The sequence below is a fragment of the Chlorocebus sabaeus genome, chromosome 10, assembly GCF_047675955.1.
Source record: "Chlorocebus sabaeus isolate Y175 chromosome 10, mChlSab1.0.hap1, whole genome shotgun sequence".
NCBI classification, from domain to species: domain Eukaryota; kingdom Metazoa; phylum Chordata; class Mammalia; order Primates; family Cercopithecidae; genus Chlorocebus; species Chlorocebus sabaeus.
The window spans coordinates 111680450-111752538 of record NC_132913.1 but is presented as its reverse complement, the minus strand read 5'-3'; positions in this window follow the sequence as shown (position 1 = coordinate 111752538).

Sequence of the window (72089 nt, the reverse complement as noted above, 5' to 3'; positions counted from 1 at the left end):
CGTGGATTCATCCATGAGCCCCCCGATGGCTGAAGAGTCTGGTGTTCTGACTACCTTAGTCAGGATTGGGAGACATTCCAAAAACTTGGAGCAGAGGTCAACCACACCTGACCCATATAGAGCGTGATTTCTAAAGGGAGAAAAGGAATTCTCTTATCAGAACAGGGGAAATGAATACTGGGCAAGCAGAAACATTAATAAGTGACATATTTATGCAGTGATCTATGTAGATTTACTATTTTTTTTTGAGAGTGTCTTGCTTTGTCACCCAGGCTGGAGTGTAGTGGTGTAATCCTAGCTCATTGCTGCCTTGAGTTCCTGGACTTAAGCAATCCTGCCATCTCAGCCTTCCAAGTGTCTGAGGCTACAGGCATGCACCACCATGCCTGGCTAATTTTCGTACTTTTTGTAGAGATGGGTCTCACCATGTTGCTCAGGCTAGTCTTATACTCCTGGTGTCAAGCGATCCTTCCCCTTGGCCTTCCAAAGTGCAGGGATTAGAGGTGTGAGCCACTGCACCTGGCTTGCATTTACTAATTTAAGATGTCCACTGAAATGCCCAGAAAACTGGTGTTGAGGGAATGAATGAATAATACAAAGTTTTATGATTAAGGCCGGCCTATATTTCATACCAACAGTATATTGGTAATATTATGATTATAATTATGATGGTTACCATTATCGTTTATTGACTGCCGGAAACTTTGCAACTGGATCCCTGTACAGTGATAAGAGATTTTTCTCATCATTTATTAGAAAGCAGTCTGAAAGCCCAGCATCCCTCTAATTGTTTCTCATCCCATATGTATTTGAAGAACTTTGTACATGTCTTTGTTTGTGGCTTGCAGTTTGCATCTAATTTCTGGCTTTTATTTTTCTCATTTTAGCACAATTGCCTGCTACCTCATTGTGTTCTCTTGGGTAAACTGACCAAGTTTTTTCTTATAATTTTAATTTGTATTTTGAGTGTTTGCATAATTAATTCAGCTTCTTCCCACTCCTTCTTCACTTTTTCATATAGGATAGCTTCCCATCTCCCACCCCCAACTCTTGGGATCTTTCTATTGTTCTTTTGAGAAACACTGAGCTTCACTAGATGAATTTTCTGTTAAAAGTCTGGTCCAAAGAGATTTTGCTAGTTTACTAAGCCTATTAATTTTGGCATTCGCTTGTTATTAATTTTTTTCTAACTTCACGTCTCCCATAGTTTTCTTAAGTATTCTAAATTCCACACTAAGACCTTCCTGTTTTTCTACTGAGTTTTAACCTTCTTGGAGGAAGTGTAGTGAAGTTCTTTTTGAGGAAATGTAGTGAAGTTCTTTTTTTTTGAGACGGAGTCTCACTCTGTTTCCCAGGCTGGAGTCCAGTGGCACAATCTCAGTTCACTGCAAGCTCCACCTCCCGGATTCACGCCATTCTCTGCCTCAGCCTCTCGAGTAGCTGGGACTACAGACGCCCGCCACCTCACCTGGCCAATTTTTTTTTTTTTTAATTTTTAGTAGAGATGGGGTTTCATCGCGTTAGCCAGGATGGTCTCGATCTCCTGACCTCGTGATCCACCCACCTCGGCCTCCCAAAGTGCTGGGATTACAGGCATGAGCCACTGCACCCGGCCATGTAGCGAAGTCCTTAAAGTGGATTCTTGAAATCCCTGAGACTGTCTACGTGAGCATTCCCAGACACAATTTCCAGGGGCGAAGTTGGTATCTCTCATCAGAGTTCAAGTTTATGAAGCATGAATTTTTCAGAGCTGAGGTCCTCTTACCACAATCCTGCTGGTCATTGATGAACTGATCTTCAGCTTCTCACATAAAGGGTGAGGGCCTGGGCTTTTTGTCATGATTGTGTCTTGACTTTGGCCCTGTTCTCTATGTAGGGAGGGTTTCAAAAGAAGAGGGCTCAGACTGTCAACAAACTTATCTTCTGTCCTGGGTCAGTGACTGCAGAGGGTCAACTTCTCAGTGTGACACGGTCTTTGAAGACTTCTACGACCCTGCTACTTTGTGGCACCCTCTCCAGATGCAGCACTGCCTGCCCCCTGTCCAGCCATGCTTTATCTGCAAAGGTAGCGCCCACTCCTTTTCCACGCATGCCTATTTAGGAGATTAGTGACTCATCACGTACGTTCTCTCTCTCTTTCCTGTATTCCTAGAGAGTTCTGGGTCTCCCTTTACTTCTTAGACTTGAATACATGTATATGGAACCTGGATGTACAAAAACCACATCAGGCAGCAACCTCCTATTCTTTCTTCTTTATGTCCTTATTGATGTCACTGTGGTCTGGTTGCTCTGCTCAAGTATAACCATATTCAGTCCCTGCTGCATGTTTTCCAGGCTGCTGGCACTTAGACTCCTCTCTCCTTCACAATTCACCTACAGAGCTAAGCAGGGCCTTCTTTGCCCTGGCCATCACTAGCAGAACAGAGGGACGCAGGGATCGGGTTGAAGCTGAGAGGAAGGACTCCCACAGAAGACTCTGTGTCATAGAAGTAAACCAAGCTAAGGTTCAAACACAACAGACTACTTGTAAACACCACATTCTCTACATTAGAGGTGAGATGGAGGCCAATGCTGTAAAGTCAAGAGTTCTGAGGCTGCTGCCAAAAAAAGGTGGGGGGTGGTTAAAGGATCTGGAACAGGATATAATGATTTAGCTGTATTGAGATGTACAGCTACAGTTAGGCTGGATTAAAATGCAAGAGGTAAAGAAACAAAAGAAAATAATACCTGGGATTCTTCCCTACCATCTAAGACTTCCTCAGCATCATTACTGTAGAGTGAGTGATCTGCTCATAGACACTGTGTGTGTGCTTGTGTGTGTAGTGATAGAAGAATGAGATGGACACATGCTCATCATTGACCAGTATGATTGGGAAGGGCATCAAATATCACTTTAGTCTTTATTCCAGACTAAATATTCTGGAAATATATGTATTCCTTAGAGAATGAGTCTCCTGCGATCTCATTCTTCCAGTGGTTACCATCGTTAACAGTGCGATGTCTATTCTTCCTATTCATATATTAAAATAAATGCACATGTACCCACAAATAGATATTTCATACATCAGTGGGATCATCCATAATCCTGTTCCGTAGCTTGGTTATTCTGCTACCAATATATTTTAAATATCGCCATTTAAAAAATAAATTTTGAAAACGAAATAGATGAATATTTCCTGAACATTTTACTGAAGAGCATCAGATTCAATTACATCTCTAAAGAAGCACCAGGGAGAAGTTTAAAAGATACTAATGATTAAGTCTGGAACACTTCTTAGAATCAATGATTACATTTCACAAACTCATTTTTTTAAGTGAAAATCATGCTGGTACCGAATTAGATCATCTCAATGTGAAAACTACAGCAGCCACCAGCTGACAACTGATGAAACCCGGACGCCACTTTGGAGTGTGTTAGCTATTTAACAGGGTTCGAATCAGATCAGAAATGATGAGAGTCAGATTAAGAACCGAAATTCTAACAAGTTCCACTGCACATGCTTAACATTTTGCTTTCTCTACCCTTGACATCTATTTTTTAAACTGGCTGTGATGATTAAAGTATCACATTCTGAACTATAGTGATAAGTTAACAAGTGATTACATAAGAGCCATCAAGGTCAAAGGCTGAAGCCACAGCAGTAGTAGGAATTAATGAACTAAGACCTCTAGCTTCTAGGTTCCAGCCAAGCTTTCTTTTTGATAAAAAAGAAACACCTTCTATTTTGAAAGAATTACAGACTCACAAGAAATTGCAAAAATATTACCAGGAGACACTGCGTACCCATCTCCCAGCTTCCTGCAGTGGTAACTAACATCTTACATAACAATAATACATTATTAAGCCTAGGAAATTGACATTAGAACAGTACAATGAACTAGACTACAGATATTACTTGGATGTCACCAGATTTTGAATACACTCTTTTTTTTTACATGTTGTGTGCATAGTTCTATGATTTTACCCCACGTATAGATCTGTGTAACACCAGAGCTAACAGACACAGAACTGCTCTGTTACCACGAAGGAGTTCCTTAGCACTACTCTTTTATGCTCACATCCTTCCCTCCCTCTCTAAGTCCTGGCAACCACTGATCTGTTCTCCATTTCTGTAATTTTGTCATCTCTGTATTTTTGGCTTTATGACATTCCTTGCTACCTCACAATCAATATTTCTGGTGCAGATCTTCTCTGAAATGTCCATCTGGTCCCGTTCAGTCTTCCGTCTTTTGAGGCCTGGAGTTCCTTGATTCAATCAGCCATAAAGGTCACAGATGATCAGTGGTAGATACTGCAGTGAAGAAAGCAAGGTCCGTAGAATCTAACGCCAATGACAATGAGAACTTGACTCAGCCTAATTTCACCAATGTATTTCTGGGGCTATTGTAGCAAAGTACCGCACGTTGGGTGGCTTAAACAACAGAATTGTATTGTCTAATGGTTTAGGGGCTGGAAGTCTGAGGTCAGGGTGTTGGCAGGGCCATGCTTTCCCTGAAAGTGCCACGGAAGGATCGGTCTTATTCTTCCCTCTTACCTTCTGGTAGTCTCCTGACTCATGGCAGCACAGCCCATCTTTGTATGATGTTCTCCCTGTGTGCATGCCTACACGTCATGCTCTGTCAATACGTCTCTCTCTCTCTGCTTCTCTGTGTCCACATTTTCTCTCTTATAGGGACACCAGTCGTATCGGATTAGAGCCCTCTCTAATAACCTTATTTTAACTTAATTACCTCTGTAAACATCCTATCTCCAAATAAGTTCACATTTTAAGGTCCTAAGGGCTAGAACTCCAGTACACTATATTTTTGCGGGGGGATACAGTTTAACCCTGTGAACAAGTTCCCTGAAAAGAAATTTAGAAAAAAGAGATTTTATTTCAGTGAAAAGTTGCAAACTGCAGAGATGTAGCTTCGGTATAAACTGGAAGTGCATTCCAGATAATAAGAAAAGGGTTTATCTTCCGTAGAGAGTGTGCCCACCTAGGTTCCCTCTCAGGTCCTCTTTTGTGAATGAAGGATTCAAACTTGCTTAGTTTCGATTGCTTGATCTTTGTTGAGTTCTATTGGTTATACAGGTCACAGCCTATTAGGTGGTTTAGGTGGCATAAATAGGAACAATGAACGTCCCAAAGTTAAGCTGACCTGCAGGTTTTCCAGAAACTCAGGGCATGTGTGTGACCTTAAGTCAGCAAATGTCCTAAACTGAACTATTGGAAACTACTGTCTACATGGTGAAATCCAAGAAAGATGGCTGTGTGCGGTGGCTCAGGCCTGTAACCCCAGCACTTTGGGAGGCTGAGGTGGGTGTATCACCTGAGGTCAGGAGTTCGAGACCAGCCTGGCCAACATGGTGAAACCCCATCTCTACTAAAAATACAAGACATTAGCTGGACGTGGCGGCAGACGCTTGTAATTCCAGCTACAGGGGGAGGCTGAGGCAGAAGAATTACTTGAACCCGGGAGGCAGAGGTTGCAGTGAGCTGAGATCATGCCACTGCACTCCAGCCTGGGCAACGAGAGTGAAACTTTGTTTCAAAAACAAACAAAAACAAAAGCAAACAAACAAAAAACCCAAGAAAGATCCTTTCTGTGGCTCACGTGGGCTCCGTCTAAGTTCTTGTTTCCCTTTACAAGAGACTCATTTCTTTCCCAGTTAACTTCAGAAATGACCTCATCATCCCAGTGAGTTGCCCCCTCTTCTGAAGTGTTCCAAGAAAATGAACGTTCTTTAACTCTACAGTAAACATAATCTCTAGGCAACGGGGTTTCAATGCCAAAAATAAAAATGGAAGGCTTGGTTTTCTTATGGAGTGACTCAGCTTTTTGTTTGTGTAAGCTAATTTGTTCTGAACTAGAAGAACTGCTGAACTATATAGTTTACATAGCCTGATAGATTGCAGACTAATAATGAGAGGTACAACACATCTTTCCGGCCGTTATTTAGAGGCAGTAGGCAATGAAGGTTGGAGAAGCTCTAAAATGCTTTTTTCTCAAAACCAGTTTTGAACAGGAGGGATTGCTTGGTTTTTCTCTTGTTTTCTAGTGTTCTTTATCTTTGCACTTATTCCTAATGGTAGATTTACAAAGCAAAATATTAAATAATGACAAAAAATAAAAATTAAAAGTCTCAGTTAAAGAATTTTTAAAATCATGCTTTGAAAAGGCATAAAGCAGAGATAGCAAATATAACTTAATGATAATAATTGTATCTATAATTTATTAAGTACTGATTGTGAGCCCAGGCACTCTTCTAAGCGTTTTATTTGCATACACTTATTTTAGCATATAATTAAGGAATATTAAAAGGAGATAGTAATTAAGAATTAACACCATTCTGAGTTTTTAGGAAACATGGATTTTGTGTGGCAAAGTAGGTGGTTGAAATGATCACACAGATGTAAAAAAGAATCAGGGAGGAATAATGGCATACAGAAAATTTAAAGAGTACTGTATTAGGATCTCTTTAAGACCATAGTATCATAAAACGTCAACTAATATAACTTATTCAGTTAAAAAAATAAACTTCAGGAAAAATTCATGAATACTGATCAATGATCAATGGCACTCCAAAATTTTTTACACGCTATACTATTTGAGTGATAATGTATAAAAATGTTTTTAAATCCTAATATATCTTTTTAAGATTTAAGGATGGTCATATGACATTTGTGGTTAAATGAGTTGGCTTAAATGAAGCATTTGGAAAACAGAAGCGTTATACAAATGCTGAACAGAATTAGATTCATAAGATGTTTAGAAAACTTAAAAGTAGTGACCATAACTCCTTCCACAGTAACAACTTTTTGAAGAAATCTAGAGTCTATTAATTTAGAGCTGTTTTCCACGTTTAGGTTTTGAAGCTCAAGTGACGTGAAGGTTTTTTTTTTTTTTTTTTTTTTTTGAGACGGAGTCTCGCTCTGTCGCCCAGGCTGGAGTGCAGTGGCTGGATCTCAGCTCACTGCAAGCTCCGCCTCCCGGGTTTACGCCATTCTCCTGCCTCAGCCTCCTGAGTAGCTGGGACTACAGGCGCCCGCCACCACCGCGCCCGGCTTGTTTTTTTGTGTTTTTAAAGTAGAGACGGGGTTTCACCACGTTAGTCAGGATGATCTCGATCTTCTGACCTCATGATCCGCCCGTCTCAGCCTCCCAAAGTGCTGGGATTACAGGCTTGAGACGTGAAGGTTTAATGTGTTTTCTTTCCTACAGGTTTATGCACCTCTTGAAATTAAGAAACAGATGAACCTACTTCCTAGAAAACGTGGCAGGTTTTTTTTATTGGAAGTTGTCCCGTATAATAAGGATGACACATTCTCTAAGATAAGAAAATGAAAGAAGAAGGGGGAAAAAGAGACGGTGAAAAGTGGAGAAAGGAAAGCTCTACTAGGTGTATACTGTATGTCTAGATGCTGTAGATTTATTATGGAGAAAGATACGTGGTGTAGCATTTCCTTATAATTAAATAACATTCAAACTTCCAGTCTTTGAGTAGCACTTGTTTAGGGTAGAGCTCTTCCAAACTCAATGACGAAAAATGTCTGTTGCCCACAATTTCCTCTTCTTTCTCATCTTTTATCCTAAATATACTCAGGAGCTATTTCAGAATAATAGATTCACTGCAAGATGGAATTTAACTATTTCATTACAATCTTTTATCTAAAAAATTTAAAAAAGCTCTTTCAATGAGTACTTCGAACTCGACCTATTTCATTGTAACAATTATAAGTAAATAGAAAAAAATTGAATTATGTCTTATGTGGACTGAAGAGTAAGACATGGGGAATTTTAATAATTTGAACAATTCTGAGTTGCCGGAAATAGAAAAGAAAGTTTTAATAGAAAGACAATACATTTTTAAAGCTCTTTTAATGTATTGGGTCATGGAATAAGAAAGGTTTTGAAGTGGAAAACTTGTAAACTTTGATACATCCAGAAAAAAACAGTAACTCTTTTGGGAGATTAAGGCAATGTTTTTGAAGAATATCAGTGATTCATGGGCATGTCACTGAGTCTGAGATTCCTAACAGAGGCCATCTCACCCGTCAGGTTATCCTGTCCTGCCTTAGCCTGGGAAGCTGCCAAAAAGAGGAAGCAAGAACAAGGACAGCTGTCTAATAGAACAAGGCAATGAAAGTGTTTTGCAACTTATGTTGACTTAAAAAACATTTCTTTTTGTTTGGAACTAATTACGAACTCACAAGAAGCTGCCAAAAGTGTACAGAGAAGTCTCATGTTCCCTGCATCCAACTTTCCTCAATGTTAGCGTCTTACATACATAGCACATTATCAGAACGAGGAAACTGACGTTGACAGAGTACAATGAACTAGACAACAGATCCTACTCAGATTTTACTAGTTTTTATATACACTCTTTTTTTTTTTTTTTTGGATTGACATTTACAAGTTGAGAATATTTAACCCAAGTTCCCGAAGTCCTAGTCAGCATTGTCTCTAATACTTTCCCTCACTCTATTCCTCCTCCTTCCTTGGTTCACTCACCTGCTCACTCTTTTCCTGCCTGGTTTCCATCCATTCCACAATGGTACTCATGTAGTACCGGGTGACGTGCTATGTGCTGGAAATATTAGTGAAGACAGACAGTGGTGGTGGGGCCCTCACGCACCACCCAGCCATCTCTCCCACCTTCTCTGCCATCCTCATCAGACCCTTAACAAGCCACCTGATGAACCTTCCAGTCTACCATCTCCCCCAATCCACTCCTTCCTTTCACAGCTCTAGGGTAATCTTCCTCAGGTACAGTTCTTGTCACCGCTTCTCTTGAAAAAGAGCTTTTAGAAATCTCTTATTCACCAACAGAATTAACTAGTATAACATATGTTTAGTAACTACTCTAGAAAGTCCTATCCTTCCAATGTCCATAACTCATGCTCTGGCCAAAGTCTTCTATTTGTGGTTCAGGAACTCCCCTGCATGTTTTTACCTCTTGTTGCTCTATTCTCTGGAATGTCTCCCATCTCCCCCTCCAACAGATACATTAAGCACAGTTCACGTACCACCTCCTCCATGAAATCTCTTCTGATGGCTCCAAGTAGATGCAATTTTCCTTCCTTTAATTGCTCCCCCCACCCCCGGTATTTCATTGGCAGTGTTTATCTTCTCCATCTCATTTGGCGTCAGATGGGTCTATTTCCGCTACTAGATCGTGCTTGCCTCTGTAGAGGGCGGAACTCTGCATCATTCTCTTGTAGTTTTTCATTAATGTTTGGAGAAGGAACATGGGTTTGGAGTCAAGAGAGAGATTTGTAGTCTCCCTACTCCTGCAGGTCTCTTAAGGCTCATGTGTCTAAGTCTTGGACATTCAGTAAAATACTGCATGTGGAGTGCCTCCCATAGGGCCTGGCACAGGAAGCATGTATGAAACAGTCTTCAAGCATGGGTGGAAAATGGTCTTTCCAAGAAAAGAGAAAACAGGTTTTGTAAATATGGCTATCTTCCAAGGAATTAGAGATTCCTGGACTAGTGAACACTTCAGAATATCTAAAATAAATGTTGAGTTCAGAACCATCTGAAAGCTAGAGTCATTCTGAGAAAGGAGCTGCCATTAACTCTTGACAACATGTGCTGGGAATAACACGGTCTGGCTGGGAGCAGAAACTCCCAACTCCTCTCCCCAAACACACTTTCCAAGGAGCTGAAAGGGCAGAATCATCCACATCCTTTTTCTCCCCTCCCCCTTCCCCATACACCTGGATATTTTACCTGCATGTTACCAGATGACAGTTATACTTTCCTCCTAATTCTCTTTGGAAATCGTTGGTAGAGACAATTCTTGATTGTTTAACTCACAGAAAGCTTGGCTTATGATTTGCGTATGTGTTACCTAATTTGCATATCATTTATAAGTCTTTCTTTTATTAGCCTGAATGATTGAGTTGAATCTATATACATTTTTATCTCTCTAACAGTATGCAAGGCCCACATTTTATCAGATTTCAATGGATTCTTAGGGACATAGGCATTCCCCTGTGATTTAAACTGTGAAGATTAAATCACTTTCTTATTTAAAGGGTTAGAAGATTCACTGACTTTGTAACTAGCATGCCCGGTCTACAATTCAGCTGGCAGGAGCTCTCTGCAAAATGACAATCATTCCAAGACCTAGAAGCCAAATATTATGTGGGCAGCCTCCAGTGATCTGGAAAAAGAGTTTAGAGGTTACTTTTGAGACTGATAAAGTTGTTCTGCCAGAAGGCCAAGGTCATGTAATTTGATCTTTTGCAAACTTATGGGACCTGCACCAAAATAAGCTTGCAAGGAGAGGAACATTCAAGGACCTCCATCTGTCTCTTATTGTTAATGACTAATAATGATAATAGTGAAACAATGATATGAATAAGGACTATCACAGAGCAAGGGCTTATCTTCTCCCAGACTTCAGACTAAGTAGTTTATACTCTTTCTCCTAGAAATTCTCAACAGTATATCTATCTTAGTCACATTTTTAAGATGAGAAGCCCAGGCTTAAAGATTTTAAATCACTTGCCCAAAACCACAAGGTTACTAAGGGACTGGATCAGGATTTAAAACTGAGTTTCTTTGACTAAAAGCTGTGTCTTAACCACTGTGATCTCATATATTACATTTTCTGAACTACTTTAAAAAGAAGACTTTAAGTTTATTAAATTACTTCATCCCCTTTGCTTTCTTTTCTTTCTTTCTGAATTAAATGTTCACACCATCGTGGGGAAAATATGGGATTTACTAACCATCCACACTCTTTATCTTATTTACTCTTAATAACCATACTTGTAGGGCATTATTAGCTTCACATTTAAAGATCTGGAAACTGATGTTCAGAGAGGCCAACTCACCTGCCCGAAGTCACACAGCCCATATGAAGCAGAGCGCAGATGTGAGCCTGTTCTGAACATGACGGCACAAAAGTGTCTTCCTGGAAGAACGTTTAAAGGAAGCTTATGAGCTCATTAAAATTCATACCTTACTCTTCACACTCCAGATTCTTTTTCATAGCACCTGTTGGCTTGTTGATTTTAATGTATCATCCCCAGTAATTTCTTGGGGTGTGCTTTGGAGTTAGGGAGCAGTAGCAAGAGGCATGGTGAAGGATAGATTTTTCTCATTGATGCCTATTTTTTTTTTTAAGTTTCCAAGGTTGTTGTTATTTATAAGAGATCTTATTATACCTTTTGCTTCATGACTGAAATCTTGTAACATTCTTAGAAATATGTGGGTTGGTAACTACAAATTTAAAATCTTTACAGCATGGAATTTTCTTAGGTAAAAAATCTTTTATTCTGAGAAGAGATCAGAAATAGATTTATGGGATTTTGATGTGCCCTACGGGAAGGCAGGTGGTTATATAGCTCTAGTTGAAAATTAATGTTTGTCCTTTGAAGAGCCAGGTAGGAGTGAAGAATGTGTATTAATTCCCTGATACCTAATATGATGTCATGTAACACCCAACACTTGACAAATTATGGATTTTTTTGAGGCTTTTTCCCTCACTCAAGCAAATACTCCTAATACGTGCCTTGTCATAATGAGGCCTCAGCGACACTGAATCCCCTGAAATGCCACGATATCGGCCATGTGCTGGGAGGTGGTCCTGCCTTTCAATACCAGCGTCTAAAGTGGTTAAACTCCACCAGAATTTCTCAAAGTGTGGATCAAGGACAATTTGCATCAGCAATACGTGGGATGGGCCTGGCACAGTGGCTCATGCCTGTGATCCCAGCACTTTGGAAGGCAGAGGTGGGCGGATCACTTAAGGTCAAGGGTTCGAGACCAGTCTGGCCAACATGACAAAACCCCGTCTCTACTAAAAATACAAAACAACAACAACAACAAAAAAACTATCTGGGCATGGTGGTGTACACCTGTAATCCCAGCTACACAGGAGGCTGAGGCAGGAGAATCATTCGAACCAAGGAGGCGGAGGTTGCAGTGAGTTGAGATCGCGCCACTGCACTCCAGCCTAGGCGACAGAGTGAGACTTGGTCTCAAAAAAAAAAAAAAAAACAAACCCCAAAAAACAAAAACAAAATTGGGACTTATGTTGAAAATGCAGTTCCTTTCCACCTCAGAATCTCTGACTGGGATCCAGGAATTGGGTTCCTCAGGCAATACTTTTGCAGAGTGGAGTTTAAGACCCTATCTTCTGTACTAACTACTCCTGTCTATCCTTATCTTGTCTTTAATCCCACAGTAAGAAAGTCTTATTGGATGTAAGAACACAGACTCATAAAAGATGAGTACATTTTCTTTCATCATGTTCTGTTTCTCCAGTAACACTTAATATATTAGGAGTCAGCTGCAGATTCTCTCTGCAAAGTTATCATTAGGGATGCCCAAGTTCACAGATGATTCAACCAGTAGAATTAAAAAATACATAATTTAGCAAATGCATTTGACCTTCATCCACACTAAAACTTTCAAAGATTTTAAGAAAACAGCAAATTTGAAATATTGGGTTTTTGACTCCTTTAAAAACATTTCTACAAAGGCCATTGATTTTTCTTATGCTAATAATCGACAAAAGTGTACACTTTAGGCAGTCAGATGAGACAGGAAAAATGTGAGGATTCTTGGTATATGTGTGTGTGTCCTGCCTCTGTGGCTTCCGTCAGGAATATTGCATTGGATACAACTGGGCAGGAACCCAGTCTGCATTCCTCTGTCCAGGATAGTTTTTTTTTTTTTCCTATACAAAAGTAGTATAGGAAATTGGTTTAGGGTACTTTGTAATTTCTGAGACTCTTTCCCCTGGAGATAAGAGACGTTGATCTGAGTGCCTTTCTGCTGGATGAATTGAGATGATGGGGGTAGAGAGAATTATTAAGCCGGAAAGTAATACAGAACCTTTCCCAGCCTCCCTGGGGGTCAGTTCTATTTTTCTGCGTTTGCTGGTGGAAGTAGGGTGGAGTGTGATTGGAAAGCCAAGCTGTACTCTGCAGTTTAGTCTGCAGTTAATATGAAAACTAGCAGCTGACTTCTCCCCAACGTGGGAAGGCTGAGCTTCAGTTGTCAGAGCCGGCCGGGCCCCACAAAGCCCTGATTTACTGCTAAGCTGAAGAGACACTATGCTCCTCCCTCATTAAAACCACGTGGTCTATTTCTGTCATGAAGGTGTATTTTACTGTCAAGTCACTTCCTCTCTTTCCCTCCTCAAAAACCAAAACCGAACCAAATCCAAAACAAAAACCCCTCAAGAACTCTAGAAATAGATATATCAGTATGTCATAATGCTGTAACTTCCTTGCTAAAAGGGCTGTTCAGGGAAGGCACTGTCAGTTCCTAATGAGTATGTTGTTAGCGAATGTATTTTTCTTTCTAAGAATAACTCAGAAGGGACTTTTATGACTTTTAACACGTGAGGTAAGAAAAGTCACGGATTTCTGCCCCAAATCCCTTTCCAGGTGCGTGATGGCTGCAGTTGGTGATTCCTTCATGAAAGGGTGACTTTACATCAATGACTTGGTCAGTAACAGAATGCCAGAATGTCCCTTTCTGTCCCATAATACAGCCCAAACATACCTGCAGAGCTGATCCTCCTTGACTATTTTATTTCATTAACCTGCCCCCACCCTGTTCAAAAACTTATTATTACTATTCCTTATTATTTCATCTTCTCAAATTTATAACATTCTATCATCTAGCCACATTCTACCATCTAGCCACATTCTACAGTCAATGATTATTTCCACTTTTTTCATGGATACTTATCTTGACTAAATAACAATGATAACAGTGATAGTAAGTATAGTAACAATGCTACTTTGTATTGAATGCATTTTGTTCTACATACTATTCTTTTTTTTTTTTTTTTTGAGACAGAGTCTTCCTCTGTCTCCCAGGCTGGAGTGCAGTGGCGCAATCTCAGCTCACTGCAACCTCCACTTTCGGGCACAAGCGATTATCCTGCCTTAGCCTCCCAATTAGCTTGGACTACAGGCATGTACCACAATAACCAGCTAATTTCTTTTGTATTTTTAGTAGAGATGGGGTTTCACCCTGTTGGCCAGGCTGGTCTCGAACTCCTGACCTCAGATAAGCTGCCCGCCTTGGCCTCCCAAAGTGCTGGAATTACAGGCATAAGCCGACGTGCTTGGCCCCTGTTCTACACACTGTTCTGAGAGCTGCTCTTACTTAATCCTCACAACAAGCTGATGAGTTACTGTGATTGGCTTATTTTTATTTTTTATTTTTTGAGATGGAGTCTTGCTCTGTCACCCAGGCTGGAATGTAGTGGCGTGATCTGAGCTCACAGCAACCTCTGCCTCCCGGGTTCAAGCGATTTTCCTGCCTCAGCCTCTTGAGTAGCTGGGATTACAGGCGTGTACCACCATGCCCAGCTAATTTTTGTATTTTTAGTGGAGACGGAGTTTCGTCATGTTGGTCATGCTGGTGTGAAACTCCTGACCTCGTGATCTGCCCGCTTCAGCCTCCCAAAGTGCTGGGATTACAGGCGTGAGCCACCATGCCCGGCCAGCTTATTCTTACTGTCTCCATTGAACACATGATCAGACAGGCTCAGAGCAGTTATGTAACGAGCTCAGGGTCACACGGAGGCCTGCTTGATCATTCTCGTGGGCCCCACACATCCTTGCCACTACTTCTGCAGACACGGGGTTCCTCTGGCCTAAGATGCACTCTTTTTATCTCTATTTTCCTGAATCTTATACAATCTTCTAGACCTACTTCAATTCCTATCTCCTTCAAGAAGCCTTTCCTCATAGTTCCTGTTCTCATTAACCTCCTCCCTCTCTTCAGAATTCCCCTAGAAACTCATTACTGTTTTCATTTCATATGTGTTTTGTCTTCTTCAACCGTTGCTTCCCAAAGGGTCAATCTTTTGCACCTCCCAAAGGTTCTAGCACTGTGCTGACAGCATAGTAGATGTTCAGTTAAGGCTTTCTTACTTGTAAACCCTTCCAAATCAAACATCTAACTGAATGCCAAAAATCTATTGAACAAACTGATGCTTTCGTGAACTCTGTGCCATGTACAAGGGATATTAACTCACTCCAAATAGGCCTTGCGATCCACTTGGATGAGCTGATAGTTTTTATGCGTTGATCTCCAGGCAAGTCACCAAAGGATTTGCACTTTACTTTATAACAGCAATCCGTTTAGGCATTTAAAATAAGTTTTTGAGATGAACTTCGTTAGAAATCAAAAGTCATCCTATGTATATTATTTTAACGATAATTGGCATCTTGTTTCTTATAGAGAATACTGAGGTCTCAGGTCAACATTGATTTTTGTGCAGTAGTAACTAACACCTCACTGGGTTTGCCACATGAAAGATATGTAACATTTATAAATAAAATACTCCAATAGGATAATGTGTCTTGCCTTTCTGTAAATTACCATCAATTCATGGAATCCTCATTTGATCCTTCTGGGACCAGCAAAAATTGGGAGCAGGAAAAGTGCCGCTTGGCAAAACTTTGAATTTTCCTTTTGTGAAATGCGAATATAGGACATCAACGATATACACTAAACACTCTGCAAATTGTGTGGCTGCATTAAGCATGATAAAGCACTATGAGAGGATCACTAGGTAAGGGTTTTACACAAGAATGGAAAGAGAGAGTGAATGAGTTGAGGAGCTTGTCATGTACAAATTAAATCACATTGATAAAAAGGACAGAAGTATCGAGTTCTCAGGGTTTAAAGAAGCAGAGTAAAGAAAGATGAGCCTTTAGTACTCAGACATCAGTCAAGCATTATTGAGGCTAAGAAAGCATCTCACCCTACTCAAATTCTGTATAGAGCAGTTCTCAAACCTGGCTGTACCCTAGAACGGCCTAGAGAGATCTAAAAAGTTTTAAAACCACACCACCACCACCACCTGAAGTCATCTTCAGGTAGGCTGAACTGGAATGTCTGAGAGTGGAACTTGGAGATCTGGAGTTTTGAAACTTTTTCCTATGATTCTGCTACGTGGTTCTGCTACGTGGTAAATGTTGAAAGCCTCTTTTGTATAATTATCAGAATTCGGATGCCTTAGGAGGTTGATGCTTAAGGCTTCTTTCCTGCTAACTTCTGACATGTGCTATCACAATACAGCTTTGAGGATTTAGGATTAAGCCCAACTCTACTGGAAAAGTTCACTTAGCTTTTGGGCGTGAAGGAGCCCTCTATAGCCAAAATCTTAAAAGGGGTTTCATGTTAATAGGTTCTTGGAATATTCAATTCAAAGTAATTTTTGAAGGCAGTGAGAGTGTAGTATACCTCAAAAGAGATCTCAAAAGGGAGTTTGGAGTTGACAACCAGTGCCAGTGGAATAAGGGATCGGCATTAAGTTAATACATGATTTAAGTTAAAAAAGGCTTATTGCAAGAGGTCAGGTTCAGGCCCTGCATTTCTATTTGTCTTTCTGTATTCTGTAAGCTTATTGAGAGCAGAGATAGTGTTTAGTTTGTCATAAAATCTCGACAATGACTGGCATAAAATAGGCAGTAGATAAATGTTTGGTGAAGAGATTCAGGCCCTGAGAAAAGATGGAGGCTAAAACCTGGATTTCAGACGTCTTTGATGTGACCAGTCAGATACAGCACACATTTCTACCATGGGAATTTGACAATTCCCAAGACAACAGACACCTGTTATAATGCAACGTATACTTTCATAGACTAGGAGCTACTGTGGTTATGGGTTTATGTGTAGTAAATGCGAGGTGTCCCTATGGTCAGACTATAGAAGTTTTTGTTCACTAGCGCAGTGACTAAATGTTTTCATTGTGCATTTCTATTATGTATTGAAAAGATGAATAGAGAGAAAAAAAATTAGGCCAGGAAAACAAAATGTTAGCTTCCTTAATTTATTTGGATCATATGAAATCTTCCAAATTGTCCAGCCTAGGCAAAAGGTAGACTTTTTTTTTTAGATCGTTTCTCAATTCTATGTGCTCTTAACACCATAATTATATTCCCAATTATGTTTTTAAATTTTTGGGCCATTACCTTCACATCTACACAATGTCACACCTTAACAATGTTAAGGTGATCGCTATTGCTTCTCTTAGCTCTACAGCTCACCTACGGCTCTATACTCTGACTTGCAACTTCTCTACCAGAGAAGTAATTTTACTATTCAGGAGTAGTTTTGGCCAAAGGAAGTCCCCTAATGTTCCTATTCTAAATGTTCCTGTTATCTTCCACTAGCCTGCTTGAAATTCAATGTAACTAGCAACTTCAAGCTATTTATGATATGGCTTTGGGCAATAATCCTAAAAAGCAAAAATCCTAAACGCTGTAATCCTGAATGTTGAAATCCCCAAAGATCAAAATCCCTAAAGCCTAAAACCCTGAAAATCACAATCCCAAAAGACCAAAATCCTGAAAACATAATTCAAAAAAAAATTTTTTTTAAATTTAAAGATCTTATTTACATGTTTAAAAGAGAATTTATTTGAAAAACATAGAAAAGCATGACAGGACACTTCAAAGGCCACTTTCCACAATAAAACAGGCAATAATAATACATAGTTTTACAAGTAGAGAACTCAGGCATACTAATGACAGTCACAGTTTTGAGCAGATGAGCTCTATTAATAATGAAATAGCTTATATAATTGTGGTCATCTGAAATATCATGATGTACAGCCCAAGTCTTTTGATGAGATTGATTGAAAACCTTGATGGGTTACCACCGCATATGCAGTTGCTCAAAGAACTGAGATCTTGGAGAAGTTTTACCTTTCCCAAATGCAGATGTATAAAAAACAAACCTCTTCATTTATTGAGGAAGTTTCAATATTTTTAAATACATGTACAAGGCTTACATACCAAGTCAAAGTTGGATAATGTACATTCATGGAGTCAAATCTGCAAAATAAAAGTGCATAAAAAGAATTAGAGCTCTCTAAAAATTTTTACACAATTTATTTGGAAATGATGTGAAGATGAAACACCTAGCATAGTAAATTGTAAAAAGTAATGCTGACAATTTAAAACAGTGGGGAAAAGAGCTAAAAACAAACAAACCCCAAAATAGACAAACAGGAAAACTAAAATAAAAGTTTGACATGTGAAAAAGTGTATTAAAGGGATAGATTATGGGCAATTGCATGGAGATAGCACAGAAGAGCTGGTCAACTTTTACCATCACTAACCACATTTTGAAGTCTTGCATCACAATGAATAGCTGCTTTTTGTCTTTTAGGACGTGACTTTTCTCAAAACACATTCACATTCATTTTCTAGGTGGCACTGCTCTTTTTGAAGTTCTTCTATGATTCAATATACATTGACATGAACATTTCCTGTTAAATTTTTCCATCTTCTGTGCCATATTTCTATGTTGTTTTGGGTACACGGGACTCCATTCTGCATGCACTCATACACAGACCACAAATTTGGCAGAAACAATCCTGGTGATGGAACCCAACACTGTTGTGTAAGTGTCTTCTTATCCTACCATGCTCATGATTATTTTGGAACCAGACAGTATCTTTGCTGGCTTCTTTAAGAAAATTTGGCTTTAATTCATTAAAAGCTCCTGAAGCTGATGAAATAATCTATACACCAAACACCTGTGACAAGAGTTTAGCTATTTAATAAGCCTGTACATGTACCCCTGAACCTAAAATAAAAGTTTAAAAAAAAAAGTTCCTGGAATTATGTCAGCTGGAAGGAATGCCAATGCAGACAAATGACACATTTTTAAACTGAAATTTTCGTCATTGCCATATTACGTGGCCAATCCACTCCTCTGGATTTTTCCACTGAATGCATTGGGCTGAATGGAAAAACCCAACTTTATCGGTAACACCTTGAAATTCACTTTCAGAAGCCTTGAGCACACCTAATTTTAAATCTATCATTGTGGTTAGGAAATTCAAGTAGATGTTATGGATTTTAGACTTTAGGGATTTGGATTTTAGGAATCTCAACATTTAGGACTATGACGTTTGAAGCTGTGTCTTTTGGGATTATGATCAGTGTTGTTATGAAATGAATGGTTCTTAAAATTGGTAACTAAATTGCATGATAATGTATAAACTTTTTAATATAGCTGATAGACTTTCAATGAACCAAACTTCTAAATTATTATTCATAATGTGATTAATTGATTTAGCCATCCAACCAATATTGGTGACCTCTGGAAGAGAGGTTCTAGTTACAAAGTAACTGAGGGTTTAGCAATGGTGAAGAGCAGAGACACTGAGTTTGTGTCCTTCCTACAGGAAGCTTTGCTGTGAAAGACCTGCGAGATCCTGAGAAGTTAAATAAAGAAGGGTGCAGAGAGAATGAACATATTCCAGCAGACTGTGAGTAGAGGGGGAAAAAGTGATGGATCTAAGTGCTGACTGGAAGGAGTGAGGGGGTTCCTTCAAGAGCATGTGGTGGCCTTGACAGTGCCTGATCATAGGACATAGTTTCAGTACTTCTGTGTGGCAATAGTTTGGACATGACTAAAAATAACACTAAGATAACACAGAGATCAAATTTGTTCTAGAAGGGTATGGGTAAAGTGTAAATTAGAGTACTTAAAAATTGTAAAACGTCGGGCCGGGCGCGGTGGCTCAAGCCTGTAATCCCAGCACTTTGGGAGGCCGAGACGGGTGGATCACGAGGTCAGGAGATCCAGACCATCCTGGCTAACACGGTGAAACCCCGTCTCTACTAAAAAATACAAAAAATTAGCCGGGCACGGTGGTGGGCGCCTGTAGTCCCAGCTACTCGGGAGGCTGAGGCAGGAGAATGGCGTAAACCCGGGAGGCGGAGCTTGCAGTGAGCTGAGATCCGGCCACTGCACTCCAGCCTGGGTGACAGAGCAAGACTCCGTCTCAAAAAAAAAAAAAAAAAAAAAAAAAAAAAAAATTGTAAAACGTCTTATTTGGTCATCAACAAAAATGTCATTTCCAGCTGTGTTAGCCTGGAGTCTCCAGAGAAAAAGAAACAGAACATCTCTCTCAATCTCTCTCTCAATCTCTCTCTCTCTCTCTCTCAATCTCTCTCTCTCTCTCTCTATCTCTCTCTCCCTTTCTCTCTCTCTGTCTCTCTCCCTATTTGACTTCTTTCCAAACGTGAATTCAAAAAACCATATCTGGGGAGCGAGAGAAAGAGAATTGTTCACTGTAAGCAGAAGCTAATAAATATGAAGAACTTTAAAGGTAGTTTCCTACTCACAACTGGGAGAAGAGGATTATTCATGAGAGAGAAAGACAAAGAGAGAGAGAGAGAGAGAGAGAGAGTGTGTGTGTGTGCATGCGTGCACGCAGGTATATTGTACATAAAGACACAAAGAACTCTGTCTCTCTCTCTTTATATATATATATATATAAAGAGATTTATTATAAGGAACTAACTCATGTGATTACGGAGGCTGAGAAATTTCAAGATTGCAGTTGGCAAGCTGGAGTCCCACCAGAGCTGCTAGTATATTTCCAATCCAAGTCTGAAGACCTGAGAACCAGGAGAGCTGATGCCATAAGTTCCCATCTGAATTCATGTCTGAAGACAGAAGAAGACGGATATTCCAGCTCAAATACAGGCAGAGAGAGAGAGAGAGAGAGAGAGAGAGAGAGAGAAAGAAAGTGAGAAAGTGAGGGAATTCTCCCTTACTCAGTCTTTGGTTCTATTCAGGCCTTCAACAGATTGGATCCGGCCCACCCACAATGGGAAGGCAATCTGCCTTACTGTGTCCACCTATTCAAATGTGAATCTCATCCAGAAACACCCTCACAGACACACCCAGAATAGTGTTTAACCAAATACCTGGGCACCCTGTGCCCTGTCAAGTTGACACACATTAATAACCATCATACTGGCTACACTGGTTGATGTTTTGCTTTATAGCCAGAAAATGGATTTATCAGACTTGCATGGAGTTTGGCTTTTTTCCAAACACGAATTCCAAAAAACAGTCCTTCTCTGGATTCCCTGTGAGGTAAAAGATCCGCCTTGGGTTCTGTTTGCGGCTAGAATTCGTGATTGTAAATTGTTTCCATTTTTAAGGGGGGATTAGAGTCACCACATTGGCCACCCCTAAATTGGTGAAAAATTAAGGGGGAAATCTTCTGGATGGAAGTTTAAGAATTCAAAATATTCCAATAATATATGTAGGATAAAAACCTTAGATTGCTAAGACTACCTCATTTAGCATCTTCCAGGAAATACTTATTGTTCTAGAGAATGTATAAAAATAAATACACTAGTAGCCTCCTTCTTAGGTTTTGGCATTACTAGGTTACTTTATTTAATACTTTTTTCCAAAGAAGGTACTTGATATGCTTTTTGAAAAATTTAATTAAGGAATATAGTTGGAAAAATGGACATAGTTGGAAACATGGAAACAAGGAATGTAGCAAAGATAGAAGAAAAAAGAATTTCAGTTGTCCATCTGTTTTGAATTTTAGATTAGCCAAGATTTGCTGGATATATGAAGCAGGACAGATCACCCTGAGTCAACTTCATTCTTATTGGTTCATAATCCTTTGTTCATATTTACTGGGTTGGTAGAGCAATAGATGGTTTCTAACCTCAATGTTCACTATAAGCAGAAGCTAATACATTTGAATAACTTTAAAGGTAGTTTCCTATCCAAAACTGGGGGAGGAGGAGTATTCATCTGTGTGTGTGTGTGTGTGTGTGTGTGTGTGTGTGTGTAGGCAGGTATATCACACATGAAGATGCAAAGATATTGTATGTAATATGTAAAAATATCTTTTAGAGTAAAATTGTGACAAAAATTTAGATTTAAAGTCCATACTTTTTCCTATCAAAGTCCTTAAACCCCCAAATTTCCTAATGAGAAATGTGGCTACGACTTAGCCAAAGTCTTGGATATTTTTTTTAGCTTTAGGTTTTTTAGAGACAGAATCTTGCCGTCACCCAGGCTGGAGTGCAGTGGCGAGGTCATAGCTCAGTGCAACCTTGAACTCCTAGTAGGCTCAAGTGATCCTCTTGCCTTAGCCTCCCAAGTAGCTGGGACTACAGGTGCATGTCACCACACTTGGCTTATTTTTAAATTTTCTGTAGCCTCAGGGTCTCACTATGTCGCCCAGGCTGGTCTCAAACTCGTGACCTCAAGTGATCCTCCTGTCTCAGCCTCCCAAAGTGTTGCGATTACAGGCATGAGCCCCCATGCCAGGCCCAAAGTCTAGGATATTAATTGGGCCACATTTTTTTAAGGCGTCTATGATGAAGGCACAGTATTGGGACTAACGCCCACTGTAGTCACACTTCTTTCTGTATCTCTTCCACCAGAGTTGGGAGAAGGCCAATCTGTTTTTTCCACTCTTCGTTTCCTGTGGCTATATTTTTGCTCCTAGGATACAGGAAGGAGAAATCTTGCTTCTTCCTTAGCTCCCTTCTTCAGTGTTTTATGGGGCTCTCAGATCTTCTGGGTTAGACGAAACCCAGATTCAAATCTACTGGGTAGATTTGAATAGCCCTGAGTGGGCATCTCTGGACACTGGAGGCAGCCTCTCTCATTACTCCCACTACTCTCTTCCTCCTTGTGGAGGCTGGCACGCTCTGCACTGAGGTTTCGTCCTCCCACTGTGTCTACAGGGAAGTTGCAAGTGTGGGCTTGATAGGAAGGCAAGAATAGGCCTCTCCAGTTTCCTTATTTTGAGGCCATAGGTGGCTTGAGACAAAGGCAACTGACGATTGTCTATTGTGTCTCTCACTAATACTCTGCATTCAGGTTTACGCCCCAGGGTCCACTAGGAAAGACATTTTGCTGGCTCCATTCCTCCCTGCTTACCTACTTACCATAGGATCTCATCGGAGGAGTAGCTGGGCTAGGACAGAGTGTGGGTATTCCTGGGACCTCTGCCCAAAGCTCCCCATAATACATCTGTAGCAATTTCCAATGCGTGGGAGAATTTAAGTTTTAAAAACAGATGAATAACTTTTAGTTAAGCCCAACAGAATGGGATATTATCGGAAATATTGTGGGCAAGAATACATTAGTTTGACACGTATTTACAAACCAAGCCAAAAGTTTTATTTTTCTTGCATGTAAACTTTATTATTCTACTTGAAAACCTACTGCAATACAGCTTGTTATTTTGTCTTGAAAATATTTGGAATTTTACTAGTCTTAAATAATGCAATACTGTTCAAATAGTTGTATTTTTAAGAAAAATATCAAATAAGCTAAAATTACTGTTAATATTGAAAGGCATAATGGGAAAGTTTAGGAAGCCCCTTTTAAGTTTTTAAGGAAAGAAGTGAGATAGAGAAAGAGGAAATGGCTGAAATGAGATAGCACGGTGCTTCTTATTCAGCATTAGTGATTCACACATTTGGAAACTGGCATTTTTGATTCAGGAAAGGATTTCTTTCTTCTCTCTGCTTACATTCTATTCAAGACTTTTTACAAACTTATTTTTTAATTGACCAATAATAATTGCATATATTTATAGGATACAATGTGATGTTTTGATCTATTTATGCATTGTAGAGATTCAGTCAAACTAAGTAATTTATATCCATCACCTCAGCAACTTTTCTTTTTTTGTGGTGAAAACATTAAAAATCTATTCTTTATGCAATTTTGATTATGTTCATTGGAGGCTAGTTCTAGAGAACAAGCATTTGTTTAGCAAAGTTAGGAAGTCTATCGTGCACACAGACCAAATGAAGATGCTATCTTGCCGTGTCAGAAAAAATTTAGGTCTATGTCAAGGAACTGATAACTTCAGCAGATCAAATAGAGTTGCATGACAATTAATTTCTTAGAAATATGGTATGTGAAGAATAAGTTTTCAACAATTTCCTTGTTAGACAGGAGACATTCTTTTAGCTATTTTAAGAAATTCAGATTCTCAGGGGAAAAGAAAGCAAGTTTAAAGACACCACCAACAATCACAGTATTTCTTTTCTTTTTTTTTTTTTCTTTGAGACAGAGTCTTGCTCTGTCACCTAGGCAGGAGTGCAGTGGCACGATCTTGGCTCACTGCAACCTCCACCTCCCGGGTTCAAGTGATTCTCCTGCCTCAGCCTCCTGAGTAGCTGGGATTACAAGTGCCTGCCACCACGCCCGGCTAATTTTTGTATTTTTAGTAGTAATGGGGTTTCACCATGTTGGCTAGGCTGGTCTTGAACTCTTGACCTCAAGTGATCTGCCCGCCTCGGACTCCCCAGATGCTGGGATTACAGGCGTGAGCCACTGCACCCTGCCCACAGTCTTTCTTTTAATATCTTTCCTACACTTCTCAATCCTGCTCTCGATCACCTACACTTTTGTCTCATTTTCTTTGTAGTATTTTTCTTCGGCAATGTTCAGATATCTTGGCTCTGAGTTCAATGCCATTTCAGTAGCCCAGGCTGTTCAGGCCACCTGTTCAGTGGTCTGAATGTGACAAGAGGCAAATGCTTCTATTGATCCTTGGCAAGTTTGAGAATCACAAAAAAATATTACAAATAAGATTTGTCTGCTGTTTTCATTGAAGGTAACACAGTTGTGACCTGTCCAAGACCTACAAAAAAAGAGAAAAACAAACTAATAAATTGCTTTTGATATTGTTATTGACAAGAAACACAAAATACCTCTAAGCAGGTGATAGGTAGGCAATTTAATCTTCACTAGTATTTAATCATTGGTGCTTTCCCCTAAAAAAGAACACCTTAAAAAGGTACTTGTCAGCATAGAAAAAAAAAAAGTGATGCATATAAAATGTACCATTTGTTTACTGTTGTCATTACTGCTTTTCTTCCAAGAAGTTTATGTTGTTTCAGCTAATCAAGTGAGATGACATTATTTTCTTTTGTGAATATTTTTATTCATTAAAAAAAAACTCTTTTATGTAGGGGGTCCGAATACTAGTCAAATGAGGTGTCCAACAGTACACCAGCTTGGTTCTTAGAGCAGTAAACACACTTGGAACACAAGATCTTTCTAAAAGATTCATTTTATAAGTTGCGATTACTGAAGTTACTTTCAATATAATCTCAATAATCTATTTTAGTAATGGATGCAATGTATAATCGCACTGCAAAATCAAAATCTGCTGCTTATCATGCTAATGTGATATTTACAAGAGTCATCACCATGGTTTCCAGTCCAAAGTCCCTCAAAGCCTTAAGCCTTGGTCAATGAAAAGTGAGACTCATAACCATGCAACTCTTAATTTTTGAAAGATTTCCTTAAAAAATAAAAGAAAACCCCAAGGAGAAATATTTTTGGCAGTGGAAATGTAGCAAATGTATCACTTGCAGAGAGAGACTCAAACGATAACTGTGTTTGATTGCTATATATTTAGTAATATGATCATTGGTGAGTAATAGAGTGTTTTACATGTAAAAGTATATTTACTTAAAATGTTTGATATGTCCTCCATAGTTTATTTTATAACTAACACTAAACAAAGCAAAAACTTCCCACTACTTTCTACCCAGAAATTCTTTCCTTTGTGATAATATTATTATTCTATTCTCAAGATTTCTTGTGTTCAATAATAGTCTAGGCTGTCTAAAGTTGGCAGTCATTGGGGATCCTATATAGAACAATTGGTTCTGTACAAAATACTGTCCCTGAAAGCAAAAGGGTTGAGCCACAGTGCCCAAGTGGAGCAGAGTAGAACTGTAACGAGAGATAATTTACTCCATAGCACAGGCCAGTTAACCAGAACCCAATATCTAGCAGTGAAAGGATAGCAAAGACATGGTCTTCATTTCAGTCACCTGACAGTCATTTCAAAGGTGCCTATTAATTTGTTGATTATGCACTATTATCTTAAAATAATCAGTCTAGTTCATACATTGTCAGCAGGGACAACATCACCTTCAAAGGGATCACAATTTGTCCTTGGGGAATGAAAAATTTTTACTTTTTAAATGTATACAGCACAGATATACAATATATCTGTGATATAAGAATTTCACAGGAGGGGCAGTGGGTAGGAAAATGTCTAAAAATGTCTCTTTAAATGGGCAATAATGAAAAAAAAACCACAACTCTTGTTTCATTGAACGGGATTGATAGACAATATCTATATTTGTACCTCTCAGGAAGATAACCATAATTGCAAAGTTGTCAATAGTGCTTCAGTGTGGCAACTGCTTCTATTATTGGGTTTCTTTAATTCTCTCTTTGGTCCCTATTCTGCTAGGTTGGCCTCAACTGCTTAGCATCATGTGATAGATAGCAACAGGTCAAATTAGCTTGCTGTAAACTTACATAATCATGAATTGACTTCAGAGATATTTTAATCACTCAATTTTTAAAGTCAAATATTTGTAACTTTATTTAAACTCATTTTAACAGATAATAAAACATGTAGTATTATAGAAATATATTTAATAAAATTCTCATATTCTCCCTATGCCATCTGAATGTTAGTTAATTAACAGATATTTCTTAGGCAACGATTATATGCAATGTACAGAGGTTCAGCAGTTTCCCCCTTGCCCTCATGGAGAGGTGAAATGAGCTTTAAAGTGCTAATTACAAAATTAGTAATTTAATTACAATTCTTTTTTTTTTTTTTTGAGACAGAGTCTTGCTCTGTCACCCAGGCTGGAGTGCAGTGGCGCGATCTCGGCTCACTGCAAGCTCCACCTCCGGGGTTCACGCCATTCTCCTGCCTCAGCCTCCCGAGTAGCTGGGATGACAGGCACCCGCCACCACGCCCGGCTAAATTTTTCGTATTTTTAGTAGAGACAGGGTTTCACTGTGTTAGCCAGGATGGTTTCGATCTCCTGACTTCGTGATCCGCTTGCCTTGGCCTCCCAAAGAAAATTAGTAATTTAATTACAATTCTTATAATGCTTATAATGCTACAAGAGTGAAAACTCAAATGCATTATACGGAAAAGCATTGTTAAAGCAAACTAAATATGGCCTGAGAAGGACTTGGTACTTCTATATCTGAGTCCTTGTGGATAAACTGCCACCTAACTTAATAGGTAGACAAGATTGAAAACCTAACTTAGGAGTATGTGCCTGTAACAATAGCTGAGTCTTGGCCAGTCCTAGTGGGCGTACTTCAACCATTCATACACTGCTGGGTGTTCAAACTGTGTTCAAATAAGGCATATGCCAAGCTGTAATCAATCCAGCCATTCTGTACCTCACTTCCAATTTCTGTATGTCATTTCCCTCTTTTTTTTTTTTTTAGTCTATATATCTTCTTCCACCACGTCACTACTTTGGAGTCTCTTTGAATCTGCTGTGATTCTGGGGGCTGCCTGATTGGCGAATCATTCATTGCTCAAATAAACTCCTTTAAATTTAATTCGGCTGAAGTTTTTCTTTTATCAGCATGTATCATTGGGAACCGGCATTGTTGGAGGATAAGGAGAACCTACTTTATGGAGAAAAAATCCTGCTGAGATCTAAAGGCTGCAAAGGCATGGGGAGGAAGACGGGAGGACAGAGGAGGAAACATGAGTGGGGACTCTGAGCAGGAATGAGCTTGACTCTGGAGGATCTGAAAGGACTGGTGTGATTGGAGAGAGAGGAACTGGGTGTGATGTAGGTGGGAATGAGGCTGGATGATGGCAGGCCAGATAACATAGGATTTTTGTGGGCTGTCCTGAGGATTTGGGGAAATGTTCAAACAGAAATAGAAGGTGATTTTAGAGCTTGAAGTAACAGTGAATTAATGTGACGAGTATGTTGAGATGCCTTCTGACTGCATTGTGGAATTTCATTTGGAGGAGAGTGAGTATGGGTGTGGGAAGCAGTAAGAAGGCTTTTGCATGAACCCAGTAGGGTGGTTGCAGTAGAGATGAAATAATAATTAGAAACTGGTGATCGACTAGACAGAGGAGTGAGGAAGAAATAAGTACAAAATAAGAGGCTTGGGTTCCTACTTGTGCAGCCAGCTGGGTGGATGGTGCGGCCATTGTCTTGGGGTGGCATACACTGGAGGAAAACCAGATTTAGGAAGGCCAAGACCAGGGGTGTGGTGGGGAGCAGGGAAAGGAGAGAGCTTAGGAACCCAGTTCTGAATACATTGAGCCTGAGGTGCCTGTGAGATATTCCAGCGGAAGAGCTGGGTTGGCAGTCAGATAGATCATTTGCCTAGACTTCGAAGAGAGAAGAGACCTGAGGCAGGGACAAAATTTGAGATGTCTAATTGGACGATTGCAGCCCCAGGCATGGTTGAGATAGTCTTGGAAATGGTTATCAAAGAAGAAGACAATTGGGCCTAGTAGTGAGCCTTGTATTACTCCAACATTAAAAGTCCAGCATAAGAGACTGAGGGTGGGTAGGGAGGTTGCTGGAGAGCTAAGACAGTTCTGTGTCACCAGGAAAGAGAATATTACAAGATGGTGGGAATGGATTGAGTGGAAGCTTACTGGGATTCCAAATGACATGAGAATGGCAAAACCATTCTCATGTCGTCGGATTTGCTGACCCGGTCTTTCTCAGTGAGAATGATTCAGGTGGAGTCAGTGGAAATGTGGTTAAGGACACTGAGATGTAGAAGTTGAGGAACGAGAAACAGCTTTCATGGACACCTCAACCATGAGGGATAGAGTGAGAAAGGACAACTATTGGAGAAGGAAGTCGAGTTAAGGAGGAAGACCCCGCTGTAGAGGATGTGCCGGTAGAGGATGTGCCTGCACGTGGGACACCAGAGTCTTCGTGGTTGGAGAGACACATTCCTATTATACAGAAGGGGAGAATGAGGATGAGGATGAGGGAAAATGAAGTAGGTGTATAGATTTGGCCACAGAAATTTGAGAAAGTTTCTAGGTTGGAAATATCATTCTTATAAATATGCAGCCGAAATGCAAAATTCTCTCCAATTCCTGTTACATAGTCCTAAACTTGCCTATATCTTATCTTTGGACAATGCAGAGGCATCTAACCAGTATCCGTCACCCACTCTCACCTCTCACTGCACCTGACTCAACAAGTTCTCTCCCTCTCCCTCTTATAAAAAGGAAGAAGTCATTTGGGCCCCTAATGAAAAGAAAAAGAGGCAGTATCACGCTTGTATCTTCCACAGACGAGGTCCTAAAATAAATTCTTGGTGGGGAAGGTTAAGGCCTTATCCAAAGCTCATAATGGTTTTCCTCCTTTTGGCTCAGGGACTACAAGTCAGTGCCAAGAAAAATCTCATGCCCCTTCTTGTTTTTGCAGAGCACACAACATAAATGTAACCCCAGCAGTAACAAGACTGACACTTAGTTCTCTCGTTTTCTTTCCTCTTCATAGATGCCAAGGATTAGATCACTTCATAATGGAAAATTACAATTCCCTTAGGGATTAATTCAATTGAAATGTCAAAGAGCTAGGTAGGGAGGGTTTTTTCAGCACCTCAACTCAAAAGAGAAGAAACGTTATTTAAATAGGTTCATATTTCATGTCTGGAGGGCAGGAAGCTTTAAGGTTTAAAGGGGTTACTGGTGCTTCCTGGAAATTTCAGGCTTGAATAGATTTTCCAGGTGTCTTCTCTCTCTCCAAAAAAGATCCTTGCACTTTTCCCACCAAGATGAATTATATAATATTCGGATGTGTGTCACACCCTTAGGGACATACCCTGGTCAGGTGTATTCACTATGGCTGTGACGTGGACTCATGTAAGTCCTGCACCTTTGGTGTGACTACCATTTCTCTCTCACTCCAGAAAGATTGTCATAGTTCAAGAGCAAGTGATGTGTATTAACATAATAGAAGTCTTGATGTCAGCTCAAAATAGCACACATTATGTATTACAAATTGTATATGTTATTCACAAACTATAGGATTATGTTAAAATGGTGAGTGCACAATACTTAGTAGGAAGCCTGGCACACAGTAAGTGCTCACCAAATGGTGATCCTGAAGAAGGAAAGTCAAATGGCTTGAAGAGCCATCAAGGTAAACCAACAACGCGATAGAACCTTTCACATCCTGCTTCAGAATCGGTGTCTAACACTCAGTTTTAATGACTGCACGTATTTATTTATTTATTTATTTATTTATTTATTTATTTATTTATTTTTTGAGACAAAGTCTCGCTTTGTCGCCCAGGCTGGAGTGCAGTGGCGCGATCTCAGCTCACTGCAAGCTCCACCTCCTGGGTTTACACCATTCTCCTGCCTCAGCCTCCGGAGAGTAGCTGGGACTACAGGCACCCGCCACCACGCCCAGCTAATTTTTTGTATTTTTAGTAGAGACGGCGTTTCACCATGTTAGCCAGGATGGTCTCAGTCACTTGACCTCGTGATCCGCCCGCCTCGGCCTCCCAAAGTGCTGGGATTACAGGCTTGAGCCACCGCGCCCGCCTGACTGCACATATTTTTAGATGAAGGTAATTTTGCGTCCAGGCACCATTTATTCCTGCACTGCCAATAAAAGTATAATGTGAGTGCTATACATTTGAATGACATATATAATTTAAATTTTTCTGGTAGTCATAAAAAACAGATGACACACACAAAGCAGGTGAAGTTAAGTTTAATAATATATTTTCATTGGACCCAATCTATTAAAATTGTCTTCATTTTAACATGTAATTAATATAAAAGGCTTATTAACAAGATATTTATATATTTTTTCATGCTAAGTATCAAAAATCTGGTGTATCTTTTACTAACAGCACATCTCAATTTGGAAGAGCCATATTCCAAGTGCTTCATTGCCCCTTGGGGCACGTGGTTACCTTATCCAATATGCTGGCTTACGACTTCATGTGTATAATCTCATTTAATTCTCTGCTCACTCAAGGGTAGTTATACTTTGCCCATTTTACAGATACAGAAAGTGATCATAAAGTTAATTCTACTGATCTAAGACTCACCATATAGTAAGTGGTAGCATTAGAACCCAAACCCAGAGAGTCTCACTGGAAGTCCTGTTCTTTAAACACCATGCCGTGTGCTTTCAAGTCGTTTAGAGACATGGATTCTTATACTTTCAAAAAGACCTTGAAAATATGAGAAGGCCATTACAAATCCTTCTTTTTCTTTCTTTCTTTGCCTCTTCCTAGCCTCTGGTTGTTGGAATTCTCAGCCTTCGTTGGCTGGCAGCTACAGCACTCTGTGCTCGGCCTCTGTCCTCACGGGTCCTCGTTCCCTCTGTGTGAGCCTCTGTGTGTCTACTTATAAAGACGTCTGCCATACTGGATTTAAAGCTCGCTCTACTCCTCATCTTAAATAATTATGTCTGCAAAGACCTCGTTGCTAAATAAATTCACATTCTGGGGTTTCAGGTAGATGTGAATTTTGGGGGGATGCTATTCAACCCAGTACAAGTGTCTACTTGTATCAGATGCTCTTCTGGGCACTAGGGGTGTACAGGTAATGGAGATGTGCATAGTCCCTGCCCTCCAGGAGGAGTCGTGTGTGGAGACAGGAGACAGACATTGATCAAATAACTACACAGACACTTTCCTGGGTAATAGAGGTCTAAACAGAATTGAGAAGGAGGGGAGCAGGTTAGCCTCGTCCTTTAGGAAGCAAACTCCTTCATCGCTGGGACCAAATCTTACTCATTGTTGACTCCCTGGTCCCTGGTACATTGTTGATGTTCAGAGACTGAGTACTAAGGAAAAAAATGCCAATGAACTCATTATAGAAACAAAGTTAAAAGAACTTGGCTCAAGCCTGTAATCCCAGCACTTTGGGAGGCGAGACGGGTGGATCACCAGGTCAGGAGATCAAGACCCTCCTGGCTAACACAGTGAAACCCCGTCTCTACTAAGAAATACAAAAAACTAGCCAGGCGAGGTGGCGGGCGCCTGTAGTCCCAGCTACTCGGGAGGCTGAGGCAAGAGAATGGCGTAAACCCGGGAGGCGGAGCTTGCAGTGAGCTGAGATCCGGCCACTGCACTCCAGCCTGGGCGACAGAGCGAGACTCCGTCTCAAAAAAAAAAAAAAAAAAAGAACTTGGCAAGAAGGTCAAAGACTTATTTTGAGATTATTCATGTTGGCTGAAGGCGAAGACGACTTATTTCTAACTAGAGAAAATGTCAAGCCCTCAGTCAATTTTTGTGGATAAATAAGTCTTGTCTACCTCACTTCCATTTCAGCACATCTTTCTTGTTCCATTTCTGATTGGTCTTGCATTCAATTAGTTTTTTTGATGCTCATTGAGAATACAGTTATTTGGCTCATTATATTAGATAATAATAAAATTAGAAAAATAAACTTCTTCCTCTCTTATGAGTTTATTGTACATTCTTGGATATTCATAATTGCAGTATATTTCAGTATATTATTTTGGATGTTTAAACTCACCCATTGGACCAGTTAGGTGCTATTAGGTGGTGAAGGCAATTCAGTAATTGAGAATCTTAATTTTTGTCTAGGGGCCAAAAGGAACAAAGTGAAGCTTGAGTTGCAATGGTAAAGAAGCAGTAGTTACTCATCAGAGAGAGAAAAATATTTTGTTACTTTTGTGATTGCATGGCTTCCTTGATTCTGTCCATGTTCAGATATGATTACAGAGTGGTCTTATTTGGGCTTGGTTTTATCATAGTCATGGTATGACCTCATGTGATGTTGAAATTCTGTGAAATTGTTTATGTTTATAGGGAACACTGTGGGTTGTTACCAGCTGTCAGTTTTCAGAGCCTTTGTTTATCTTCAATAGACGCCTCCACCCTGTCAGGGAGTCACTTTCATTAGGTTCTTGTTTATCTTTCCAGTATTTCTTTTTTTTTTTTTCCCAAATACAGTCATGTATGTTCTTATTTCTCCCATCATAAACAAAAGGTAGCATACTACATACAGTGTTCTACAACTTGCTTGTTTTTCTTTAGAATATACACTAGAGATCTTTCTGTATCAGTACACAAAATTCTCTCCCATACTTTTTGTGGGTGCATAGTACTCCACTGTCTGGATGCATCTTAGTTATTACAGAATTTTTGGCACCTTAACAGCATATACCTTCTGATTCAGGACAGGAAAGCCCCAGAATTGATGCTTAGTTGGAGAGAGTTCTTGGCTTTGCCCAGGAAAGAATTCAAGGGAAAGCCAGTGGTGTTTGCAACTTTTATTGAAGTAGCAGTGTATAGCAGGAGCAGAGGTATTGTTCGCTGCAGTGCAGGGCTACCCCACAGGCAGTGTGCCCAGAGGAACAGCTCAGAGGCAGTTCTGCAGTCATATTTATACCCATTTTTAATTATATGCAAATTAAAGGGTAAATTATTCAGAAATTTCTAGAAAAAGGTACATTGTAGTAACTTCTGGGTTATCAGGTCGTTGCCATGGAAAGTGGTGGTAACCTCCAGATGTTGCCATGACAACGGTAAACTGACAGGGCACACTTGGTGCACATGTCTTAGGAAGAGGTGCTTTCGCCTCTTCCCTGTTTCAGTTAGTCCTCAATCTGGTCTGGTGTCTGAGGCCTGCCTCTGGAGTTGAGTCCTGCCTCTTACCTCACTTGTACCTCTAAAATAACAGTGTGGACAGATGCTTATGTGTAAAATGCTGAGCTTACATTTGACAAGCACTTGCAATGTAGACCGGAGTCAAGACAGATGTGACACTCTGCAGCGTAGACCAGAGTCAAGACAGATGTGACACTCTAGCAAGCTGGCTTCTATTCTTGGTTCCACCAGCAATTTCCTTGACAAGTCACTTAAGGTTTCTGAGCCTCAGTTTTACATCTGTAAAAATACGGGGTTGAAAAATATTGGAAGCCTAGTCAAATTTCATCCTTTTGATTTTATTCTCATAGCAGGTAGATGTTTAACCACCGACTTTCCAGAAGAAACAAACACCTGATCTGTAATGTTTGCTGACTTTCATGGTGTAAATACTGTCAGCATGACCAAAATCTCAAGCTACTAACAATTTAATAGTTTTCAAAATTTCCAAAAATTTAACAACTGACTTTTGGAGCTGAAAAAAATGTCCTAAAATGAGGCTCACTGAGATTCAGACATTGTAACATCCTCAGAGAGAAGGTATATCCTACACACTTATCACACTTAGAAAAAATAAAAGACAACTAAAGGACATTATCCTCTATATCTACTATCTTAAACATTCCCTGAAGTTTTCATTAATTTGTAGCACAGGAGTCCTTAGGAACAAAGAGTAATTCACTTTAGTAACTGTAATAAATTACCCAATCTTTATCTACCAAGAAATTTACTCCATTGGGTCAAAGTTTGCTATATTAGTATACTATTTAATCCTGATTCTTTACTATTGCTGTACATTTTAATCAGCTTTTGACAATTATGCCGGCCAGGCCCCACCCCAGACTAATAAAGCAGAATTTCAGAAGAGTGGGTCTCAGACACTGGTTTGTTTTAAAAGTGTTCCAGGTGATTCTAATGTGCCCCCAGGGTTAAGGACAACCGGCCTCTGGATACTTGGTATATAGGTCTTCTGATACTTGCCTTTCTTTCTCTTTTTAAGTGAAGGACACTGTGCAGATACGTGTTCCCATACAGATAACTGATTCAGCTAAACTAACTCATGTGCAAGAAAAAAATCTTCAAGATCATAAAAACATGGCTAATGCGATTGATCTCTCTGAAAAATAAATTCAACAGATCTCAAAATCTGACCTCACATTTTATTCCTCAAATGTAAAATCTACTGCAAGAGTAAAATGAGAGGAAATTCAAATGTCTAATTCCTCTCTGTGAGATTTAAGTTTGTTTTGTTTTAAAGAAAGGTCATTTTGTTCCTCCTTTTTTTTTTTTTTTTTTTTTTTTTTTTTGCTGGCCTTGGGAAGCAGCCGACCATCCCAGCATACAAGAAATTAATTACCCTGGAGGGCCAGGTGCAACCAGTTAGTTGGTTGCTATGGGGACAGAAGCTATACATCTTGGACTTTTCAGGATAGTTTCTTATTGCATGAAATCTTATTCTTTTCATAAGGGCCATTCACAAAAATATAAATGTAAGTGTGATTTGATTACTCTTACATATGCATTAGTACATAAACAGGAAAAAATACATTGCCAAATAATAAGCCCTCATATTTGTAAAGAAAACTTAAGACTAGATACAACTTGAGTGAATTAGTTTTTTTTTTTCTGTTTTTTTTTCTTTTGAGAGGGAGTCTCGCTCTGCAGCCTAGGCTGGAGTGCAGTGGCGCAATATGGGCTCACTGCAAACTCCGCCTCCCAGGTTCACGCCATTCTACTGCTTCAGCCTCCTGAGTAGCTAGAACTACAGGCGCCCACCATCACACCTGGCTGATTTTTTTGTATTTTTAGTAGAGATGGAGTTTCACCGTGTTAGCCAGGATGGTCTCGATCTCCTGACCTCGTGATCCACCCACCTCCCAAAGTGCTGGGATTACAGGTGTGAGCCACCGCGCCCGGCCCAAGTGAATTAGTTTTTTAAAGCTCTGAGACATTTTGAAATTCTGTCAGAAAAACTAGAAAAATAAACTTTTCTGGAGTCTTGTGACACTTAGAGCACAGGGCTGCTGTGCCCAATACCAGTTAAAGTTAAGCCCAACATGTGAGATGCATCAGCTCTCATCCAAGATTTCATTATAAACTCTGTTCAAGTAGACTGATTTTCAATTCTCCTGAAGAGACCCAATGTAGGGCTGCATCTCTAAAACATAATTAAAAATGGTAGTGTTTTTTTCTTAAGAAGACATGTTAAAACTCATTATTCAAATAGCGTTTGAGTGATTTCATACAGTTGAACAACATTGGTACTGTTTTTAGGTTTTGACAAATGTACCATGGTTATTAGTGTTAAGATGTTAGCATCAGGAGAAAGTATGTGAGGAATAGATGGGAAATGTCTGTATTGCCTTTGCAATTTTTCCGTAAACATAAAATTATTAGGTTGGTGCAAAAGTAATTGAGGTTTTTGCCATTGAAAGTAATGGCAAGAACCACAATTACTTTTGCACCAACCTAATATTCCAAAGTCGAGTCTACTAGTGAGTAAGGTGTGGTCATCTTGTAATAGATTAATTTATTATAGTGGATACTGGTAATCATTATATTGATTATGTTAAATTGGCAATGGAAATAATTTGGTGAAATTTTGGGAATCTGACTTTACCTTGGGATTTCGTGCTGAATTTTAAGCATATTCTAATGAATAATCTAAACCTACAGTTTTTGAACCATTTTTACCCTCTATTTGCATCATCTATAACTCTAGAAATGTCATAACTTTCATTTTGAACAAACCACTGTAGAGATTTAAATGACAGCATTAGCTATCTGTGATGCACTAAATTTTTTTGAATGTCTGATACACAGATGTTGTACATAATTTACTAGAGGCCAAATATTTTCATTTTTTTTTTTTTTTTTTTTGAGATGGAGTTTTGCTCTGTTGCCCAGGCTGGAGTGCAGTGGTGCCATCTCCGCCCACTGCAAGCTCTGCCTCCAGGGTTCGCGCCATTTTCCTGCCTCAGCCTCCTGAGCAGCTGGGACTACAGGCACCCGCCACCACGCCCAGCTAATTTTTTGTATTTTTAGTAGAGACGGGGGTTTCACCGTGTTAGCCAGGATGGTCTCGATATCATGACCTCATGATCCACCCGCCTCAGCATCCCAAAGTGCTGGGATTACAGGCGTGAGCCACCGCGCCCAGCCTTTCATATTCTTTTATTAAGTCAATCCGATTTGATATTTGAATGACATGTTTGCAATAAACTCTTATTTGCCCTCATTTGAAAAAAACAATTTTGCTTTGTTTTTCTTCAACTTGTCAGGGCAAAAAACACTTAAAAAGATATGCGCTTTAATGAATTGAAATATGTTAGTTCTAACTACCTCTTTGCCAAATATTGTAGAGAAACCTAGGAAGTGTCAGTGCTTTCTCTTCTTTGGATGTGTGTTAAGATTTATTTTATAATTCATATTTAATATCAAATGACATTTATTGTGTCTAGAAAAGCCCTTGGCACATAGCAAATGCTAATATATATTTATTATACAAAGAAATAAATAGTTACATTTAATGTTTTCATATTTAGCTTCTTTCAAATGAAATTTACTTGAAGATATAGACCTAGTTTATTTACAGGAAAGTTTATTCCTCAGTGTATATTTATCAAAGTCCCACAAAGGGCAATCCAATTGAATATCTATCATATCACCATTATACAACTTCCAAATTATAGAACCAATTTAACTTATGTCTAGCTCAGAGTTTGTGACCCTATGAGTTTTGTACTTTCTAAATTCTTTTGCTTTTGACCTGGACTTCAGCACTAACTCCATAGAGACTGAGTTAAATATAGCTTCCAATTTTCAATATATAAGAGAGATGAAAGGTTAAGATTCTTAATATATAAAGTAATTTAAAAATCAATAAAAAGGCACTTCTGGTCAAGATGGAGTGACAGAGACTGGATTTACCTTCCAGCCTGAAAAAACCAAAATGCCAGAAAAAAAATAAATGAAACAAAGTTTTTAAAGACTTTAGACATCAAGCAAGAAAGGACAGTGGTTCTTGAAGAACAGGAAACAAGTGAGATGAGACCCATGATAACCCCAGCTTATCGCCTAGATGGAGATTTCAGGAATCAGCACAGGGAGGGGAAACTGGAGGAGCTCAGACTTCTTACCCGGGTCCACCTGAGTTGAGGAATTACAGACAAGGGCCTGGGTAGGTCTTGGCCTGAAATTCCAGGGCAGAGTACCAGAAAAGAGGGAGCAGCACAGGGAGAACACATTAACGATGTGTTCTTCAGTTCTTAGCTGAGTACAGAGCAGGGCCTGTATGAGAGAAAATTACCTGAAAACAGGAAAAAAGCTGCCTGACAGGATATAGAGGAAATACTGCCTGTTTTCATATAGCGGGAATAGTTCATGTTCCAACGACCCAAAGTGGAAATCTTAAGAATTCATGGAGATTTACATAGAGGACTCAGAAGGCTTTTGCTTCAGTAAAATTACTAAATTACTAAATTAAAATTACTAAAAATAGCCCTCAGCAGTTGAGAAAAATTAGACCAAGACTACTGGTTGGAACTTTCTGACAAATCTTAAAAGCAAGATCTGAAATGATTAAAAACTGTTTCCTAGTAATTTAACTATGCTTCAGACCAAAGCTCAAGGATATTTATAGGAATACAAAAATATCCAGCACTCAGGAAGTTAAAAATCAAAAAGACTGCTATTCAATTAAGGCTTGCTAAGAAAGGCAGGAAAATACGACCTGTAATGATAAAAGAAATCAATTGACACCAGTCTAGAAATGACACACATGATAGAATATACAAGGACATTAAAAGTTATTATGACTGTATTTCATATGTTCAAGAAACAAGAAAAAAGGTTGCTCCTGAAAGATATAAAGTCATCAGATATGAAAAACATGAACATCAAACTTCTAGAAATGGAAACTATAATATCTGGGGTAAAAAGCCTACTAGATGGGATTCATAGCAGATTAGATATTGCCCAAGAAAAGAGTGCTATGAACTGAATTGTGTCCTTCTACCTCAATTCGTATATTAAAACCCTCACCCCAAATGTAATGGTATTTAGAGATGAGGACTTTGGAAGATAATTAGAGTTAAATGAAGTCATGAGGATTGGGCCTTCATGATGTGATTCGTACCCTTATGAGAAGAGGAAGAGAGGGTGATTACTTGCTCTTTGCCATGTGTGGATACAGTGAGAAGATAGCTGTTTGCAAGCCAGGAAGAGGGCCTCCATCAGGAACTCAGTTGACTTCCCAGCCTCCAAAACTGTGAGAAATACATGTCTGTGGTTTAAACCACCTAGTTTGTGGTATTTTGTATAGCAACCTGGGCTGACTAAAATAATTAGTAAATTTGAAAACATAGCAAAGAAACTATCCAAATGAAACACAGAGATAAGAAAAAAAATGTAATGAAAGAGAGTCTAAGTGAACTATGGGACATATTTAAGTTGTGTGTGTGTGTGTATATACTAATTATATACATATATATAAAATATATACTAATATACTAAATCTATCTATCTATCTATCTATCTATCTATCTATCTAAAATTAGAGTCCATGTGGGAGACAGAGGAGCACAGAAAAAATATTTGAAAAGTAATGACTGAAAACTTTTGACATTTGATATTTGATATAAACTGTAAATACATGTATTTGAGAAGCTCAGCGAACCCCAGTAAAATAACTGGAAGAAAAATGTAAGGTATCTCATAACCATATTGCTGAACACTAGTGATAAAGATAAATCTTAACGGCAGCCAGAGGAAAAAAGACACATAACAGAAACAGAAACAAGGTTAAGGATGATGGCAAATTTTCACCAGAAACAATTCAAACCAGAAGACAGTGCACTTTGTTTAATGTACTAAAAGAAAAAATTATGTCAACTTAGAATTCTATACCCAGTGAAATTATTTTCCAAAAGTCAAGGCAAAACAAAAACATCTTAAGACACAAAAACTGAAAGAAGTATTCACCAGCAGACCAACAGTAAAAGAAATGTTTAAGCAATCCTTCAGGCAGAATAAAAGTGATACCAAATGAAAATCTGATCTGAGTTTTAAAAATGTAGACAAAGAACACAAAAAATAGTAACAAAAGAACACTAAACCAAATATTTATGAAAATGAAGATGAAAATCATTTTAAAATTATTGAAGATTTTTAAAAAGATAATTGTTGGCTGGGCGCGGTGGCTCATGTTTATAATCCCAGCACTTTGGGAGGCTGAGGCGGGTGGATCAGAAGATCAAGAAATCGAGACCATCCTGACCAACATGGTGAAACCCCGTCTCTACTAAAAATACAAAAATTAGCCGGGCATGGTGGTGCCCGCCTGTAATCCCAGCTACTAGGTAGGCTGAGGCAGGAGAATTGCTTGAACCTGGGAGGCAGAGGTTGCAGTGAGCTAAGACGGTGCCACTGCACTCCAGCCTGGCAACAGAGCGAGACTCCATCTCAAAAAAATAAATAAATAAATAAATAACGGTTTAGAGAAAAAATAATAAAATAATAACAATGTATGTGAAGCTGTTATATACATGGGAGCAAAATGTATGACAAAGATAGCACAAAGGCCAGGAGGGGAGAAATATTCTAAAGTTCTTATGCAATATGTGAAGTAAAGGATGTATACTATAAATCTTAAAACAATTACTATAAAAACCCAAGAAAGTTACAGCTAATAAGCCAACAAAGGGGATTAAATAGAATTGTTAGAAATAATGAGTGCAATAGAAGAGAGGAAAAAGAGAAAAAAATGAGAGAAGGAAAAAATAGAAAACAAAGCAAGATGGTAGATTCAAACTTTGACTATATCAATCATAATATTAAATGTAGATGTATAGCACCCAATGAAGAGGCAGAAATTGTCAGATAGGATTAAAAAGTAAGGCCTAACCTAATCCAACAAGAAGACTTAATGATTCTAAATATATACGCACCCAACATTGGAGCACCCGGATTCATAAAACAAGTTCTTAGAGATTTATGAAGAGATTTAGTCAACCACACAATAATACTGCAGGACTTTGAGACCACACTGACAGTGTTGGACAGACCATTGAGGCAGAAAACTAACAAAGATATTCTGATCTTACAGTCGACATGACCAATGGAGCCTAATAGACATCAACAGAGCACTCCACTCCACAACAAAATATACATCCTCCTCATTTGCACACAGCACATACTCTAAGACTGACCACATGTTTGTTTACAAAGCAAGTCTAAACAAATTAAAAAAAAAAAGAAATCATATCAGCCACACTCTCAGACCACGGCAGAAGAAAAATAGAATCAATAACAAGAAGATCCATCAATACCATTACGGTAACATGGAAGTTAAACAACTTGCTCCTGAATGACTTTTCAGAATACAATTAAGGCAGAATTTTAAAACATTCTTTGAATCTAATGAAAAGAGACACACAACATACCAGAATCTTTGGGACACAACTTAAATGGTGTCGAGAGGAAAGTTTATAGTGCTAAACACTCACATCAAGAAGTTAGAAAGATCTCAAATTAACAACCTAACATCACACCTAGAGGAACTAGAAAACCAAGAGCAAACCAATCCCAAAACTAGCAGCAGGAAAAAAAAAAAAAAAAAAATCAGAACTGAACTGAATAAAACTGAGATGTAAAAATAGATACAAAAGCTCAACAAAACCAAAAGTTAGTTGTTCAAAAGAGTAAACAAGATTGATAGACCACTAGCAATATTAATGAAGAAAAAAAGAGAGAAGATCTAAATAAACACTATCAGAAATGGCCAAGACAACTTTACAACTGACCCCACAAAAATACAAAAGATCCTCAGAGATTATTATAAACACCCCTATGCACACAAACTAGAGCACCTAAAAGAAATGGACAAATTTCTGTAAACACACAGTCTCCCAAGATTGAACCAGCAAGAAATTAAAATCCTGAACAGATCAATAATAAATTTTGAAGCTGAATCAGTAATTAAAGGCCTACCAAACAAAAAAAGCCCTGAGCCAGACGGATTCAAAACTGAATTCTGCCAGACATACAAGGAGCTAGTACCAATCCTACTAAAACTATTAAAAAAAAAATTGAGGGGGAAGAATTCTTCCCTAACTTATTCTATGAAGCCAGCATCATTCTAATACCAAAGCCTGGTGGAGACATAATGAAAAAAGAAAGCTTCAGGCCAATATCTCTGATGAACACAGATGCAAAAATATTTAACAAAATACTAGCAAACCAAATCCAGCAGCATAGCAAAAAGTTAATTCACCACAATCAAGTAGGCTTTATCCCTGGGATGCAAGGTTGGTTTGACATACACAAACCAGTAAGTGTGATTTACCATATAAAGAGAATTAAAAACAAAGATCACACGATCATCTCAAAAGATGCAAAAAGGCTTTCAATAAACTTCAACATCCATTTATGTTAAAAACCCTCAACAAATTAGGCATCAAAGGAACATACCTCAAAATAATAAAAGCCATCTATGACAAACCCACAGCCAGCATCATACTCAGAGACTAATATGAGATGTAAAATAATATTGGGGGAATGGGCAAAAGCTGGAAGCATTCCCTTTGAGAACTGGAACAAGACAAGGATGCCCTTTCTCACCACTCTTATTCAACTTATTCACTCTTATTCAGCCAGAACAGAAAAAAGAAAGAAATGAAAGGCATCCAAGTAGGAGGAGAGGAAGTCAAACTATCTTGGCAGATGATATGATTCTATACCTAGAAAACACTACAGACTCCACCAGAAAGCTTATAAAACTGATAAACAACTTCAGTAAAATTTCTGGATACACAATCAATATATAAAAATCAGTAGGATTTCTTTTTTCTATTTATTTATTTATTTTTGAGATGGAGTTTCGCTCTTGTTGCCCAGGCTGGAGTGCAATGCTGCAATCTCGGCTCACTGCAACCTCTGCCTCCTGTGTTCAAGAGATTCTCCTGCCTCATTCTCCTAAGTAGCTGGGATTACAGGCATGCACCACCATGCCTGGCTATTTTTTTTTTTGTCTTTTTAGTAGAGATGGGGTTTCTCCATGTTGGTCAGGCTAGTCTCTAACTCCCGACCTCAGGTGATCTGCCCCCTTCAGCCTCCCAAAGTGCTGGGATTACAGGCATGAGCCACCGTGCCCAGCCCAATCAGTAGGATTTCTATACACCAATGACATTCAAGCTCAGAGCAAACTCAAGAATGCTATCTCATTCACAGTAGCCACAAAAATATAAAATACCTAGGAATACAGCTTACCAAGGAGGTGACAGAGCTCTACAATGAGAGTTATAAAACATACTGAAAGAAATCAGGGATGACATGAATAAATTGAAAACATTCCATGTTCATGCATCGAAAAAATCAATAGTGTCAAAATGGCCACACTACCCAAAGCAATTTAAAGATTCAATGCTATTCCGATCAAACTACCAATGACATTTTTTCATAGAATTAGAAAAAAACTATTCTAAAATTTTAATGGAACCAAAAAAGCCCAAATATCCAAGGCAATCCTAAGCAAAAAGAAAAAATCTAGAGGCACCACACTACCTGATTTCAAACTATACTACAAGGCTACAATAACCAAAACATCATGGTACTAGTATGAAAACAGATCAATAGAACAGGACAGAGAAAACAGAAAGTCACACACCTCCAATCAGCTGATCTTTGACAAAGTCAACAATAACAAGCAATTGGGAAAGGATTCAATAAATGGTGCTAGGATAACTGGCTAGTTGTATACAGAAAATTGAAACTGGACCCCTTCCCTACACCATATACAAAAATTAACTCAAGATGGATTAAAGACTTAAATGTAAGATGTAAAACAATAAAATCCTAGAAGAAAACCTAGGAAATACCATTCTTTACATTGACCTTGGTAAATAATTTATGACTAAGTCCCCAAAAGCAATTGCAACAAAAGCAAAAATTGACAAGTGGGACATAATTAAACTAAAGAGCTTCTGCACAGAAAAATGAACTATCTTGAATAGGAGTGGTGAGAGAGGGCATCCCTGTCTTGTGCCAGTTTTCAAAGGGAATTTTTCCAGTTTTTGCCCATTCAGTATGATATTGGCTGTGGGTTTGTCATAAATAGCTCTTATTACTTTTAGGTACGTTCCATCAATACCGAATTTATTGAGCGTTTTTAGCATGAAGGGCTGTTGAATTTTGTCAAAAGCCTTTTCTGCATGTATTGAGATAATCATGTGGTTCTTGTCTTTGGTTCTGTTTATATGCTGGATTACGTTTATTGATTTGCGAATGTTGAACCAGCCTTGCATCCCAGGGATGAAGCCCACTTGATCATGGTGGATAAGCTTTTTGATGTGCTGCTGAATCCAGTTTGCCAGTATTTTATTGAGGATTTTTGCATCGATGTTCATCAGGGATATTGGTCTAAAATTCTCTTTTTTTGTTGTGTCTCTGCCAGGCTTTGGTATCAGGATGATGTTGGCCTCATAAAATGAGTTAGGGAGGATTCCCTCTTTTTCTATTGATTGGAATAGTTTCAGAAGGAATGGTACCAGCTCCTCCTTGTACCTCTGGTAGAATTCAGCTGTGAATCCATCTGGTCCTGGACTTTTTTTGGTTGGTAGGCTATTAATTATTGCCTCAATTTCAGAACCTGCTATTGGTCTATTCAGGGATTCAACCATCATCACTGGCCATCAGAGAAATGCAAATCAAAACCACAATGAGATACCATCTCACACCAGTTAGAATGGCAATCATTAAAAAGTCAGGAAACAACAGGTGCTGGAGAGGATGTGGAGAAATAGGAACACTTTTACACTGTTGGTGGGATTGTAAACTAGTTCAACCATTATGGAAAACAGTATGGCGATTCCTCAAGGATCTAGAACTAGAAGTACCATATGACCCAGCCATCCCATTACTGGGTATATACCCAAAGGAATACAAATCATGCTGCTATAAAGACACATGCACATGTATGTTTATTGCAGCACTATTCACAATAGCAAAGACTTGGAATCAACCCAAATGTCCATCAGTGACAGACTGGATTAAGAAAATGTGGCACATATACACCATGGAATACTATGCAGCCACAAAAAAGGATGAGTTTGTGTCCTTTGTAGGGACATGGATGCAGTTGGAAACCATCATTCTTAGCAAACTATCACAAGAACAGAAAACCAAACACCGCATGTTCTCACTCATAGGTGGGAACTGAACAATGAGGTCACTTGGACTCGGGAAGGGGAACATCACACACCGGGGCCTATCATGGGGAGGGGAGGGGGGAGGGATTGCATTGGGAGTTATACCTGATGTAAATGACGAGTTGATGGGTGCTGACGAGTTGATGGGTGCAGCACACCAACATGGCACAAGTATACATATGTAACAAACCTGCACGTTATGCACATGTACCCTAGAACTTAAAGTATTAAAAAAAAAAAAAAGTAAAAAAAAAGAAAAATGAACTATCAAGAGAGCAGACAGGCAACCTACAGAATGGGAGTAAATATTTGCAAACTATACATTCATCAAAGATGTAATAACCACAATCTAAAAGAACCTTAAATCAGCAAGCAAAAACCAAATGACTCCACAAAATGGGCAAAGAACATAAACAGACATTTCTCAAAGAAGAGATACATACTGCCAAAAAATATATGAAAAATGCTCATCATCCCTACTTATTAGAGAAGTGCAGGTAAAAACCACAATGGGATGCCATCTCACATCAGTTGAAAGGTTATTATTAAAAATTCAAAAAACAACAAATGCTGGTGAAGCTGCAAAGAAAAGGGAACACATATACACTACTGGTGGGAACGTAAATGAGTTTAGCCACTGTGGAAAGCAGTGTGGAGATTTCTCAAAGAACTTGGAACTACCACTTGACCTAGCAATCTCACTATTGGTATATACCCAAAGGAAAATTAATACCAAAAAGACACATGCACTTGCATGTTCATTGAACATGGAATCAACCAAGATGCCCATCAATAGTGGACTGAATAAAGAAAATGTGGTACATAAACACCACGGAATACTACGCAGCCATAAAAAAGAATAAAATCATGTCCTTTGCAGCTGGAGGCCATTATCCTAGGCAAACCAATGCAGGAACAGAAAGCCAAATACTGCAATGTTCTCACTTACAAGTGAGAGGTAAACATTGAATACACACGGTCACAAAGATGGGAATAATAGGCATTGAAGGAATTGGCACAATAGGCATTGGACACAATAGGAACAATAGGCACTGAAGAAGCCACTGCTTGTGGTTGGAGGGCGGGAAGAAGGCATAAATTAGAAAACTACCTACCAGGTACTATGCTTACTACATTGGTGATGGGATCATTTGTACACCGAGCCTTAGTGGCATGCAATTTACCTGTATAACAAATCTGCACATGTACCCCCAAACCTAAAATAAAAGTAGAAAAAAAAAGTAAGACCAAACTATATGCTGCGTATGTGAAACACACTTTAAATATAAGGACACAAATAGATTAAAAGTAAAGAATGGAAAAAGATATATGGTGTTATAGCTAATTAACCTAAATAATCTAAATACTTAAAAGTAGCAGATTGTTTAAATAAATTATAGAATATTAATAAAATGGAATATTCTGCAGTTATTAACAATGTTGGTGGACAAGTATATTGAATTTGAAAATAATTATGATCAATTAAGTCAACTATATGATATGAGAAATAATTGAGGAAAGTATTCCTCAAAATATTGCAGGATTGTCTCTGGATAATATAATTTTGAGTGATTTTATTGACTCTGCATCGTGTTACTCATTACTAATAATGAATTTTGAAAATTAGCTGCCAGACTGACAATTTGGCTCTGGCTTTCCCCTGACTATACTCCAAGTTATATATTTAGAAGGTGGATTATGCTTTTAGTGGTGCCCATGGCTCTTTGGAAACCTTTTAGTTTTTTAAAAAATAAACTTTGGGAGGATCAAAATACTTCTCTTTTACCCATCTGGCATCTTCCTGTCCCCACACCTGGAAGATGATTATATCTCCTAATTCAATGTAGACCAATACTCAATCTATTTGTGGTGAAATACTTAAAAGAAGTCCCATCTATCTTTGGCTGATTATTTTGGTCTATTTGTAATTGAATGAAACATTCCTACTTAGAGTGGATGCTTAGATATCATAGCAATATTAAATTGTGATAAAAGTTTCTTGATGCCTAATCTTAGTTTCTTTACTAAGACTTATAATAAAAGGTTTGCCGACCACAACTTAAGTATAAACAACCATCATGGCACAGTGGATTGTTCCCCTAGTGGTTATAACTGATCTCAAGTAATTTACTGATCAATGACCCCTAAATTAAATGTAAACTGAATTGATAGAGATTAGTAAGTGACACCAAGCTTAAAAACAAATCATAAAGAAGAAACTTGAAGTGGGATAGACTTGAATCTATAGGAATTATTAGCATATTGTGAAGACTTAGATGCTTGGAAATGCCACACCTTAAGGCATTACTCCCTTTCACAATGGCTTGACATTTCTGTAATTTTCACTTTTGGCGTGTGTATCTTTTGTGTTAATGTGAGTAACATAGCCAATTTAATTTACTTTAAATGTATGCTATAGAAAAGATGTTGCATTCTTGGGTTCAGTTTTTATTTCCATCTGGAAGTCATTTTTGTTTTGAAGCAGTAGAATATATTCATTCCATTTTAAGAAGAAAGTCAGTGGGAAAAAGTTTGCTATATAAAACCTTGCTTCACAGTTAACTTCCATATCTGTTCCACATATTGAGGTGCTTTTTTTTGTATTCTTCTTCCAAGCTCTTACTATAGATTTGCAAAATGTTGAGGGTAGAAGAAAAGAAATACACATTCTCTCTGCTGAAGCAATTTAATGTTTCAATTTTCAATTACTTTCATAGGATTTCCATAAAATAGTTCAATAAGAAATATTGTTGCCAATTCTGTTGTCCAATCTTACTAAGTAATATCAACATAGTTGGGCTAAATCTTATTTTTTTCCAGGACACATAACTAATTCTCATTGCTGTTTCTATTGGCAGATGTTTCCCTTCTTAATCTGACTCTACATTTTATCTTCAAAGAATAAACATTCTTCTCTCTACTAAGAACACCATGAGACAGAAAAGTATTTTTTAAAAAATTTCCTTTCCTTATAGTCAAAGCTAGAACCTCTCAGACTGCCAAAATGGTTTGCCTCTTTCCCAAGTCAAATTTGTCAAAAAGTAAGACTTGTAGTTTTTCCTAAAAGTTTGGTTAGTTAATTTAGGATTTACAAATCAATCAAATATTAAGTGCCAGAAATATTCATATGTAGCTAAAGATGTGCCATATTCTTATAGCTGAAAGTGAGGTCAAAGGAAAGACATTAAAGCTACATAATGGGAAACAAGATACTTCTGAACTTTTGCAAAGCTTCTCCCTCCCCAGTTTCATTAAGGAAAAAGATATCTATAAAATCAAAGTCAAAAGATATTTCCAATTCTGAGGTTCAGACTGACAATGTTAGCATGCTTTGCTATGGCAGACTATTGCAAAGATGTAAGTTACCTAATTAAGATCAAGAATGTAAATGCATCTCTACAGTATCCTGGCAATGGTTTAGACCATCAAGCCTTTTGCGGTTTTTTGGTGCCTGATTAATCTGATGCCTAAGCCTTTTGCAATTTGTTCTTTATTGAAAATTACACATCTTCCTCTTATTACAAAAATTGTTATAAATTCTGTGTTGAAATATTTTTCTCATCTTTTTTCCTGTCTGCTAGTCTAACCAATCTAGTGTAAAGCACTCTGCTAAGTATTCCTTTTGCATGCTTTCTGTTGATTAGTATTTTTCTCCAGCAAGATTCCTTCCAAAGGCTAATCATAGAATTGCTGACTAAAGGCATTTTTATAAATAATTTGTAGTGGTATTGGACTATGGTTTGGCTGTGGAGTGCAATCATATAATTTGGAGTTTCCACTAACATTGTCTTCCTTGTATGTTCACTCAAGGGTGTATCCTGATGTTTGAAAAATAGAAAATTACCAGAGCTGGGGAGAAGGAGAAGCTGGAGAAAGAGGAGGAAGTGGAAAAAGTGGTGGGAGCGTTTCTCCCTGGCTGTGTCCAGTGAGTTATGGGATCGAGACAAAGCTACTACATTTTCCATCCTCATCTGCCTTCAAGTAACTTTTAGCAACTGAGGACTGACAGTAATATATTTAATTAGCTTTCTCTTCTTCATACCCAGAGGCAGTTTACTTCAGGCCCTCGTTATTTTTCTCCTGAATTCCTGTAATAGCCAGCAAATTGCTCTGCTTGCCTTATGGCCTTGCTGGTCCTGCAATTCATCTCCTACCAGCTACCAGAAGGATTTTACTCATAGTGAATTTGATCATGTCTATCTTCCTGTTTAAGAATTCTTCAGAGAAGGGCCTCAGGATAAAGAACAACCTATTTTTTATGCCATGGTAGCCCAAAATGTGAACATGGTGAAGCTATGACCATATATTACAAATCCTAAGCACAGAAGCAACTCATTACTTCTGATCACAAGGCAGTGGCTAGAATTTAATCACACGGTTCATTTATTTGCAAAGGAGGCTGGGAAATGTAGTCTATCACTGTGCCCAAATAAGAGGAGAATGTATTTAGGAGGCTAGCTAGCCTTCTCTGCCACAGTAGATTGTTTTAAAAAACCCCTTAGCAATCACAATAAATATTCATGAATACGGAATTTTTCTCACTAGCAGAAAAAAGAGAATTGACATTTATTGAATGTCTACCATGTGCTTAGCATAGTTTTTCTAGGAGAAATACTTGGTCTTATTCATCTTGCTACCTCCTGAACTTAGCAGATTGTCTAGCACACAGTAAACACTCCAAAAAAAAACTTTGCTAAACTGAACTTTATAAAAACGTGGAATTTTTTAAATATATGAATAACAGCAGGCTTTCATAATCTTGTTATTTTTCCTTTTTCCTTTTTTCCTGCATCTCCCCCTGATACTGCATTATTTTTTCTTTTGTTTTTCTTAGTGTAAGCCTTAATTGTTAATGCTTTTCCACTGTCACTAACTAAAACAAGCAGCTGACTTGAAGGTGAGGGTTGCTTACTATTCTTCAACAACTGCCTCAAACTGACTTCTGGTTGATTATTTCCTTACCAGAAGAGTGATTCAGACGAGTTCATGATTTTTAAACATTTGATTGCTGATGACTAAGCATGGTTTTTCTGGGTTACTTCCTAAGGAGAGCATTTAGCAGGGAAGTGGGAATTGATGCCCAAGTCATCACCCCTCTGGGCAAAGGAATTCCTTTCAAATTCCAAAGGAGCATGTGCTGGCTCACTCCTTATTGTAAAAACAAATCACTGTTGAGAGTTGAAATGTGGCTCAAAGGCCTGGTTGATCCTGATCCCTTTTCTGTAGGAAGTGGGTGCGGGGAGGTGGGAGGAACGGCCTCATATCCCAGGAGGTTTAGTAACAGAAGTTGTATCTGTTGGGAACAAAGTGTCAAAGAAGAGAGGCTGCTGGTCTGGGAGGGAAAGGGCCTCCTCTGAGCCAGCCACGTGGGTCAGGTCAGGCCTGATGATCAATGAAGAGACAGCTGCCAGAGCCAGATCAACTTCGCATCCACAGTAGGGTGGGATTCTTCTGATACACACAATCACGGTCACTTGGCAGCTATAGAGCTAGCCCCAGTTTTACCTAAAATATTGCCAAGATCTCACTCATTGTTGCCCTCCCGAGCTTTTCTTGGGTCTGTGAAATGCTGATGCCATTTATAATCTTACCTGTGTTGTCTAGGTCTGGTCAGGAGAGGGCAGATTCCCAGGTTTCCCAGGCAGGGTGGTTCCAAAGGCTCCAGCAGCCACTCTGTCACTATCCATGGATAGGGGGACTTTTCTCCTCCTCCTCATGCTGTTGAGGTTGTAACTGGCATCTCCATGGACTGCTGAGGACTCTTGAGTCCAGTGAGTGGGCAGGGCCAGCCAGGGTTTCCTTTGATTACAAAGCTGGGATTTTCAAACCAGGGACACAGACATCAATTACCAGTCACTCTGGCCGAAGGTGCTGGTCTCTACCTCCTGCTCTTTTGATAGAAGCTGCCAAATTTCACAGGACCGAAAAGATTCTCAGGAGACTTGTCTTTCTCAATTAGATTTTATCTATGGCAAATGCCATTTCCATAATAAGTTCTGGAACTGTCTCCAACTCCAAACTTCAATATTGAATGTCTATTTCCTTATCCTTTTCTAAGAATGACTTAGCATTGTCTCTAATGACTCATCAACAAGATGCCAACATTCTCTCTCATTTTTTCTTATCTTTAAGGCAAGAATCTTATAGAAGAGCAAATCTGTGTAAAGCTGGATTTAACTTTTTCTGTACCTACACCCCACCCACCTTGGGAAATCTGGGAGCAGGGATTGAGGAGGTATTGCTTTCTCTGGTTGAGAATCATTAAGGAAAAACTGAGACAGGGAAGTAGGAAGTACTGAACTCTGAACTCTATTCAGGAAACCAAATGACAATTTTGGAGATGTCAACTTCTGCAACAATTTTGGGCAGTTTACTGTTAAGAACTCAGGAAGAACTAGTGAGTCAAGTCATTATTTCAAGTTTCCAGTTGTAATTTTCTTAACTGCTTTATTTATACATGTTCCTCATGACTCCAGAGTCAGTTAATTCTGTCTCTGAGTTATGTAGTAAATGTTCATCCAGCAGACAGATTGCAGGTGACTCCCACTGGCTATGGAATCAAAGTGTTCCTGTCATCACTATTTTGGTTCCTGGAGTGACCCTAACTACCTTGTAAAGCTGGACAAACTGTCTAGATTCGAAGTAATTGGTGATGAAATTGGTCAAAGAATATTTAGGATGATATCACATCCGGAAAATCCCTTGCAAAAGAAAGTACTTTTAGAGGAAACACAAAAAGGAATTTTAAAAATACTATTTGGATAATACACACTATGGGATCTTTTTTTTTGTTTAGCTAACAGGAAATGCATCTGAAAGTCTTTCCCCTAACTGTCTGGGAAGGCCTGTGGGATGAATGAATGAGTCCTGCTGCTCTTCGGAATTACCTTACCATGGATGCTGGCACCATCACCCCAGCAGCACCCCAGGATATCTGCCTAGATGAGTGGTTGTCACTTTTCTTCCCCAAGTCTGCCCTGGACCGAAGCTCTTCCTCAAATTGTAAACTATGGAGTCACAGCATCACTGGTACTTATCATTCTTGCTGGCTTTTGCCCCTGAGGGTGGGTCTCTGTCTTTAGTTTAACAAAGATCATTTCAGAGCACACTAGGAAGAAAAAGTGAGGCCTTCATGTGGCATTAAAGAGGCTTCCTTTCTCTGTCTTGGAGGAAACAAACACACAAAGAACAAAACCAATTCAATAACTTCTAAAATTTTCAAATTACAAAGATTTGAAAGAGGTTATCCAAGATGGTAGTGTTGCAGGACTTTTCCTTAGTTCAGCTAAAGATGGGGTCCTTGTCTCATGACCACAAAGTTTAGGCTCGCAGACGATTTGAAGGGCGAGTAAAGCAGAGTTTTATTGGGTCAAAAGGGAAAAAAGGGGGAACAGGGATTTTCCCCAAGGCCAGAGTTCCTGATAGAGTGCTCGCTGTCTCGCGGTTTGAATCCCAGGTTCCACACAGGAAGAGGAGGGGTCAGGCTCCTCCCCACTGCAAATGGCGCGAACATCTGTGACTCCACCCCAGTGTGCATTCCCAGTGCACAGGCTGCCTGGAGTTTTTCCAGGGATTCCCCTCCCACCTGGCTGTCTCAGTAGTTGTCTGTTACAGTGGAATAATTGCAGTCAGAAAAAGGAAAAATGGATAACAAGAGATTAAGGTTGAATTGGTGTCTTCGGATCTAATTAGTGGTGGGAATTGAGGCAAGCCAGTTGTCCTCTCTGAGCCTCTGCTTCCTCACCTGTAAAATCAGGGACTAGTAGTGCCTATCCCACAATATTATGGTGGAGATTAAATGACAGCATGTGCCCATCACAGGACCTCACATATGAAATGTTACATCCAATTAACATAGTTCTGTGTCCCTTCCTTTTAGATTCTGAAATTTACTTTGCATGACTATTCCTAAAATGATGGAAGTCCTTTTTCTCCTTTCCCCAACATTCATCTTGAGTTGTAGGTAAAGAGAAGTAAACATCTGACTAGGGTAATGACATCTAGTTTAAAATGAAGGGATACACTTCTTTAGTATATTCTCTTTTAACTGTGAGATGTGATCTCCTGAAAAAAACTACATTTTATGAGCTATAAATCTGACTCATAATTACTGAAGTTTCTTAAACTAGCTTCCAAAATATGATGTATTTTCCTGCTATATATCGAAGCATCACTGACTTACATAATCTTTTTCCTCCACATTTTTGACAATCTTTTCTTTCTCCACATGATTGAAATCTTTGCCCTAGCAGATGCCAAATTGTCACAACTCTAATAAATTTCTCACAAATCTATCTCACTTCTATCCAGGATTCGGCTCAATCTAACAGAGCAAATTCGTCAGCAGTCAACCACCAGACTTCAAGGCAGTCATTATTAGAGAAGATCTGCACACCCCCTCCTCCTCCCAACCAGTGTGCATAAGTTGCTAAAATGCGTATCCAAAGAGGGCTTAAAATCTTCCCACAGCAATACTCTGTCCTGAGTTCCAATGAGATTCCTTGGCCTTCATAAGTAACCAGTATGGAAAAACATAAAATGAACATAGAATTTTGCTCCTAAAATAGATGGCTCAGAGTGCCTACTTTTTGACTGAGAAAACAACCTCAATTCTCTACCCATCCCTGAATCTGTGACCTTTGCAATGTGATTTTGCTGCTTCTTCCATCAAGAGTATAGTCTGTTTTCCTGTTCCTTCAATCTGGGTTGGCCTTTTGATTTACTTTAGTCAATAGAATGTGGCCTTGCCTTGGAACCAGGCCTTGTGAGGGCTTATAACACCTCTGCTCTCTATTCTCTCCATCATGAGAACAAGCCTGGCCTAGCTGACTGGAGGATGAGAGACCATGTGGAGCAAAGCCAGTCATCTCAGCCAAGACCCTTCCACATGAACTAAAAGCGAGTGCACGGTCAGACTTATGAGTCCCCCCAGCCAAGAGAAGAAGAACTGCTTAGTTAAGCCCAGCCAAGATCAGCAGAACTGTCCAGCCAAGTCATAGAGTCATGAGCTGAAAAAAAAAAAAAAAAAAAAAAAAGATTTATTGTTTTATACCACAGGGGTTTTGTGGTTGCTTGTTATGCATCCTAATTATACACAGACAACTGATAATATTAAAAAACAAAGAAATGGTGGGAGCTCCTGGGATATTCAGGGAGATTTGTAGAGCTACTGCCTTGGGATGAGAAAGGAGGAATTCTGTCTTTGTCTACACTAGAACCTAGACCTTCATGTACTCGTAGAATGCTTGGAGCAAGACCCATGGCCAAGGCTTAATGAGGTTATGAGTTAGACTTTGTCTGAAGGGTCTTACTCCCTGCTATTTGAAGACACATAAGCCTCTGAGGTCAAGAGTCTCCAGCTGAGGCACAGATAAGCAGGGAGCTGAGAAGATGATGCCAGAGGTCAGGCAAAGTTCTGTTGTGGGACTTTTCCTTAGTTCAGCTAAAGATGGGGTTCTTGTCTCAGGGCTATGAAAATTTAGGCTTGCAGACAATTTGAAGGGTGAGTAAGGCAGAGTGTTATTGGGTAAAGAGGGAAGGGACCATCTGCAAAGCCAGAGTCCCTGCTGGTGTGATTCTTACCTCGTAGTCTGAATCTCAGTTTGCACACAGGAAGAGGAGGGGCCAGGCACTGTGGCTCCATCCCACTGTTCGTTCCTGCCAGTACATAGGCCTGTTGGAGTTTTGCCAGGGAGCCCTTCCGACCTTTCTGCCTTGGTTCCATGATAAACATGATGCCCCTTGTTGGAGCATGAACTTTCTTGAGGGACTTGAGAGACAAAAGTAACATAGGCTTTTTATAAAAATTAAAAAAAAAAAAAAAACTGTTATAGAACTGAATGTAGAGTTAAAATATATTTTTATGATAAAGTACAATCACCCATTTCTCTTTTCTTATTATGGACTAAATTTTGTGTCCCCTTCCCCACATTCACATGTGGAAGCCCTCATGGCCAATGTGATGGTATTTGGAGGTGGGGCTTTGGGGAGGCGCCTAGGTTTAGACAAAGTCATGAAGGGGAAGCCCATTTGATGGGATTAGTGTCCTTATAAGAAGAGGAAGAGGCAGGGTGCCGTGGCTCACGCCTGTAATCCCAGTACTTTGGGAGGCTGAGGCGGGTGGATCACTTGACTAGCCTGGCCAAGATGGTGAAACCCCATCTCTACTAAAAATACAAAAATTAGCCAGGCATGGTGGGGTGTGCCTGTAATCCCAGCCACTTGGGAGGCTGAGGCAGGAGAATCACTTGAACTTGGGAGGCGGAGGTTGCAGTGAGCCGAGATCACGCCGCTGCACTTCAACCTGGGTGATAGAACAAGACTCTGTCTAAAATAAAATAAAATAAAATAAAATAAAATAAAATAAAATAAGGAAGAGCATGAGTCTGGAGCTTTCTATCTCTCCAGCCTGGGAGGAACCAGCAAGAAGTCAGCTAACTGCCACCTGGAAGAGGTCCCTTACCAGGACCTGACTGGGCACCTTGAAATTTGACTTCCAGCTCCATAACAGTGAGAAATAAATGTCTGCACCAACCCAGTTGATGGTATTTTGCTATGGCAGTCCAAGCTGACTGAGGCATTCTTTTCTCAGCCAGCATTTGCTCTTCTCTGCCATCAGATTAATATTATTTGAACAATTTTAAAATCACTAGTCTGGATAGTGGTTTCCAAATTTTTCTTTTGTGCTTACTATTCTCCCGTTATCAAAAGGCTTATTACACCTTTTGCCATGTCATAAAACCACTTCAAACCCTTTTTAACATTGTCTATGGTTGATGATTATCAAACTTTACAGATCAGGGGGTCTTTAGAATTAAATTTTGAATGATGTGTTATACACGCTTTCCTAATCTTTCTGTATTCCTTATGGACTAGTTGACTCCATGAGAAAAGAGCAGGTGACTACTCATCCGCTGAGAAAATAGATATTTCACATTTGAGACTGGAGGGATGCCAGGCCAAGGTGAGTATCTGACCCTGTGTTCCATTCATTTGTTTCTCGTCCTGACCACTAGTAGAGAGCCCTATTATTCTGTTGTTCCGGGAATCTGATTTGGATTTTCAGTCCCTCAGCTGTTGGGGACTCCAACTGTCCTTATAAGTGTATCCTCACTTGTTATGAGTTGAATTGTGTCACTTCCAAATGCACGTATTGAAGCCCTAGCCTCCAGTGCCTCCAGTGACTCCTGTGTATTTGGAATGGGTCTTTAAAGAGGTTATTGAGTTAAGATGAGCCCATTAGGGTAGGCCCTAATCTGATATGGCTGGTGTCCCTATAAGAAGAGGCAATTTGGACACCAAGGACTACCAGGGATGCGTGCACAAAGAGGAAAGACCACATGAGGAAAGACAGAGACGTCTGCAAGCCAGGGAGACAGGCCTTAGAAGAAACCAGACCTTCCCACACCTTGATCTTGGACTTCAGTCTCCAGAACTGAGAAAATAAATGTTTGGTGTTTAAATCACTCCATCTGTGAGATTTCATTACGGTGGCCTGAGCCTACTAATACATTACACTAGGAAACCAGCTTTAGTTCTTCAGCTGTCTATAACTTTGGCTTTCTTAAATGCTAAGAAACAGAAAATTGCCTCTTACATTTCTCATTAAAAACTACTGCTTGGCCCTCCATCTTTGACCTGTAGTCTCAAGAATGACCCTTCATTGTCTGCAAGGGTTTGTGATATCTTATTTATTAATGCATGTTTCTATTGTGTAGAGGATCATATTGTTCTCATAGCTACTACTGATCAGGGAGAGTCATGGTCTAAGTATACACAAGTACACTTAGCAGGTTAGCCCTGGGTGCTTAGGAAACAATGACTAGTGACCCAATTTCTCTCTCTCTCTTTCTCTTTCTCTCTCTCTCTCTGAGTATGTGTGTGTGTGTGTGTGTGTGTCTGTGGGTGTGTGTGTCCTCACAAAGTTCTAGCAGCATTGCCTTGGGGATAGGAGAACAATCTCAATACTCTGAGATGCTAGCATGTCATGAAGGAAGGACAGAGCCACTAGTCAGAAGCCTAGATAGAGGCTGTGCAACGAGGAAGTAAACAGGGGCTTGTTAAAGATATAGATGGGACTGGGTTCACACCTGTATTTGCTGGAAAGCACTTTGGGGAAGCGGGCGGATCACTCAAGTTCAGAAATTCGAGACCAGCCTGGCCAACATGGTGAAACTCCGTCTTTACCAAAAATACAAAAAGTAGCCAGCTGTGGTGGCACACACCTGTAGTCCCAGCTACTTGGGAGGCTGAGGCTGGAGAATTGCATGAACCTGGAATGTGGAGGTTGCAGTTAGCCGAGATCGCACCACTGTACTCCAGCCTGGGCAACAGAGAGAGACTCCATCTAAAAAAAAGAAAAAAGAGAGAGAGATAGATGGGGAAAAAGTCGTTGACCAAAGTTGCAGCCTTACCTTCACTGGAAATCCATGAGCATCAGGCTGGAAGAGTTTACTTGGAGAGTGGGAGGAAAAGGGATTGGAAAAACAAGAGAATAATGAACCATGCAAGGATTACTCTCAGGTTGGTCAGTGACTGCAGCATTTTATTTTAGGGGTCCTGGCCTCACAATAAATTGTTTTTAGTATAAGTATGCCCCATGACATATTTGGGACATGCTTATACTAAAATTATTTGTTGTTCATCTGAAATTCAGATTTAACTGAGCATCCTAAGTTTTACATGGCAATCTTACCCAAGAGCCAATTCTCCATATAGCCAGAGAAATCTTCATGAAATTATGCAACTTTGATGAGCCAAGCCTTTCATTCTCCCTCAAATTCAAGGTCCAAATATTTGCCATGGTCTACAAGGCTGGTCGTGTTCATCTCCCTAACCTATCTCTTACCACTGTCTGCCGTTCCTATTACAGTCTTTGTTCAAAAGTCACCTATTGGATAAGGCCTTTCCTAGTGACCTTCTGTAAAATAGCCAGCCTCACCTGATAAGATCTATGCCTTTATTCATAGCACAAATGACTCATGAAATGTGATGTGTCCATTTGTTACTGGATATCTTCCTTATCAGAATGTAAACTCTGCAGGCTGAGTCTGTATTTCGCTTTTTTTGCTTCTGTATTCTCAGCATTTGGAGCTCTACCTGAGAGATGATACATACTTAACAAAGAGTTGTGGAAAGAATAATTGAACCAGGATATCATAATCAATATGCAGCAAAACTTAGCACATTGGTGCCAACTATCACTTAGTAAGCTGGAATCTGCCTATGATTTTTAAGTGAATCAATTAAAAATAATTCTAAAGATTATTAATGTTTCTAGCCTCCTTGGAGAATCAACAAAAACAAGAGTTAAGAAACTTTAGCTGGAAAAACAGAACTACTATTCAACCTGGCAATCCCATTAGTGGGGATATGCCCAAAGAAATATAAATTGTTCTATCATAAAGAGACATGCATATGTATGCTCATTGTAGCGCTATTCACACAGCAAAGATGTGGAATCAACCTAAATGCCCATCAATGACAGGTTGAATTAAAAAAATGTGGTGTATACACACCATGGAATACTATGAAGCCATAAAAAAAAGAATGAGATCATGTCCTTTGCAGAAACATGGATGGAGCTGGAAGCCATTATCCTTAGCAAACTAACACATGAACAGAAAACGAAACACTACATGTTCTCACTTACAAGTGGGAGCTAAATGATGAGAACACATGGACACTAAGAGGGGAACAACACACACTGGGGCCTACCTGAGGGTAGAGGGTGGGAGGAGGGACAGGATCAGGGAAAATAATGGGTACTACACTTAGTACCTGGGTGATGAAATAATCTGTACAACAAACCCCCGTGACCTGCAGTTTACCTGTATAACAAACCTGCACATGTACTCATGAACTTAAAAGTTTAATAAAAAAAGAAACTAGCTGGAGAAATGAGTAAGAAGGACTGAACAGAGCATTACATTGTTGATGTTCAACCACTCTGTTGAATGCATATAAAATTTCTTATTTAAATGTGTTTGCATTTAAAAAAAACCCTTGCTTGTTTCTTCATTATGTTAATTTGTTCCAACTCTACATTTTATAATAGAGCTTTCTTACATTTCCATAAATAGGGATAAATATAAGAAATATTTCTTATATTTCCATATGGGTAGCTCAAAATGTACTTTTTTTTTTTCTTCATCCAGCCCAATTTTTCTGAGCTTATGTGTCTTTTAATGCACTCCTTTCTTCTTCGTCTCCTGGGTGGGAAGGCATTTCATTTTAACTTTTATCAGTTAGAAGAAATTCACAAAAATAGCTGTAAGAGTCTAATGGAAAATGGAAATATAAGAAATATTAAAATCTATAATTCGCAAAGTAACCACAACTCTCATCTTTAAATGAAAGGGGGAAATTCAAAGGCCCAGTCAAAGCAAAATTTAACAGAGTCTTTTGGGTAATACATTTCGAAGAGCCTGTGGAACCGAAATCAAGATGAACCTTCGAAATGCAGGAAGTCTGGTCCTATCCATTTTGCATTCTTGTCTTGGAGCAATCGACTGTAACCTTCAAAGTATAATGAATGAATTGTGTTGCATCACAGAGAGGGTGGGAGTGGAGGGAGGAGGGAAGATTTAGGGGAAATGTCAGACTTGAGTGGGAGCTAAAAGCCTGTGATTGCATTCATTTGCTTCATACAGCTGAGGACGGCAAGCAAATGGAGCTGGGATACACTGAAAGAGATGCAGAATTACATATTTTTTCTCAATTAAATGCTGCTTGTGTTTTCCTTCCTGGCCTTCAATGGTATTTATTTTTCCCTACCTGTATTAAAGCAGCATGACATTCTCCATGGGGGGAAAATGCAGAGTTTCTTTTGGTTGTATGGAAATATTTACTGGCAGCAGACAAGAATATGTTTCTCCAAAGGGAAAGCTGTATTTGTCAAAGATTTGCTTGGATTCTGCCTTCCTTGCTGGGAATAGTTATTTACTCTTAATTAGCCCTAAATACAGTTGAGTGGAGGAAGGACCTTATTTTAAATGACTGACAGTGATTAAAAGGGCAGTTGATGGGCACGAATCAGAGATCATCATCAATAATAAAATCTGACGATAGGAACAACATGTATTTTATGTTCCCATAAACATAGATTTAGTGAAAGTAAGCCCACATAATAGTACTCGTGGCAGAGGCTGAACTGCTCTGAATTTAATTTAGAACAACATAAAAGATCCAGTATCAGCTGTAGGGCACCAGCTTGGGTTTCAGCTTGGGGGAGGCATCTGTTATGAGAACTGAAAGCCATTTCTGCGTTTTGTACTGCATGCTTTCCATTTAGGAAGAACCTCATACATATCTGGGATTCTCTCAAGGGGAGCTCACCTTTCCAGAGTGTCAGCACAGTCAACTTTCTCAGCTACCCCATAGCTCTCTCTTGACCACCTTATCTGTCACACAGATACACACACTCACAACCTTACGGCTAATTTAATCTCTTTTTATTATTTCCTGTCTGTCAACTTAATCTAAGTGAATTATCCTGGACATTTGTTACCCTTGGGCCACTATCCACTGTGGAGAGCAAGAAAGGGAAAGATTTACTTCTGGTAGAGATGGGAGGGACACATTGATGGCTCCCATCTCTCCACCCCTTCCTGACTTCCCTGGATCACACAGGGGTGGGGTGGTGGAGGAAGACTGACTCTCATTGCTACACTCACCTGGGCTTGCTTTCCACCACCTTGGGCCTGGGCCTGCATTGTAGTGTTTTATTTACATAACTTTTTGAAATCAACACACCCCCATTGTCCCCAGGGCACTTCCCCACTGCACCTAGAGGTTTCACTGATCACATTTACCTGTCAGAACTGTTCCTACCCCGCCCATGACCTCTTGCCCCGGGATAAAGTGTGTAGGAAGTCCCTCTCCATTTCAGTTCCGAAGGGATGCCCACGCTTCCTGTCCCAGGATGAGTGACAGTTCTTTTAGTGGAAACAACCACCACCACCCCCACCCCCGCCCCCAGCTTTATTATGAATGCAAACCTTACCCTTGCAGTTTCTGGCAATCTTGATCTAGAGACAGCAAATGAATCTGCTATTATATAAATCCGCCATTATTTAAATTAGATCTCTAGTCAGGAAAGCTGATCTCATCCCTTACACGCTGCCTGCCTGGAAGAAGGCAGCAGTGTCCTGCATGCTCTTCCATGCTTTGCCAGCCAGCGTTCCCCCCAAAAGCAGCTTTCCTGGGATACCTCCCGGGGCACAAAATTTCTGATCCCACCGGGCTGAGGGTTAGCATTTTGCTAAGCTGAATTTTCATACTCAAACAAGGTGGGAACGGAATGCAGCTCATTCGTTTTACTTTAGGAAGAATTAAAAGGTAAGATTTCTTTCTGAGACATTTTGCAAACACTGGCAATTTCCATCGATGACTCTCAGTGGTTTCAGTGGTTGACTTGTAGACCTTAGAGGAAAAACAAGGTGACCAGCTGGGTCACACAGCTGTATTCAAGTTAACCAGAAGAACCCAAAACATTACAGCTCCAATGTGGAAGATTTTATCACAAGAATTGTTAGAGACCTGCTCTTTGCTATTTGCCGGAATAAATCCCTACCCCCAGGCAGCATGTGTGAAGATTTAAGTCAAACCTGCCACCCAGTGCAAAAATAACCCCAGGCCACACTTCCCCAAGAAAATACAGTGATGACAAATAAAATACAATTGCTATTTTGTAGAACAGCTTCCATAAGTCTCTTTTGGTTCTGGGGAAATGAGCAAGATGTTCTTTGTGAAGTCCATACTGATTAGACCAAATGCAGCCAAAGGAAATCTTACGTCTCTTCCATCTTTCTACGCCCAATCTCTGGTGGATAAGGCAGGGTTGCAAATAGCCTAAAATATACAATCACTATAATTTCAGGAAGTGAAATGTCTGAAATGACCCCTTGAAGAAATTACAAATAGAAATATGTGACTTAATTAAATGAGAAGCCAATTATGTGGAGGAAAGGATTGTTTGGCAGTCACTAATGGAAGAAATTTACAGCACTCACAACCTAGTCTCAGCTCACAGGGTGGTTGGCAGAGTGAGGCCCCAAGGGGCCACATGAGGCTGGTGTAGAGATAGGGTTGGCTGCTTGTTCTGGTAAAGTAAATTGGTCTAACTCTAGAGCTCTCCAAATTGTCAGACTTGAAATCCAAGATGTTCGGTTCCCTAATGTTCACGATAATGATGTAAAGGAACGTCGCTCTGTATTAGGAAAATCAGAGTGCTAAATGGCTAGGTCAAGGTATGTGACTTAGGGTATTACCCATTCTTTCTGATGGAAGAGCCCCCCTGAAATCTGTATTTTTGTTTGTTTGTTTATTTATTCAACAAATGTTACTCATGAGCTTACTATCCTCCAGGCACTATTCTATGCATTGGAGCTAAGTCAATGAACTAAAGAAGAAAAGGCTCCTTTTGCCCCCAGGGAGCTTGTATTTTAGTCAAAAGAGACATATAGTACTGAAGTAGATGTCCAGCAGATTTTGTGTCAATCACTGTGATGGAGGATAAATAAAGCAGGACAAGGAATAGAGAGTGATGGGGGCCCAGTGAACAGAGACATTAATAAAGCAAGGAAAACAGCTGTGGGGAAGAGCGTCTAGAAATGCCCAAAAATGTCCACTATGTCTGTAGGATATCTCTCATCTCCATGCTGTTGCAACAAAGGGAGGAGCTTAGAAACTCCCTGATGATAACAATAAGAAAGTTATTGAGCCCTGAATATGTACCAAGCACTATGTTATGCCATGTATTTTGTCAATCAATCCATTTATTGACACCATAGTCAGAGAGGCCCAGAGAAGTTAGGTGATTTGCTGGAGGTCGCACAGACAAGATGTAAGTGCTGGATTTGGGACTTGAACCTAGACTTTCCAATGAACTCCAAACTTGATAAGAAACAATAACAGTTTTCATTTATTGGGAAACTGCTACGTCCAGGTATCGCATCTTGTGCTTTGCATATATTGAATAGATGTTGGGGTTCATAAGGGAAACCAATGTCACACATATGCCTACTACACTGGAGGTTTCTTTGTGGCTGATAACACACCCTCTCTACCTCTGGCATGCACTAAAGGTTAGAAAACAAGAGCACCCCTTCCATTAAAATACTCTCAGCCTTATTACACACTCTGCTCAATGAACCATCAGTGTCCTTCTGATCTACCTCTCCGGCCTCATCCTTCACCAGCCTCTCCTTGGTCACACTGCTCCAGCAGCACTGGCCTCCTTGTGGTTCCTTGAATATGCCAAGCACACATCAGCCTCAGGGTCCTTGGACTTGTTATTCCCTTTGACTGGAACACTTGTCCTGAGATACCCACATAGCTGATCCTTCACATCATCCAGTTCTCTGCTCAAACGTCATCTTGAAAGGATGCATTTCCTGACCAACAGATGGAGATCAGCGCACACCTTGTGCTTGTCCTGTCACTTTCCACCTCCCTTTCTCTGCTTTATTTTTCTGCACAGCTCTTATCACCTCTTGACACGTTTCACATTTGATTTTTGTCGTCTGCCCTTTCCTTGTTTGAAGCTCTGTTTTGTTTACCCGTTTCCCCAGCAACTAGAGAATAAGGCCTGGTATACAAAAGGCATTCAGTAAGCAATTTTTGATAAATTATTAAATCAAGGGAAATGTACCTAATTAACAAGATCTGTGTATCTTCAAAAACGTTGTCAGGTTAACAGAGAAAAAGATGTAATACTCTTTTACATTCACCATGCTTTTCTAGGCAAGGTGAATATTTTTTCACTGATAGTACAACATAATTCCATTGAGACAAACGTGATAGGAAGCCATTTCTCTGGGCTCCTATCATCAGAGAGGCATTGCAAGGTGGAAGCCAGTGGTGTTCAGAGACAAGGAGCTTTCACCCCAACACAGTCCTGGGTGTTTTATTTAGATGACATTGAGGGAAGGCTGATCAAAGGGTATGAAAAACTTTACATGTTCACAAACATTTTCCTGTTGCTTTCTACAAGTTAGGAGGCTACCTTAGTCATCCAGGAAAAAGATGTTGGTGTCTCAGATTAAGGTGATGATGAAAAAAATAAAGAGAATGTATTTGAAGCGTATTTTGTAGATAGAACCCAGGTTTACTGATGAATTGGAGGGAAGGAACAGAGGGAAATGGAAAATACAAAGTCAGTTCTCAGGATTTTGGCTTGATCATGGTAGTTCCTGAAATGTATAAGACTAGAGGATGATAGGGGAAATCTACAGTTACCTTTTTAACGTTTGATAAGTTTGAAAAACCTATCAGTTGTAAGTGGAGACATCAAAGCTTAGGGTAAATCTTTGAAACTGGAATAAATTTTGGACTCATTAGGAAAAATATAATATTTAAGCCCTATAAATGGCTGCAGCCCCAAAATGGAGCTTTGATATGCAGCCTTCCAAAGCTAGGCCGTAAAATGACTTAGCGTGAGTTGGTCTCAATCCTCTCTTTCTCAGGGCTTGTGCTTGAAACCCTGTCACCACATCTTGAGGAAGCCCAGGTGTATTAGTCTGTTCTCATGCTGCTGCAAAGAACTGCCCAAGGCTGGGTAATTTATAAAGGAAAGAGGTTTAGTTGACTCACAGTTCCACATGGCTGGAGAGGCCTCACGAAACTTACAATCATGGTAATCTTCACATGGCAACAGGGGAGAGAAGTGCCGAACAAAGGGGAAAAGCCCCTATAAAACCATCAGATCTCGTGAGAACTCACTCACTATCATAATCATAAGAAGAGCAGCATGAGGGTAACCATCCCCATGATTCAGTTACCTCCCTTCAGTTCCCTCCCACAACAAGTGGGGATTATGGAAACTATAATTCAAGATGAGATTTGGGTGGGGACACATGGAGAGGCTCTCTGTGGATATTCCGACTGAGGTTTTGGCTTACAGTGAGCATCGACTACTCCAGTTCCCAGTTTTTGAATCTTCCAGAGGAGGCCCCAGACATGGCAAGGAGATAGGACATCCCTCTTCTGTCCTGTTTGAATTCCTGACCCACAGAATTAGTGGGCATAAGAAATGGTAGTTTTACACCACTGAATTTTAGTTTAATTTTTTACACACATAGTTGCTGGCACTTCTCTTTTGGGGCATGCTCCTTCATTTTCTTGAGCTAACATGTAAAAAATCTGACTACAGTGAAGCTGCCATACTAAACATTTCACACGGAGACCACACAGAGCTATAGAAAGATGCTGGAAGAGCCTCTGCTGTCGGAGTCCGATGTGTTTTGAGCTTCTCAGACTCTACTGCCAGACATGGGAATGGGTGAGCCTTCAGATGATTCTTGTCCACAGCTTCAAGCCACCCAGATGGTTCTACTGAATCCTGTCCAATGAGAGGATTTGTGAGCTGTTATTGTTTTAAGCCACCAAGTTAGCGTGCTTTGATATGCAGCATTAGATAATTGCAACAGTGAACTTATCAAGGAAATGTAGCAATTAGCATGAGCTGCAGTAGGGGAAGAGTGAGTGAGAGGTGGGCAAATGAAAACAATGTGTAGTTATCTCTTTCAAGAGATTGAGTTGGAAATGGAAATCAATAACTGTGGTGGCAGTACGAGAAAGATGAGGACATAACTTTTTTATAACATGGGAGATACTGAAGCACGTTTGCAGGATGTTGCAAATAATTCTGCAGAGAAATAGATATTGATTTATAAGAGCAAAAAGAATAGATCAAATGAACAAAGTCTTCGAGAAGCTTTAAGACTTCTTGAGAAGCAGTAGTCATGAGATTGACCTCCCCTTACACTAGGTGAGAAGGAAAGGAAGATGGGTGTGTGTGGAGGTTTGTAGATTTGTTGGTGATAAGGTGATGGTTTCCATCTGTGCTAGTCTGCTTGGGCTGCTGTAACAAAATACTATAGACTTGGTAGCAGAAATAAGAGATATTAATTTTCTCCCAGTTGTGGAGACAGGAAGTCCAAACCAAGGTGCTAGTGGCATTGATGTCTGGCAAGGGCTATCTCCTTGGGTTGCAGATGACTGCCTTCCTGCTTTGTCTTCACATGATAGAGTGAACACTCTGGGGTCTCTTCCTCTTCTTATGAGAGTACCAGCCCCATTGACTTAGGGCCCCACCCTAATGACCCCATGTAACCTTAACTACTTTCTAAGGGCCCCATCTCCAGCTATAGTCACCCTGGAGGTGGGGGTGAGGGTATTCAACATATCAATTTTGGAGGAACACAGTTCAGTCCAGCACCATTCAATAGTTTCTACCTTCTTAATGAAGAATAGGGCAACATTGTTGCTGTTATTTAAGGGGGCTGGAGGGTTGATGTGAGGAGAGATGGGGTGGTTGAAATTATTATCTTAAAATATAGCAATGTGGCATAAATCCTGGACTATGTTGAGTGTGTTGAGTGCACAGTAGAGGTTGGCCAGCGCAGCCATCCAGTTGGCAGTGTTAAAAGAAGCAAAAACTGGGCAAAACCAGGTTCAGAGTCTTCCCTGGAAGGTACATCAGAGATGTACAACAGAGACAGGGGCATGGCATCTAAGGGTTTTTAGAAGATAGTAGTTGTAATAATGGACTGTGTAATAGACACTAAGAAAGGAAGGCAAAATAATAATAAAAGTTATGGGGTCCTTGGATTGGTGGTCTTGATGAGGCTCAAAATACATTGCAGTGGAAGTTCTAGAAGGTCTAGAAAAATCTGACCTTCACAGTTTGATAAGATTTAGGCAAAATGGGTTTGAAGGGTGGAAAGCATTAGCTAAAGAGTGCTGGATACTGTGTAAGACAGCTACTAGGGATGACAGAGTCCAAGGACTGTTGCTAGTGAAGAAAACTTGAGTACTTAGAAATACACTCATTGGGATCAATGACCAAAGATAACCCAAAAGTTCAGAAAGGAATAGAGACTCTTCAGTCTATTTTAAGAACAGATTCTATTACCTTAGATATAAAACTTTTCCTATAAGAAAAATGGAACTGAAAAATCCTTTGAAAAGTTCCTCCTGAGAATTTTCATTTCCAAGTACTATAAAAAATGATTGCAGTGTCTCTTATATTAAGGTTAATACTGATGTTAAATGTGAAATGTATGAAAACCTGTTGGAAGTCTCGGAAACGGAACTAATACACCTGTAGCTAGTTTACATAATGAGTCTCCCTTTGTTTTGTGGTATTTGGCCTCAGATAAATTGCTGATCTTAGCCCCTGCTCTGTTTTCTTCTACTTGCTGAGTCTTTGCCCATATAGCTTGATGAATCTTGTGGAGACAAACATAATGCCTGCCACTGCTGTAACTGACCTGGGGCTGGGAGTGCTAGTTTCAGCACTGAACACATTTTCTCATTTTTTCTGTTGTTCTTTTTGTCTCTAGTTTTGGAGGTGTTGGAGGTTATGATTACAAACCTTGAAACATTCCCTGCATTGGGAGATGAATTGAAACATGGCTGTTCTGTTGAGATACCCTCTGGAAGAACCATACACACATACTCGTTTATCAGTAAATGTGACTGGTGAATTGTGTGCCCTAGAATGTTTCTAGAAGAATCAGCAAAATGAATATAACCAACACACCAGGCAGTATTTCATAAAGATTATTTATGTCTAAACCAAAGGTAAAAGGAGATTATAGAGCTCATTTTTTTCTTTTATTCCCTTTCTCCTCTCTCCATCCTATCATCCCAGCACTCATATCAACAAACCCCAAAAATTTACTTCTCCCAGCCTTCAAAATTAATAAATTACCCCACCTCTAGAATCTAGACATAGCCACTGTCCAACAGAACTTTGTGATGACAGAAATGGTCCATATCTGTGCTGTCTAATATGGTGACCTCTAGCCACATGTGGCTATTGAGAACTTGAATTTTTATTTTGTCTAATTGTGAATAATTCAAATTTAAATAGCCAGATGTGATAATGACTACCTTATTGGTCAGTGCAACTAATCAGTTCAATTTACTGAGTACCTGCCTTATGCAAAAGAATGTAAGAGAGAAATGGGAAAGACACAGAGCTTTTCTTCTGAAGAAATGTCCTTGGTGCTGGTCCATCAGGCAGCATTTCTAAAGCAGACAAACCTCCCTGGAACAGAACAAGAAGGATAGCTTACCCCCTAGCCATCCTAGAGGTGAAAAATCTGACTCTCATAGTTTGATGTAGGATTTAGGCAAAATGGGTGTGTAACACAACATAACTAAGCTATAGCAACTTTGCTTGATATATAGGGCATGATTATCAGAAATATCACTGAAAATGTTCCAACAACTATCTTAATCAAGTTTTTATGGTATAAAAACACAACTCCAATATCTGTGGTTTACAATAACATACATATATTATTCTTACCCATAAGTCTGCAGATTAGCTGGGTAGCTCTGCTTCTGCCTACAGGTTGGACTTAAATTCGTTGCGTGTATCTGTCACCCTGGGAAGCTCTCCTGGAATATGGTACAAGAGGGCAAGCCAAACAAAACAAGTACACTGAAAGTTCTGTTCATGGTATTTGCACTAACATTTCATTGGCCAAAGCAAGTAACATGGCCAACCTGAAAGTCAGTGAGGCAAGAAGCTTTTCCCAACCTACCTTACTAGGAGGCATCTTACAGTCACATGGCAAAGAGTACGGATGTATCATGTGTTACTGGGAGAGAGTGTAGTGTTTGGAACAGTCATACAATCTACCACAAATACTTAGAGCTCCATGGGCTTGGTTAGGGTAATATTTTCTCAGAGAGTGAATTCATCCTTTTCTTCGTTGGTTGATTCTCCTACTTGTTGCAACTTCCTCGAGTGGAATCAATTCTCCTTGGTAAAAGCAGAAAGCAGACAGAGCACCGAAGGTAACAAGTTGGCTCAGTAACCCGAGGCAAGTCAGAAGCCACGATACCAGGAGAACACGCCTGGGGAATCCTGGAATCTCCTTCCATGCGACAGTGTCCACTACAGAGAATAGGTGAGTTACTGAGGATTTGCCAAAACTCTCAGTTTACTGGCACTGACTACGACTGTATAAGAAGACACAACAAGTTTGTAGTATACAGGGTGTTTGTAAGTTTGCAGGTTCAATATAATCTTTAAATTCGAAATCCAAGTCCACCCCCTTGTGATCTCTTTGTCAGTTCCCCAACACTTCCCCAGATCATCTCCCAAGGCAGAACTAGTAGACGATACATTGCTCTTCTTCTAATGACTGCTTTCTTCATTTGCACGTGGGTTTTTAAATCATTTACCCATTCATCCATTTATCCCTTCAACAAATATTGATTGAGCATTGACTCAGTTGGGAAATGTTTTAAGCTCTATGCATACTGCTGTGAACAAAAGAGAAAGATGTGTCTTTCTGATGAGAAATGAAACTAACAGGCAATGGAACAAGTAAATACATAATACAATGTTTTAAAAAGATAAAGTGCTTGAGAATGACTGGGATGCTGTCTATCTTACACATGGTGGTTGGGGAAGTTAACTCTGAGGATACGACCTTAGAGAAAAGACCTGAATAGGTGAGGAATGAAGAAAATAATAGCAAAGTGTTCCAGGCAAAGGGAACATTGATGACCCAGGGATATGCGGGGCATGTTTAAGAAGGAGCTTGAAGAACAATGTGGCTGGAACAGAAGGAGGTGGGGAGAGAGAGTGGGAAGTAATTAGACCAGATAGGGATTGGGGGCTTTGTAGGCTGGGAAGTCACTGGAATATTCTGAGCAGGGGAGCAACATAAACGTAACTTGAGTGAGAAGGCATGCTGTTCTGGAGCACACTGGCATGGTGTCTGCCTACTTCCACAGCAAACCCACTTCTGTTCTGTCAAGCTGTCCTCCAACTGTGCACTTGCTTCATCTTGACTCATCATTTCTTATGATTCCAAGAACTTAAGCAGTCTGTACTCTCCCCTTCTCCACCTCACATGTCTTCCAGGATCCTCTTTGTATTCACCATCCCTTGTTATTTCTGTTAGCTCAACCTAATACATTTCCCACATCTGACCTATTAAGATGGAAATCTGATCAATCCATTAGGCTTATGTCACTCACTGCAAACATGCTAATTGTATGCTTGCTGTGTGCGAGGTTTTGAACAAGGAAATAAGAAGGCTCAAATGTGAATTGAAATGGATCTGGCAGTTCAGGAACTTCAGTGTAATGTGGGGTTTCCCAATTGTTTTAAGTATAAAGACCTCCATTACCATTAAAAATTCTCCATCTCCTGCCTAATAATACTATATGATCTTTAATATTCATTCATTGAAGAACTACATAATGACAAGAAGTTCTTATGCATTTTTTTTTAATAAAATGGAGTTTCACTTTTGTCGCCAAGGCTGGAGTGCAATGGCGTAATCTCGGCTCACAACAACCTCTACTTCCCAGATTCAAGTGATTCTCCTGCCTCAGTCTCCCAAGTAGCTGGGATTACAGGCGCCTGCCACCACGCTCGGCTAATTTTTGTGTTTTTAGTAGAGATGGGGTTTCACCATGTTGGCCAGGCTGGTCTCAAACTCCTGACCTCAGGTGATCCACCCGCCGAGGCCTCCCAAAGTGCTGGGATTACAGGAGTGAGCCACCATGCCTGGCCAAGAAGTTCTGATACATTTTCTAACACTCTTTATGCATTTCTTTTGTATTAACGCAATGGCTTCTCACGTATTAGTAAACACATTTCTGATACAAGTTACCTATGCAGTACAATGTGAGCTGTGAGTGTGGATTTTCAATACTTTGTGATAATTTCATCTCACATTACACCAGTGGAACTGAAAAGTACCAAACCAGGAACAGAACCCAGCTGGCCCCCAGCCCCTTTACTCTGACAATAGGGGCAAAGCTCAATGTGCAGAAATGTTGAATTTTAGGAATGCCCCAAAATAAATGAACGGCCTCACATGAGTCAGCATGAGAGTGGCCCATGAGCAACTGTGCTCCTGAATCAATTCCAGAAAGCAGGCGCAGGCCTGGCTACATAATTTGCAGGCCCCAGTGCAAAATGCAAATGCCGTCCCCTTTCTTCAAATACTTATTAAGGATTTCAAGACAGTGACAATTGAACATGAAAATAAGTTAAAAGAGTCTACGCATGGGGCTGGGGTGACCGGTGAAACCAGCCCTGCATGGGAGCCTACTATAAACTAACACGTCTGCACACACTAATGCAACACAAGCCATTTCCATTCAGCAGCAGCAAATAAAATGGCGGCACCTACCATGTGCCAGGCATTTCTCTAAGTGCTTTGTGTGTAATATCACATTTAACTTGTGAAATAAGTACTCTCCTTATTCCCATTTTGCAAGTAAGGAAACTAAGGCACAGATAGATTTAGCAAATTGCCAAGATTATATACCTAGTGAGACAGAGAACCAGGATTCGAACCCACAGAGTCTGGCTGCAGAATGTAGACCTGTAACTCCTAATGTGATCCTGTTTCCCTAATGTTGCTTGGCTTGTTTTGAGGATTAAATGAGAAAATATAGGCGAAAGTGTTTGTTACTTTCATGTTAGACATATTGAGCATCTACTTTGTATCAGGTATTGTTCTGAACCTATTTTAGCTCATTTAATTTTCCAAACAGTCATATGGATATGTATAATTATTAATGTTGAGGTAATCACGGAGTAGAGAGACACTAAGTAAATTGCCCCAAAACACACAGCAAGCGAGATATTGAGCCAGGGTTTGAAATATGAAAGTAAGTAGAAAATAAGTAATGAAAAATGAGAACATTCATTGTTATGCAGTTATAGGTATTATATAGTGATTATATAATCATAAGAAATGTTGTATTTTCTTGTAGGAGGGTTCCGAAAGCATTATCTTTAAAAAATTTCCTTTAGGGTGGAAAGAGAATGAGAGAGTATAGTTAGAATCAGAAGACACAATAACAGTAGGCTCTTGCTTATGTGGTATTCACATTTTATGGAAAAACAAGGAGCCCTTATGTTTTCTGGTAATTCATGTCTTACTTTTTTTTTATGATGTTGAAATTGATTCTCTAGTAGAATGTAAATAAGGAGGCTTTCCTTTTTCTCAATTTTCCTCCATTTTCTTACTAATTAAACTTGTCATTGAGGGTAATAATTAATCTTTCTCAACCACCAACTACCCTGCCCCCATCTGTGTTGAGCAGAATTTCCACACCGTTTGAAATGCTTGCTCTCTGGTGCCGTAAAGAAACAGCACTTGAACATAAGCTTAATTTATTTAGTAAGCCGTTTTTACTTCCTGCAGAAAGGGTACACTCGCCAGCAGTTTTGCCACGAGAGTACACCGAACAAAGAAGACAGGGTCATTTATAACCAGATGCGTCTACCTCACTGCTGTGTCCGGTTTCCATTGGCTGGAACGGGACCTCACATTCTGTATTTGTCCTGATTGGCTGGAAACTTAGAACTTTTTAAAAGAGGCAAAAGTAGAGGAGAACAAAGGAAGGAAGGAATAACTTGTGGAATGCTGAGAAAGATAAAAACACTTTTAAATAAGGAAGAGGAACAGGCTATAACCTAATGCTTTCTTGGACCAGGATAAGCATGCCAGGGCAAATATTTAGGCTAAATTGTGAGAGCTAAGAACCCAAAGTACGTTGATTTCTTTATTATGGCCAGCAGATATTTAAGAATATGAGCATAGGTCTTTGAATAAATTTTGCTTTTAAGAGAAGTTACTGTTT